Source organism: Peromyscus californicus, unplaced genomic scaffold, assembly GCF_007827085.1.
Source record: "Peromyscus californicus insignis strain IS unplaced genomic scaffold, ASM782708v3 Scaffold_1__1_contigs__length_55948999, whole genome shotgun sequence".
NCBI lineage: Eukaryota > Metazoa > Chordata > Mammalia > Rodentia > Cricetidae > Peromyscus > Peromyscus californicus.
In genome coordinates, this window is record NW_026294492.1 from 13192525 (window position 1) to 13264613 (window position 72089).

At 40.3% G+C, this 72089-nt stretch overlaps 2 protein-coding genes across 12 annotated transcripts; both read right to left on the bottom strand.

The window, feature by feature from the left end:
- Positions 1-16487: 16487 nt before the first annotated feature.
- Positions 16488-21464, bottom strand: Rdh14 (retinol dehydrogenase 14). The gene is made up of 2 exons (XM_052745930.1): positions 20999-21464; positions 16488-17529 (listed from the first exon to the last, which is right to left on the bottom strand). The coding sequence occupies exons 1-2, from the start codon at positions 21386-21388 to the stop codon at positions 16912-16914; spliced, it is 1008 nt and encodes a 335-aa protein (XP_052601890.1). The 5' UTR covers positions 21389-21464; the 3' UTR covers positions 16488-16911.
- A 689-nt stretch (positions 21465-22153) lies between these two features.
- On the bottom strand, positions 22154-40358 carry Nt5c1b (5'-nucleotidase, cytosolic IB). Of its 11 annotated transcripts, none has more exons than XM_052745923.1 (11): positions 40326-40358; positions 38680-38769; positions 38182-38355; positions 37377-37514; positions 36389-36394; positions 35676-36164; positions 35279-35446; positions 33610-33739; positions 30813-30935; positions 30236-30420; positions 22154-22604 (listed from the first exon to the last, which is right to left on the bottom strand). In XM_052745923.1, the coding sequence occupies exons 1-11, from the start codon at positions 40356-40358 to the stop codon at positions 22275-22277; spliced, it is 1866 nt and encodes a 621-aa protein (XP_052601883.1). In that variant the 3' UTR covers positions 22154-22274. The 11 variants fall into 11 exon arrangements, with proteins under 11 accessions (XP_052601883.1, XP_052601881.1, XP_052601889.1 ...); XM_052745921.1 differs by having other exon boundaries at positions 35628-36164; XM_052745929.1 differs by lacking the exon at positions 38182-38355.
- Between the last annotated feature and the right edge of the window lie 31731 nt (positions 40359-72089).

Sequence of the window (72089 nt, forward strand, 5' to 3'; positions counted from 1 at the left end):
GAAGATGATTTAAGGACCTATGCTTAAGGTACGTGAAAATATTTCTTGAAAGAAGATTATAGGGTGCTAGCTCTTTTCATTTCTGATCTCCTCTTTGTTATGCAATAGATTTAAAAATACAGAATCTGCAGTTTTTTAATTAAAAAAATCACAAAAAATAAAAAGAGAGAAAAACTCTGAAAGAAAAAAGTGCTTTTATTGTAGAGGTCACATTCCCACAACCCCACAGACTCTTTCTTGATCCCCACTGCCTCCTTTACAGTGATAATTATCCTACCTCCTGATCTATTTTACCACCCATGTCCCAATGGAAGATTGTGGATGATCACAAAGCCCTTGAGACTCCTCAGAGAAGGTGGGAGGGGTCTCTGGTCCCTCCCCTTGGGTCTGATGGACTCTGTGACTGATTCCAGTAGTAGCACCAGTCAAAAGTGATGCTTCAGGTCTCCAGGCCCAGGCCCGAGGAAGGGGCCTCTTGTCACTGAAAACCCAGATGCCAGGCTCTAAGAAGCTCAAGGCAGTTCATGCCAAAGCTGACAGCCAGAGGAACCAGGTCCACTGGGCAGCAGCCCTGGCTGAGCAGCCGGCTGGAGCCACTATTGGATGTCTAGGTACTCAATCAACCTGTAAGCTGGCGCCTCAACCAAGTCATGCTTCCAGTTCAGGACTGGCTACCCAATTTGTGGAAAGCAGTACAAAATGAAAACACAAACACTCATGATCCTCAGCTAGGAAAAAAATGTCATCTTTCTTCCCTCTGTTCTTCTCTCCCCCACCCCTCCTCCCCACAAAGTTTTCTTAGGTATCGAAGGCTACTCTTGAATTCATTACGTAGCCTAGGCTGATAACCACGAATTCACTGCAACTCTTAAACTGACCTAAAATTCCCAAGAATCATCCTGCCTCAGCTGCTTTTTCCTTCCTCTGTGGTCATTTTTAAACTGGCCTATTGGGCTTTTTGGCTTTTACTGTTGTGTTGTTCAAAGAGACATACATGACAGGTGACTATAGACTCAGAGGGACCTAGGTCTCTGAAAGAGTAAGGAATCAGTAAGGTAGGGGCAGGCACCAGTCATCTCTAAGGGAACAATAGGCATCAGACAGCCAGACTACCTAAGTAGCTGTCTTAATTAGGGTTTCTATTGCTGTAAGGAAACACCATGACCATGGCAACTCTATAAAGGAAAGCATTTAATTGGGTGGCTTAATGATAACAAAAGCCCAGATGGGTGCAGAATAGCCCTTAGCTAATGCAAGGAGGAAAAGAGATGAGTAGATATGTAGAGCCTAGTCCCAAATAACAGACTCATAAGTAAAGCACATTGCTGTGTGGTATCAAGCAACATTGTTACGGAGTGGTTTGTCTCACCATCAGGGGAAGCAGACACAAATCTGATAGCTTAAAATAAAAAGGTGAGAAAAACAAAGATGGGACTAGGTAGCATGTAGGAGCTGCAAGGTCCTCAAGAATTCATTAAAACAGTATTGATAATGATAGTGTCTATGGGGTTATGAAGGCAGTAAGTAGTGGTCTATCTTTATTTGAGCCTTCTCTATAAAACTAGATCAATTTCATTGCCTTTTCAAAGAGCAGCATTGATTATTTGAATCTCTCCTTACTTTTTTGTTTCTATTTCATGAATACCTTCTCTTTTTTTGTAATTTTGTTGTTAATATGAAATAGATGTCTGGTCTTCATCACTCATGGCTCTGAGTTTCATATCCTTTGCAAGTTTCTGATAAAAATGAAAAGAACAGCTTTCAATATTTTCAAAGTCTTTTTATGCTAGTGAGGATCAAGTGTGGTCACCAGAGGAACCAGCCTGTGGTTTAAAGGCTGGAATATTGAACACCACCTCCCAACCTATGGGCAAGGGAGAAGAAATGGTGAGTAAGGTCAATGGCCTACAGCCAATAATTGAATGAGTTATGCCTGCTACATAATGTAGCTTTTATAAATCCTCCAAATAATTGGATTTAGAGCTTCTGGGTTGGTGATACATCCACATGTTTGGATGACAATGACCTCAGGTAGGCAGAAACAGCCATGCACACACACACAAGACCCTTGTACCTCACCATCTGGTTCCTCATTTCTGTCTTTTACAACATCCTTTATAATAAAACTTTTAATAGTAGGTAAAGATTTCTCAGTGTTGTGAGATGTCATAGTAAGCTGAAAAGGGAGTATATGAATGTCCAACTGTGATCAATTTTGAAACAGTATGAGTAATCTGGTACCTCATCACTTGTGATTCAGACCTGCAATTTGGGGCAGTCTTAATTGAAAAGGTCTGACTGAAAAATTGAATCAGAATTGAATTACTGGATGCTATAGAGCATTAGAGAACTTCTTAATGTGAGAAAGTAAACTCCACGTATTTGGTAGTGGAAGCATTATGAATGGTAGATGAACTATCCTGTTTGCTTTAAATTGTTTTAATTTCCTGTACATGAATTTTTGCCATATTTTATTTAACTCCTAGCACAATATTGATTTCTCTTTATTCTTTTTCTAATTTATTTATCCAAGGTTATCTTTTCATTATCATTGTTTGAAAATATCTTTAATCTTCCATTTTTATTTCTCTTTTGACTCACTAGTCATTTAGAAATATACTTCTTAATTTCCAGATATGTACATTTACTAATATTGTATGGCATTTTCCTCTGAGAGCAAAACATCCCATTTCCCAGGGAATCTCCTTAACACAGGAAGATTAAACAACTCAAAACAGCTTCAGGAAGTCCCTGAAACTAACCAGATTCACTCGGCCCCTCCCCACCCAAGTAAGCAAGCAGGAAAGGCTGTTGAGAGTCCCTCTCAGATAAGCTAAGCTGCAAAGAAGGTTCTCAGACAGGACAAGCTTCAACGCCTCTGGGACCAGACCAGCTGCTTGGAAGAAGCAGAAACCAGCATGCTGCCTGGAAGAGGTTTAGAACAAATGAGTCACTTGGAAGAGACAGCCTCCAACCTGTTGGAGGTTCCCAGCTTTGGTGAGCTGTCACCCATGCTGGGCTGGGCCTTGTCCATACAGCTGCAGTCTTTGAGTCATTTCTGCTTCTGCTAAGTGACCTCTCACCCATATTTCCAAAAGTAACCCCAATAAAACTCATGGTTCAGCAAGTTGGACTTTAGTGGTATTGGTACTTGGGTCTGTTGTGGGTTCCTTATCTGGGGTGAGTGGACATATGTGCCACATCTCCCCAGGAATAGACTTGTCACAATAATAATAACAACTAGTTATGGTTTAGCTCCTGATGTTTTTTTTCTTGGCTGAATTGTGGTTTGGGAGAGTTTCCATATACTCTCAAACCTATGACATGAGTTAAACCTTGTTCTCTACAAAATACGAAGTCACTTTCCGAAAATTTCCAGGAGCTTGACAGATAACATATCCTTCAGTGAGTGAAAGCAATGTTCTGTATCTGGTCCATATAGTTACTGTACCAAAGTTCTCGGAAACTGATGCATACTTAAAATTTTTATTCCAGTGACACATGCAGCAATCCCCCGGTAAATAGAGTTATTGGGGTTTCTCAGATTTTTAATGTTTTGAGGCTGTACTATTTAAGATTAGTATATAATTAAGTTCATGAAACAGTAATAAACTGGTGAATTAAACCTTTGATTATCATGATATGGTCTCTGACAGTACAGCTTTTGGACTTGGTTTGAGTATGTCTTAATAAATCTACACTAGTTTTCATTTGACTAATAATGTCTTGAACCATCTTCCCCTCCTCTTTTTTACTTTCAAACTGTTTTCATATTTACATTTTATCTTTACTAATAACATATTAGTTTTCAAAGGAAACTGTCCCCAACCCCCTGCTTGCATCTTTTAGAGAGTGGTTCCCATCACTCATGTTTATCTCAACTATGCCTTTTGGTTTGACTCCACCAAGCTCTTCCGTGCCCTGCACGTTCTACTTTTTCTCTTGCTTCTCATTTTTCCTCAGGTTATTTTTTCATTTGGTTTTCTACTGTGTGATGCTGGAGAGGGTTCCTTCTTGTGGTTGTTGCAGTGGCCACATGTATCACATCAGTGTCCTTAGCAAATTTTTAGTACCAATAGTTACTTTTATCTGATTTCAGGGTAATGGAAAACAAATCTTAGAACACTCGAACTCAATATTCCCATTATCCAGAAAATAGTTTATATTTAAACACCGTTAGGCATTTTAAGTTTGCTATTTTATGCACTATACCTCCCACCACACACACATGCACGCGCACACACACAAATATACTATTCTACATTTATATTTTCTAATATACCTCTGAGTTTTAGCTTTAGCATTCTCTATGTTGTTGTCTATTTTGGATACCTCAGGTCTTCCATCTGAAATGACGTTCCTTAGGTCAGAAGTGAATCACTGAGGATGCCTCTGATGGGGTTCAGTTGTGGCCTGTCTTGTTTTGGTACATTAGCTAACATTTAATTTCATATCTACTGTGGACGTACAGCTTGATTGGGGTAGGCCGTAGGCTGGCAGTTATTTCTGTTCAGTAAATTTTGGTCTCTGGCTCAAATGATTGCTGCAGAGAAGGTAGCTGTCTATCTTTTAAGGGTGATCCATCTATTATTTTCAATAGCTTCTTAGATTTTCTCCTTGTCTCTTTCCCTTTTCTGTAAGTTTCTTCACTGTGTATATAGATAGAATATTTTCTTTGTTGTTGTTAATACATTTCATTCCTGGTGAGCTCCCAGGGCTCTTGACAGATGAATAATAATAAGTATGTACAACTAAAATGTCCAAAACCTCCCCTGTGCTCTGTATATCCATTCTTTCCAATCTGTACTAACCACTGATCACTCTGTTACCGTTGTGGTTTGTATACTGTAGAAAGTGGTAGCCTCAGGTTCATACAGCATGTGGCCTTCTTCGTGGATTTATTTATGGCCTCAGCATAGGTCTGGCAGCATGTATCTTGTCAGCAGTGAAATCTATTTCATTGCCTAGATGTACCACAGTTTGTGATCCATTCACTTATTCATTTCCATGGCTCCAAGTGTGGGACTGTCATGATTAAAACTGTCGTGAATATCTGCAGATTTTATGTCTGTGTGTGTGCTAATATTTTAATATGTAACTTTTTACTGTTCATATTTCAAATTAGGCTTCTTGAAACTGTGGATTATTGTTTTAATCACTCATAGACAATTCTTGCTGTCGCTTCAAATATTGCCTCTGTTTTCATTTCCTGTTGTTTATTTCTGTACATCCAGTAAATTCTTTACTTGCTCCACCTGTCATATTTCCTTGTATATCTCCCACGGTTTCTGTCCTCTGTGTCTCTCATTGAATTTTGGTCATTTCTTCCCTGGTCATCCCCTCACCCTACCCCTCTGGTTCCCACTTCTCCATTCTACTGGGTTCAGTCAACTCCACCTCTGAGTCTTTTCAGTTATATTTTTATTTATAGAGGTTTTATTTCATTATTACCCAGGCCTATCACTTCCATAGTTTTCTGCCTCTGTTGAAATTTTAATTTTATTACACGTAGTAACTGTCACTTATTTTACCATTTGCACCTGGTAGTTCTTTTGTCTGAACTTTGAGTAGAGGGTCGATGTCCCTGCGCCTGAATTCTTAGTGTTAGCGATTGCACTTAGAAAACTCTTCACAGAGGCCACTCAACCCTTTTTGGAAGGTGCCTTCCAGTGAACATTTGTTTTCTCTTGTCAATTACTAAGAAACTGCTGGTCCCTAACAATTATGAACCAAATCACTGGGTTGAGTTTCTTAGACTCTCCTGCTAAACTCAGTTGGTACTCACGGGAAGCTAGAACTTAGTTGTAGCCTTGAGGGGATGAACTTTCTTCTTTTCTTCAGCACTCCCTCCTCTGCTCTATGTAGTAGAACTTCTATACCAAAGAAAGTCCGGGATAAAATCTCATTAACTCATGCATATATTTACTTTGAGTAGATAGCTATTCAAAATCCAGTTTAATGTGAATTCTGTAGCTGTCTAATTTTGTGTAATTTTTCACTTCTATTTGTTCTTCAAGGGTCAGAAAAATAAAAGAACAAAAGTTCGTGTACCTTTTTTTCTAGATTGGCAGAGGGAGAGAAGTGTCTGCTTGACAAGAACTATCTTTCAATTTGTGTGAATTTATTTATTCACCTTGACCGGATTTTGATCTGAAAACATCTCATTATCTTATGATTCTTTGAAGTTTATAAAATTACATGAAATTTTACCCAGAGTTGTCCTTAAAACAATGATTAGTTTGTGTAGCTTAGCCTATCAAATCCAAATACCAATGATCCTTCAACTATTTTTTAAATTTTTTTATTAGTTTATTTTATTTAAATAACATTTTTTTCTCATTTATTTTACATACCAACCACAAAAATCTTTCCTTTGTCACTTTTCACTTTATTTAGGCAAATTTGCATGAAATAATATTGATATGCCAAGTATGTTACCAGTTTCAGAATAGGAAAACTATTTATTCTAAGTAAGTGCCAGCCTTAATTAGTGGGGTTTCATTAATAGAGTATGTCTAATGTCTCTGACTTCTAAGCAGCTGTGGGAGAGTTAAAAGTGCTTCATTGCAGGAGAAATAAATGTATTTACTATAAAGCACCATAACATGGTTCTTTTGATCATTGCATTATGATTTAGTTCAGACATCTCTATTGTTTGTTCAATTTCTCCAAAGCCATGAAAGATGATATACTTCCCTCTGGCAGGAAACGAACACTGTGCTGGGCACTGGGTTATTTAACCACTCTGATAAATAATTTACACTTAGGATATTATGCAGAAACCTTTTCAATTAGCTTGTGTTGACAGAGAAACTAAATATAGTATACTTAGTGAAAAAAATAACACATTCTTGACTTGCCTGGCAGAAACAATCTTACTTAAAATATTACCTATTCTCAGACATGCATATATTTAGGAAAAAGATTGAAAAATAATAGATATAAGCATGAGAATTAAATATATATTATTGTTTGAGTTTAGAGGAAATGTTAATTTGTTTTATGTAACCTATTTGGTTCCTAAAAGAAGCATTTACTAATGTATTAAAGCAGCCAAAAACCCTAACTCCTAAGGGATTTCGGTTCAACCACTGGCTCATCAAGCCTTAGGTAAATCACTATTTGTTTTCTGAATTCCAATTTCTTATCCATTATGGAGGAATCAGAATTCCCTGCATACCATGTTGTTACATTAGAGGTGATACACACAAAATCTGTCATAGAAATGGCAGCAATACTAGAAAAAAACTTTCTCCAGTGAGTTTGATCACATGTTCCTTTTGTGTTATTTATTAGGTGATGATCTTTGGTCTAGAGGTTCATAAAAGAATGTGTTATTATTGTAAAAAGAATAAAAAGCCCTCAAGTCTTATGTCTATTATCTCGCATGGAAATTCATGAAGGAATGAAATAAATGCAGAGTGGTTATGGCAGAAATAATTATGTCGGCCTTAGCATGCTGTTTAAGCAACCAAAAGCAGACTGCTCAACACAGTTCATTAGGTCTCCGGGAACTACTAGATGGTGGGAACCAATAATTTGACTAACAACACAGAAGCAACCAGGGGAATTGGTGGCTAGATTCAAAACATTTTTTTTTCAGTTTGTGTGACTTCTTTGGTGTGACTTCTCTGTAGACATTCCAGCTTCCCTCATATTAATTCCCAACAACCATTGATTATGATTACAGAAAATGAGAAAACCTGCTTCCTGGTTCCTATTTCCACTGTTGAATCGGGCTGTCCCAGAGAATGCGGCTGTGTCTGACCCAGTCAAAAGGGCTCCCTTCTCTTTTCAAACACTGAACCCTGATATATTTCTGAGAGTCTGAGACACACTGCTCTGCTCTAGGGGGCCACTGCATCACCCCCATGTTGCTTGCACATCAGGTTACCAATTAACTAATTAACAACCCAACATTAAGAAGAACAACCCAGTGTTTTGTAATTGATTTATGGCCACTCTTGCCAGAATAAGGGGATAGAAATGACTCACTCAAATGTGTGACTTCTGTGCAGTCACAGTGTTCCTCTCTAGCTCTTCTGAGCCTTTGACTCATCTCTTACATTAACTTCTCTGATTTTATTTGCATCAGAGAAGCAGAACTAAATATTCCTGGGGATTCCATTGTGAACCTCTTTCTCATCCAGCTTCAATATCCCAACAACTTATGCAGGGATTTCCATCACAAGTCATTCTAAAATCTCAACCACATTGCTGCTAAGGAAACCCATGGTGTACCATAGGTTTCTTAGCTGGAAAGGAGCTGTGATAAATTAATTGTTTCAGCAGACATCTTAGCTTAGGCATGGATATATATATATATATTCTTCCAAGTGTCAGCCCTGTGAATATCAGTCTCTAGCCCTCGATTTTTTTAATGTGGCCACCTTTATGTCTCTGAGATATACAGAGTGACAAAAATGTTAGCCATGATAAATTAAAAGGAAAAAAGTCACAGAAAAGTTAACAGTTAACAAGGCAGCACATATGAGTCCAGGGGTTTCCTGAAGAGTCACTGCTAGAGCAGTGGTCAAGGATTCACCTACTGTAACCATTACTGGTTGTGTTACCAAAATTCAATCAAGGACTCACTTCCTTTGCTCGGATTTGTAGCTAAAAGATTCTTGTTACCATTTGGTTTTCTAAACACATTTCCTCACTGGGGTAAAAAAAAAAAATTAGATTTCCTCTTCTTTCTCTCTTGCTTGTTTGTTTCTCGTCGTCAACAAACATCAACAAATTTAAATACCTGAAGCTGATAGGCTGGATTTATCGCATTACACAATTTAAATTTTGCCCAAGAGTTGCCGTGGTAGCTTCCTTTTTCACGGCTCTGTGTCTCCTTTTCCTTCAGGCTGTAAAACAGTCAAGTGCTCAACTCATGCCATCCATCTATACCAGTGTCATTTAGTCATTGAACAGGTCAGGCATCCTGGTGGCCTTTTTCATTTGTTGGAAGCAGAAACCATCTGGGATAGGTCCCATTTTGGAAAGGGACAAAAACACAGTAAGACAAGCACCAAGAAAAGTAATGGAAAAGTCTAAAAGAGTGGAATAAGTTACAGAATGGCTGAGAATATTACCAGAATTGATCAGCTTGGTGAAGTGACTACTTCTGCCATTATCAGGAAGGCAAGGAGGCTGGAGGCTTCTGCTGGAACTACAAGTTAGAACTTGGGGCATCACAGCTCAGTCACCAACACTGTCCCTTTCTGTTCAACGCCTTTAGGCAAAAGTGTACCCATATTCGTCAATGCTATGTCCCAATCGCTCCTTGTCCTCAAAACAAACAAACTATGCAATAAATGAAGCTGAGCCAACAGAAGTGACTGTTTTGATGGTCTTTCTTGCCAGTAGAAAATATCCCATAGTGGCAGGAGAAAGGCTTCTTTCTCTGTGTTTCTGTCAAAACCCTATTTAGTGTCATGTGTTTGGGATAACATGTTTTTATCCACAATACAGGCAATGCAGTTCTTTCTGGGTTTGGCTTTATAAAAACATTTTTTTGAGAAGGTCTTACCTATCCCAGGCTAGCCTAAATGGTTTATAGCTAAAGGGGAGGTAGAATTTCTGACTTTCCTTCCTCTGCCTCCTGAGTGCTGGGACTTTTGGTCTGCATCCATCTCTAGTTGATGTGGTGTTGGAGGTAGAACCTAGGGCTTCATGCATGCCAGGCAAGTTTACTCTACCAAATGAACTACATTCCTGACTTTTTTTTTCTAAGACAGGGTTTCTCTGTGTAGCTTCGCGCCTTTCTTCGAACTCACTCTGTAGCCCAGGCTGGCCTCAAACTCACAAAGATCCACCTGGCTCTGCCTCCTCCCAAGTGCTGGGATTAAAGATGTGCGCCACCACCACCCGGATCTGCCTTTTGTGTTTAAACACAACAATTTGTAAAATTTCTAAACCCAGTTTCGTTTCTTAATAAAAAATTTATTTTCCATTTAGTATATTCTGATTATAATTTCCCTTTCCCCAACTCCTTCCAGATACTATTTCCTCAGCCACCCAAACCCACAACCTTTCTTTTTCTTGTTAGACTACCAACAGACATCTAATAATAAATAATAAGATAAAAATGAAAACAAACTAGAATAGGGATTTTTAGATAGGAATAAAACTGAATGCTAATTGATTATATCTGAATGTTTCAACTTCTATTTGTCTGATCATTTTCCTATAAACTTTATAAATGCCATGCAAGCTAGCCCATCTTTCACAAAGCCTTGCATAGAGTGTCTTAAATTAGCTTACTTATTTGTGTGGGTACACACAAGACATGGCATACATGTGGAGGTCAGAGGACAACTTGGGGGAATTGATTCTCCCCACCATGTGCGTATGAGGGACTGAACCTAAGTCATCCATGTAGGTGGTAAGTGGCCTTACCTGCTCAGCTATCTTGCCTGTCTGCATGTAATGTCTTAATTCTTGTGTACATTTGCATTTATGAGTGTGCCCTAGACTTGGATATAAATTGTGCTTAGTGTAAAGTACTGCTTGGAATTCTGGGTACTACTACGGCCTATGCTCACACAGTGATTTGTGTATCACTGAACAAGCCTACATCACATAAAGAATGAGAATGACCAAACACTCAGGCAAACCTTCACAGCCAACAGCACTAACCTGGCTGTTATTCCCCTGCTTTCTACTCTGCTATGTACTTTTCTTATTTAAGCACAGTTGAGTTTTTGTAGTTTTCAATTATGTTTTTTCTAAAATACCCCAATGCAGTCATATTCTTTCCCAGTTCACTAAAAGAGACACAGAACAAAAATGTGTATTCAGAGAAGAATAAAGATAATATACATCCACACCTTCTCCAAAAAGGCTGTGATGACTTTTACAACAACCCCAACTTCATTTATGTATAGGATGGCTCTTGATAGCTTTGTGTGAGCGTTTGAAAGTTCAGCCAAGCCAGCTGCACGATCAACACACACAAAGACAATAGCTCCCACACACGGGGTTACATGGATTAAAGAACCCGATCCATCAGTAAATCTGCCAGATGGCAGTGGAATAAAGCCTGTAACTCCTTCACTTTCATTTCAACAGCAGCAAACAATGTTCAGTGTTGAAAATAAACTCTTCCAGATGAGCTAAAGATAAACTCAGAGGTGGGTGGACCTGATCTTGCTGGGCTCCGGCTCTGAAGTGTTTGATTACATTAACGAGAAACCCTTGGGTAGAATCTCCTTCTGTCAACAGCTTGCTTAGACCTGGACACTTACTACATGAGGCCATTTCCTGTGCTTTCATGGGTTGGTGGCAGAAACTCATTTTGCTTTCTCTCTCTCTCTCTCTCTCTCTCTCTCTCTGGAAGAAGCTAATAACGATAGGGCTTGGCATTTCTTCAAACCATACGTACAGCTTCCAGGTATAGCTAAAAGCCCAACATGTATGCAGACGCACAAAGATAAAAATCTCTGAATCCATTTTATCTGTTTACCACAGAATATTTGACTTATTCGTCTTACTGGTTTTGTGGTGGTACAAAGAATGGGAGCAGTTAGAAGGGTTTCCCATTCCGTTCTGCTAATGATTGGATGATGCTTAGATGTGTGTGGTGTAACAACAACAATGACAAAAAGGTACAATCACTTTTTGGAAGTTGGGATTTATAAATGAATGTTTTTTTTTTTTTTTTTTTCCAAACAAACTCAAATATCGGCAATGGGCCTGTAACACATACATAACACAGCAACTTCTGAATACAAGATGACAATGTTACAATAATAAATCTTCAGCATTCAGGAACTTTGCTATTTATCATAATTAGTTGGCACTTTTTAAATGAGGGAGAGAGAGGCAAAGCCGATAATGAAATTAAATCTGAAAGAGCAGCTGCACAAACATGTTGGGACCCCACTGATTATGTCAGATAATCAATTCCGCAAGTTGGTCCATTGAAAAAATAAAGTTATTCCAAAATTTAGAAGCCTTTGGATAATTGCAAATCACCCCACAGAAAATATGTATTACCAATTCCATCAAACTGAGGTTCTTCTGGAATGCCAGCGATTACTGATTTACACAGTAGAAGCCCTCTTACTTGAAACTGGCTGGCTCCATGAAAAGGCTTAAGAAAGGAGGAAATAATAATGGTGAGTCATCTACACCATGAAGCTATTACCTGAACGTGAGACAGAACACGTCCATTCATTGACCTATCATCTCATTTGAGGCTAAGGGCTTAATCAACCTCCTTGTTGCTCTTTGAGCTTCTCTCCACGTGGGATTGGATCTTCTTACACTGTGTTCACTTAGGGGGTACAGTCTATGCTTTCCAACTTTGGCGTCATTTCTTAAAAAGATGACCAAACAGTGCAGTAGAGGGGATGGAAACAGGAACACAGTATAATCCTGAGTGCATATAAAAATGCCATAATAAAGCTAATTGTTTTGTCTGCCTACAAATTAAACAAATAAAAATAAAAACAAGCGAAAAATAGCAGAAAAAAAATGGACTCAGAGTTTGTCACTTTCAAGGTACTGAGCACCCCAATGTTTGGTCTGTTCACAGAGTGTATTTTTAGTAGAAGATAGTTGTTTGTAACTTTATTTAACAGTAAATTTCCAGTGATCTGCCCTCATTTTCTTGTCGAACACAAAGCCCTCAGGCTAAGCCTTATCAAGATTCACTTTTTCTTTGCCCTTACATTTCACCAGTTTGTGTCACAACTATTAAATCATTCTATGATTAACAAAAAGCATAGCTAACAAGCACACAAGGACACAGCTTTGGCTGGCTTTTCTCTGTTGCCTCCTTCCTCCCCAGGATGCAGAGCCAGGCCAATGTCTAACATGTAAAAGACATTCATTGTTAATTGAACATGTGGTGGCACCTAACTTCCTTGTCTTAATGATGACAGGACAAAAGGGAGCAAAAAGTTCACAGTCATATCCAACCTGTGGTATGTGGGCCACGTGTACCCCACGATAGCTGTAAATGTGGTCTACCACAAAATTATACACTTACTTAAAATGTTACAAGGTTTCTCTCTCTCTCTCTCTCTCTCTCTCTCTCTCTCTCTGCAATGTAGTTTCACAGCTTTCCAGAATGAACGTTGACAATGTATGCTTTCAGTGTCCAAAGGTTGGACATAACACTATGCTAGAAAGGAGTTCATCACCACCTTTACAGGTTAGGAGACTCAGTCTGTGATTTTCTCAGGAAGAATGGGGATTCTGGTCTTACAGTAAGTCAGTTACATGGTGGTTGCTGAAGAGTGAATCCACTCTACTTTGATTAAACATCTGGCTTGGCAAAACCTCTTCCTTGCTGCCTGCAGAAAACTGGGCATGCCTTCCAACTTCCCTCTAGGAATTAACTACCTTCCTCCATGTTGACCTGTAACTAATTTAACTCCCCATTGTCCAGAGAAGCCTTGTGAACATCTGAAGCTGTCTGTGGGGGCCCAGCTCCTGAAGGGTGATTAGTAACATGTTCTCTTTAGTGTTCCTTGGGACATTTGGAATCAATTAAATATTCAAATATAGATTTTTCTTAGATCTCTGGCCAGGCCCAGCAGGTTTGTGTGGGGAAGGAGTTGGAAGCAGATAACTGCTGTTCCTCACACCAGAATCTATAGCTGGAGATAGATTTAAAAATATACTCTGTAGACCTCCTGGGTCTTCGAGCAAATAATCATACAAGATTAAAAATCATATAGAAAAACAGAAGCAGCTCCCTACAGAAGGAGTTGTTGTTACAACCACTGCAGAAAGATGAACTGTATGTGAATGTGCCAGGCTTGGAAGATGGTACTAGTTGTTGAAGTGTGATAGAATGTTCTCGACTAGCTGAGAACGGGTTTTGCAATTTTATAATATTGGAGCAAAAACAAAGTGTGTAAAAAATATGTAACATGGATTGGCAATGAGGCACCAAACCTTAAATATGCACATCTAGCTTTTTACCAAAACAGGCTACTGATTCATGGTTTAGAATCCTTTCCATCAAATATACTCAGCTAACCATCTCTATAACTGGTTGTTAGTACTGCTACTGTCACTGTTAGGAATGTTTTGAAATAGAGGTGGATGCGTGTCTATGTTATCATTTTATCAAACGCTTGACGCTCTCTGTCACGGTCATTCATTGACCAGTCCTTTAAAGTATGTAGTTGTCAGCCAGGAAAACAGTTCAGTGCTTGCTACAGATGCCTGCTGACCTAGTTTGATCTCCAGAACCAAGGGCAAGGTGGAAGGAGAGAGCAGACTCCACAGACTTGTTCTATGCCCTTCATACATACACTGTGGCACAGGCACATATGCGCTTTCTCTCATACACAACAATGAACTTTAAAGTGGACATTCTATCTAACACCAGAGCTAGGAAAACAATGTTTTAGAATAGTTAAATAATTTCCCATGATCATTGGGAGAGTTACGTTGGGGAGTGATTAACTAAAGCCAATGTAGTGGTATGCTAAGAAAGGAACCTTTCCCAGTTAAATGGTAGTTAGGAACCCCACTAGATTAAGTAGTATGAGTGATGCTGAAACAACAAGCCAATGATTATGTTGCTTACAGGACCAAACTGCTTGAATGAAGTCCTTTTAAAAACAAACAAAAGTCAAGAATCAGGATGGAAAAATGGGTTTCCCCTCACTTATTCCATTACCTGGCCCAGGCTTGCTCTAGCAGTATTTTGCTGAGGGTAAAAGTATCAAAGCAATAGAACTTTTTCCCTTATTCTTTTGCTCGGTGGAATGTCAGGAGTGAGTTATGGGAGAAAGAACGAACAGGAATAAGCTTCCAACTCTAACTAGTCAGGCTGGTGTTGTGGGTCCTTGATTCCATCAGCCACAGTAGTGGGAAAGACATCTTCCAAATGGCAGCTCATTTTACCGTAATGGTTGGTGTTTGCAGATAAGTTATTTTTCCCATCACTATAAATTAATATAACTATTTTTATTGTGGTGCCACAAACAAGAATTCTGAAAGGCTCAAAAGGGCCAAAGCATCAGGTATCAAAATACAGCCAGAAAAAGATGGTATTAAATGAAAAAGGGAGCTCCCTTTTAATGAAGCCGAGGTGTAGGACAGATTTATTAGTTTCTATTTTTCCAAGTTGCATTCTCGTGTACTTCCTGCCCATATTTCCAAGTTTAGCAGGTCTCTTTGTAGGACAACCTTCTAAGAGCATTTCAAAGAGCACGCTGTAGCTCTGCCCACTACACCCGCAGAGACACCTGTGATGAGAGGGCCATTGGTTGTACTCACAAGGCCATGCTCTAAAAGAAAGCAGACCTTTTGCATGATCTGCCACGATCTTGCCAGTCTGGAGAAGAACCAGTGTTTGTAACCAGACATGTTCTTAAAAGTAACAAGCGTTAGCTCTGCCCTAATGGTCATTAAACTTAGTGGAACTGCCTCTCATTTGGTGTTTTCATTAATATTCTGAGGTGACAGGACAAAAAAAAATGAAGTTATTAAGTTGATACTTCTGATGTTAAAACACAGAAGCCTACAACATGCCTATTTGGGCTCAGTTATTTTAAAAATTTTTTTATATTTATTATATATTTATATACTTAATAAAATACATATATGAAATATATTTATAATTTTATAAAACATATGTAATTATAAATATTTATATCTCATTTTTTGATTCTTGAGAAAAACTTCCTCTGGATAATCCTTTTGAATTGTCTAACTGGACCTAGAGTCAATAATCAGTGCATTTTAAGCACAGCTACCAAATTCAAAGGAAACAAAGCAAGAAGACAGAATTGTTTCTGCTCACAGGTACACCTGACGGACACAGGAAAGGTTGGTCGTGTCTTGAAACAGGGCTTTTCAGACTGAAGGAACAGGAAGAGATGATCTGAAGGCAAGGGAATGGACGGCCCTTCTATATTCAGGGCTGATCACTGCAGATGGACAGTCTAAGAGGGTGGTCACCAGACATTTACCTGTTTCGATAAGATTATAAGTTCACTTCTCAATGATATTTCATGTGCTCTGTTTCCACATGTCTAGTCCACTCTATTGGGCTGCGGTGGATAGAGTTCTTTCCACTCAAGAGGACATGTGGACAGTTTGTGGAGTGTCTCCAGCATGTATTACAGAGCTTAAAGTTTAAGGATGATATATTAACTACAACATTCTCTGTCCCTTTGGGGGATTTCAGCCCTATATCACTGCGATATTTAGATACTCAACATTGATGTTTGAGTAAAAGACTTCTTTGAATGAAGACTTCTACAGCTGGAAAAGAAAAACAAAACAAAACAAAAAACCCCCAAAACAACCACAAAAAGAGGCTAAGAAAACTTAACTGTATGGTTAACTGGAAAACCATCACGGGCTTGGAAGGGCATCAGGACACCAAGTCACAGATTGGAGTTTTATAAAAATAAATTTTCAGAGCAGTAGGCAGGAAGAACATGGGTACAGCAGACCAAGAAAGGCCAATGAGGACAAGCTGATGGACTGCATTCAGATTCTAAGAAATGCACACTGAAGAATCTGCATCATACATTTATTTCACGTGATAATTTATGTGCACACACTAGGCATAGTTTTTCCACAAAACAAGCATTGTAGTAAAAATTCTTAACATTTTTGCTATGAAACTCAAAAGTTGTTTAAAACTCTCTTAAGATATCTTTTAAATTGCCAGTATCTTTAGTATTTGTAACTTATGCTTGCCCAATTATAATTTTTGATAACGAAACAGAAATGTGTTGCTCATTCTAGTTATTTAAAACATCTTTGCTTGAACTTTGTATTAGTCCACATAACTCCAATGCCCTTCAAATACCCATGAGTACCTCTCAGCAGTATTTCTGTAAAACCCAAACTGTTTCCAAGTAGCACACGCTCACAACATGCTGTTCCTGACCAAGGATGTAATGGATAGTCTTAGAAATAGCCCTTTTATCTTTAGTCTTATTTTAAAATGCCAACCATCACTTCACTGATGTCCCACAGTTTCCTCGCTACTGACTCATCCATAGCTTTGGGCAATAGTTCTTCCTCCTTACAATCTCCAAAGTACCTTCCAGACACACCTTCTACCTCAGGTGAAGAAGCTAAGTAGATAGAGGTCTGGGCACCTTCTAGTGGAGTTTTGAAAAAAGCCCAGGATACCAAATTGAAAAGTGGTCTGGCCAGCAGTGGAATGTGTATGTGCCTCCCGAGGTTTGTCCGCACAATACCAGGATGCAGAACGTTGACAGTCACATTTGTTCCTTCTAAGCGGCGGGCTAGTTCTCTGGTGAAAAGAATGTTGGCCAGTTTGCTTCGACTATAGCAGAAGCTTTTATTATAGCTCTGTTCACTGTTCAAGTCTTCAAAGTTGATGTCTCCGTATTTATAAAGTTTGGAAGAAACGACAACAATCCTGCTGGGAGCTGAACTTTTGAGGAGTCCAAGCAGAAGATTGGTGAGTAGGAAGTGGCCCAGATGGTTCACTCCAAACTGCATCTCAAACCCATCTTCCGTCTTCATATATGGGCACTGGAAGATCCCTGCGTTATTGATCAGGACGTCTAGCCTGGGCTCCTCCTTTAAAACCAGGGAGAGAATGCAGAATTATGAATACACATTTTCCATAGCTCTTTTCATTCATGTATGTTTTTCTAACAATAAACAGAATTTGTGACTATAAATAATCTCAAGTTTTAGCCCATGTATCCAGTAATTATTTGAAGCAGTGTCAATTTAAGGTTTTTTACAACTTAAGGATTATGAATATGTATACTCTTACAATTCACTCAGATGTTGATTATATAATTATCAAGATCTTTCTTAGAACAGAAATACGGCAAATTTGGGGATGGGGGACTCCTAGGATCCTATGTTTTCCCTCAATTTCAGTTGAACTAGAAAAATACCAATTTTGGCATTATCATATTAAATTTATAATGTGTCCCTGTGGTAAACTTAAAAAAGGCTTGCAAAACATGAAAAAAATACTTTTAAAGCAATGATGCATGATTAGGAGGGGCCTGCTTGATCCCTTTCTCAAATAACCTTATCTACTCCTAATGTTCTAAGTTCAGGGCAGACCCACCAAGCTCCTAAGAGGCAAGTCAGAATCAGGCTGAAGATGAAATCTTTTGACTCCAAAGCCCATTCTCACAATTAGTAACCTAGCCTGGTCTTCTAACTGGGCTGTTTAAAACAGAGCTTGAGTTACGGTGAGCAAAGCAGACCATATCCAGCAAAGGGCTGGTATTGTGGCTCCCACCTTACAGGTAACACCATCAATGGTAAATTAAGATGCTTTACTCTGCAGTCCTATTACGTGTAAAATGTCACCACTGGGACAGAATAGCTTGAGGGCACTTCCCCAGAATTAGGACAAAGAAAAGTCAGAGATGTCAACTTTTGACTAGAGTGAATACTGTTAATAAATCAAGAAAGAAAAGTTAGTAAAATCACTGAGTGGGTAACATAAAAATATTAGTAACAACACAGTGACTGTTACAGGAGTCTCTCAATTGTACAAGAGAAAAAAGAAAGAGCATCAATAGGCACCATTAACCTTCACGGTGATTTCAGAACTTGGCTCATTCTTCTCTGTTTGAAATATCTTGCAAGCATCATATACCTCCACATCTTCCCCAATTAAAGTCCTAAATTGTACTGTTCTCATAGGGAGCTTTTTCATTCCTGACATCATTTAAGTTGGTTTTCACTGGCTCTTTTCTAGCTCCTCTGTCTCTTCTGATGACAGAGGAAAAGAAATACACAATATGTTCCAGGTGTAAAGACACAGCGATGACCCATGATTAAATTAATTTCAGGTCAAATTTCAACTCTCTCTCTCTTTTATTTTTTTGCCAAGTGCAAGTGAAAGAAAAATGTGTTACATTTCACAACTGTTATCAAAGGCTACCTGTGGGGTTAACTGTTTCTCCTGCTGGCTGGCGGAAAAACTTGCATGTTTTCCACCAGCCAACTTCAAAAGGAGGATGTGAGTTCACAGATACGGGGAAGGAAGGAGTGTCATCTTCACTAATCTTCTGGAAAGGTTTCCAGAATCAATCATTTCTGAACTATCATTCTTTGCAGGCGTTTGTGTTAAGACTTTATCATTTACTTTTTCTTTTTCTTTTTTTTAATTCTAAGGAGATAAACGGCATAAATTCCAGGAATACCAAACAGTAGAATGTCAAAACCTATTTCTTTTACCTTCTAATTATAATCACTGAATTTCAGAGCCAAGCAAGGTTGTAAGTACTTAGGATAACACAATTTAGTTATTTCTTTGTGCTCTGACTGAAGCAGCGATGGTATCAGGAGGAGCAGGCTCCACCCTATTCACACGTCAGTGAGACAGGATGACCTGCTCTCTAGGCTTGCAAAACCTCTCAAAGACTACTATTGCTACTTGATCAGCTACATGCAAATGACATGCTAGTAACAACAGTTTCCTTGATCTGCACCAGCTCCTAATATGCAACACGATGCCCCAGAACACAAGAGCTTGCCGTGCAAGAGCTGAAGTTGTGAGGGAAACAGCGAGACTATCCACTCATTATCTCAAAAACTACCTCCAAGTGGTTCAATATGGGCTTTGTTCTCATGGTTCCTTTGTACAACCGTGCTTTGAGCAGTTATTAGCTATGAGCTAGGGTCTTAAAAGCAAGTGCAAAAGCTAAAAGGAATCTCTGTAGAACAAGAATGAGAGCCAGGCGATGGTGGCACACGCCTTTTAATCTCAGCACTGGGGAGGCAGACGCAGGTGGATTTCTGTGAGTTCGAGGCCAGCCTGGGCTACAGAGTGAGTTCCAGGAAAGGCACAAAGCTACACAGAGAAACCTTGTCTCAAAAAAACCAAACAACAACAACAAAAAAGGAACAAGAATGAGAGTGGCTGTGTGCAATATGACTTGGAGATTGGAAATTACCACAGAGACCAACAGGCACACTTCCACTAATAATTATGGCTACCTAAGAGTTAAATAAGATACTTCTTTTTGAATGATGTCTATCACTGGACAGTTATGGAACTGTTAGGACACTCAGGCTTAGATGTAACTGCTAACAAATGAACTTGCAGATATTTCTTTTGATCGAAGTACACCACGGGGGTGGGGAGTGGGGAAGTCACTTAGAACTTCAGCTTTAGATTCAAGAGATTCCAACTGAGACAAGCAGTCTTCCTGTACCTAGCTGGCTTTAGATCTACCTCTGGCAAGTCACCTCGGCCAATCTTTCTACTTCAGTGGAGCATGTACCACCCACCCCTCAGCCATTAAGCACCAGGAATACAGGAGATTAAAGCAAAGTCTTGAAGACAGACATGTTACTGAACCTTCCTATGCTTCAGTTCCCTAATATGGAGATATTAATGCTTGCTTTACAAGAGCTACAGTCAGGATCTGACAACAGCCAATGAACTTTTTCCACCACTGAAGAAGATGCTTGGCACATCTCCTGGCATACATCGAACCTTCCATAAAGTCAGGCATGTGATTTTTATTCTTGTCCCTCTTTGGGCTATTAATGGGATTCCAAATTCCATTCTCTTTAGACATGGGGTAGAATCGAGTTGGGGATGATGCAAAGGTGTCAATCAGCAAGTGACACCCCCTCCTACTTCAGCAGGACAAAACAAAAACAAAACCAGGAAACGGAAATAAGAAAAACAGAAAAGAAAGTTTAACGACGGGCCTAATCAAAGTTCTTGGCTGGCTTTTCTCTAGCAGTGCTCTCAGGCCTTGTGACAGCAAGTTAAGATCTGGCACACATTTCACTTCGGACCCAGGGGAAACAGTTCAAAGATCAGGTGGTGATGATGCCTGGACTTGTCCTCGCCTAACAAAATGAAATGTCCAGGCACTGGCTTAGTTATTCACTTCTTCTGGGGGGACCTCCCAGGAATTCCTTCTGGGACCTGCCCCTCCTCCCAGCAGGGTCCCCGGCAGGCAGGCAGGCAGGCGTCTGAGTCCTGACCATGCTCAAGGTCACACCAGGCCTCAGGGGCCCCTCCCCCGCGGGTGGCTGGGCTCCATTAGACCCACACCTGCAGCAGTTCTTGGCAGAAGGCTCGCACTGAACGTAGAGAGGCAAGGTCCAGCTCCTTGACGACCAGCTGGCCTTCGGTGGTGGCGTCGGGCTCTGGACCCGCAGCCTGGCCGAGCTCCTGGCGGAGCTGACCCGCCGCCTCCTCCGCTCTCGCGCGGTCCCGACACCCCATGATGACCCGCGCCCCGAGGCGCAGCAGCTCGGCGGCTGTGGCCCGGCCCAGGCCGCTGTTTGCCCCGGTGATCAGCACCGTCTTCCCGTGCATGAGGCTCCGGTCCCCGCCTCCCTGCAGCCGCTGGCCTCTGGGCCCCGAGAACCGCCGCGCCGCCAGCCACAGCGCCCCACCCAGTGCGGCCAGCAGCGCTGCGGCCACAGTAGCCACTGCCATAGCCTTCCGGGCCGGGTGCACGGGGCCTAGGGCACAGGTTCCGGAGACCCAGGGGCCACTGCGCGCGAAGGACTCTGGGGCGCCGCCTGCTGTCCGGGGCTAGTGCGCGCGGGGCTTGCTGGGATGTGTAGTTTCCTTCCTGACGGCAACTTGAAGTAGAGTTCATCACAGAAACCACCCTGTGGAAACCACCGGTGGATTTATATATAAAGAAGTGGACCGTGTTAAAATTGGTGTACGCCTGTGGACAAAGGGACATTTCTTATTTTGATTTTGTTAAAAGGTTCGCCACACGGAACTAACAAAGGACGCAGCCCTATTTCCAATAGTGTTTATTCTACCTTGCCTGTTCCAGGTGATAATTCATTCGGCCTGCTAACGTTAAAAAAATGAGCAATGTTTTTTTTTTTTTGGAAATTAACTAAGCTTCTTGTGAGATAACTTAAATATGCAAGTTCTAAACTTATCTTAAAGAGCCACTGTTATGACTTACACATATAGGTGCGATGAGATTCAACGTCCTTAGCTTACAGAAAAGTAGCTTGACCGTAGCAGCTTGACAGTTCAAAATGTTTTACAGCATCAAAAAAGAAAGAAATTTCGAGAGGAAGGAAGGAAGGAAGGAAGGAAGGAAGGAAGGAAGGAAGGAAGGAAGGAAGGGAGAAAGGAAGAAAGAAAAGGAAAGAAGGAAGGAAGGAAGGAAGGAAGAAAGAAAGAAAGAAGGAAAGAAAGAAAGAAAGGGAAAGGAAAGAAAGGAAGGAAAAAGTAACACCAACGGGGCTAAGTTCTGTGGTCCAATCTTTGGAAATACCCAGTTACTCTCGACATCCAAAACACATGCCATTTGTAATACCAGACTGTCACCGTTTATTTCTCCTCCCCATCCCTAGTTGCGTTTTTGAGCTATGCCATAAGGTACATGGGCTGTGATGGTGCCGAATTTCTGTGCTGATTCGATGTGGAACATCTGGTCATCAAAGAAGATGTGGGGCCGAATCTTCACCAAGATAGGACCTTTGGGGGCTCCAGCTAGGAAAAGAGCTTCATCTATCTCTAGACCCCAGCGGCGAAGGGTCTTCAGCACACGGGCGCCTGAACTCGCCGCGCTCCGGGCTGTAACCAAGTAGGTCCTGATGGGACAAAGTAACCGTTCGTCTTTGGCATAGAATTTCTTCTGCAGTTTCCCTAAATCTTCCAGAAAGCTTTTAAGAGGACCCTGGAAAAAAGAACATATGTCTCAGCTGGGAATGGGTGAGCAAAAAGAAGTGATTACTGACAAAACAGGCTCTTATATGACCTTACAAAGCACACAGTGCTACCTGTCATACCACGATTCTGAGCTGACAGCATGGTGCCAAACTCTCTGCATTTATGTGGAGGTTTTGTCTGATACACAACCATCCCTTTGCATGCCTGGAATAAGTCTCGGATAACCACATCATTTATCATCCAAATGAAGCTATTTTATGTGTGAAAAAAATGTTCTATAAATAAGTCGGGACAATATTCATAACTATCCATGCTACCTGGGTGAGATGAACTTCAGCTGATCACCAAAACCACATCCCCCCCCCCCCCCGCAATTTTTGTTAGCTGCGTTTTTTACCTTTGAAACTACTGTCACTTTGTTTAGCTAGGTATTTGTTTGGCTTGAGTCCAGCCCTGTCTTAAAGGTATATATATATATATATATATATATATATATATATATATATATATATACACATATATATATGTATATATATATATCTTTACATCTTTATAGTTTCTACATTAAGACATAATGTTTGCTTCTTTTTCTACATTACTCTAGTCTCTACCATTGTTTTACGTTTAAATACATGAGTAAACATATTTTATGTTTGTGGAAATAATCTTTGAGAATTTAGTATATTATCAACCATTCTGCTTGCTGTCCTCTCTTCCTGAGTGAGGTTTTACCTGGATATAGATTCTGTGATTTATATTTTCTCTGCATAAGATGGAACTTGGGTCATTGGGCTTGGTGGCAAGCACCCTTATACTCTAAGACACCTCATTGACTCATTTTACAAACGTGTGTGTGTGTGTGTGTGTGTGTGTGTGTGTGTGTGTGTGTTTGTGTGTTTGTGTATAGTGTGTGTGTGCATGTATGCATGTATGTAAATATAGTTCACTTATGGAGGCCAGAAGACAGCTTGCCAGATTTGCTTTTTTTCCATCATGTGGGTCTGAGGCATTGAATTCAGGTCTTCAGACTTGCAAACAGGCATCTTTACCAGATGAGCCATCTTGCCAGTTATATGCTGGTTACCTTTGGAATCTGTCTAAGATTTGGAAAGTTATATAAACTATGTCTCCTTTCCTAATAATAAATACCTGGATATTTGGAACAACCATAACTGTTCTTCTGCATGTCATGCAGCTAAACCAGAGGCTAGCCAACTATGCTGGAGTCAAGGAGAAAAGGGCATCTTCCCGGGAAAGATGGTGTGCAAGAACTCACATATCTCCAGAGAAAAGAAGAGGGAAATACCAGACACTGTACAAGTAAGTGTGAACATTTCAGAACATTTAAAACAATGATAAAGGACAACCCTGTGCTCTGCTAACCAAGCAGTGCTCTCTTGGGTTTATCTCTGTGGACTTCACTCCATGTGCATGAGAAACACCGCGGGCAGGGAAGAAGACGGAAAAAGACGTAACAGTTGGAACAAGAGTTGGGGAGGAAAGCCCTGCATTTGGGAAAAGAGTGAATCTTTACTGAGCCCTTTGGACCTGGAGGGAAGAGGGCTTAAGCTGATAGAAGGGCTTTAGGCAGGCACTCTTCAGGCATATGTAAAGATCCACTCTCACTGGATGAATGAAAAGCTGTCTGCTCTTAGAGCTGATGTAAGAAGACACCTGAACCCAGACTACTAGCCATCTTCTGTCACTGGGATTCGGGAAAAGTAGCACCATCTTCAAATTACAGGGGCCCAAAGCCAGGAGAGAGGGAAAGAACCACGGACAGGTGAGTGTGGAGATTTTTCTGCACAGACTTTCAGAGAAGGCCTGAAGGTTAGAGCTGCGAAAGACCATGGGCAAACCATTCTACAGCCTTAGCACCAATGAGAAGAATTTGAAGTCCCTGACAGTCTGAAGAAAGCCACAGCAATAACAAGAACTAAAACTGGTTCAACACTTGATTACCTTGATCCAGTCTATCACAATAGTTAGTGGAAGAGGAGGAGTGCCAATTAGCAGATTGATACAGCTTTTAGCAAAGCCTCCATGTGTAGCTAGTGTAATTGATCATTATATATATGTATATATATGCATATATGTGTATATATATGCATATATGTGTATATATATATATATATATATGTGGGAACATAATAAAACAGGGAAATCTATGTTCAAGGGGAATTTAAAGAACTTAGACCTCATGATAACACAAATATTAAACATATAGTAGAATAATTGAAAAAGCTATTATTAGTCCCTTCAAAAGTCAAATGTCTACTTTAATGGTAGAAAACAAACATGAGTGCAATAGTAACTTTGGTAAAGAGGAATTGAATACAATGCTAGAATTAAAAATTACTGTTCAGAAATGAAGCATGCCTTCAGTTGATGACCAGCAGACTCTCTATGGCGAAGAAAAGAGGGTTGAACTTGAGGATAAGTTAAAATAGACTTAAATGTAGAGATTTTAAAATAATTTTTATTTTAATTATTTAATTAATTAATATTAATTAATTAATAATTATTTAATTTCAATACTTATTTTTAAATAATTAAAAAAAGAGCAACACATTGAAATGCTGTGGAACACACAGACGCACACAGAGGGCTGGGAGGGAGAGGAAGAGAGGTAGAAATGCATGCATGTACATATGTACACACACACACACACACATACATACACACACACACATACGTAAGCATGCGTGCACACACACATACACCCACGTACAGGGGGGCGGGTGGGAGAGGAAGAGATGCACAAATGCATGCCCAGACAAACAGACAGAGAAAGAGAGAGACAGAGGCATATGCCACACAGACATACACACACATACATGCACGCCCATACATACACACACGTAAGCTCACGTGCGTGCACGCACGCACACACACATACACCTACATAAAAGGGGGTAGGAGGGGGAAGAGCAATACAACTGCTCCAACAACAAGAAACAGAAAACCTTGATGAGTTAGTGAAAATAGACATAGTATATACAGAGGATCATAGTAGATATAAGACTCAAAACATTTGAGGTCAGAACCTATGCAGTGGAAGTGTGTCAGAAAACCATGGATGGGCATCCTGAAGTTGCTAAAGAAAAATAAAGGAAACACATGGTTCTATAACCAGTGAAAAATAAAATATATTTTCATTTTATTTTGTTGAGACATGGTCTCTCTCTGTAGGTTGCCCATCTTGGGACTCACTATGTAGACCAGGCTGCCCTCAGAACTCACAGAGATCTCTGCCTCCCCATTTATGGGATTAAAGGTGCATGCTGCTGTGCTTGGCTATAGTGTAATTATAAAGTGAGGAAGAAACAGAATTTCCAGGAAAAGCAAACAGTATTTATTGCCAGCATGTATGTTCTACTGACATGCTAAAAGAGAACCTGCAATTTTAAAAAGGAATATAAACATAAAAGACCATTTTTGTCTCATTCTTATGCTATGGGCTGCAGGAAAATATTATAGAACTCAGCTGATTATGGCAAAGCCACTACCTGAAGGGATCAAGGAATTATTTCAGAGGAAGCCTAATTCCAAGGAGCTTTTGGTGTTATTTAGCTTGTTATATATCAGCTGTCTTTCGTTAAGAAAATCATGTGTGCCTTCATAGTTTTCCCAATTGATTTTTACCTAAGACGTTCTAACAGTGTGGACTGATCACTCTCTGGATGTATACATTCCAGGTATTTGGAGAACAGCCTCAGGAAAGGCTTCATTCCTCCCAGCCCATCCGTTTCTCCCCTTTCAACACTGGAATCAGCCACTTTCAAGGACTAACAGAAATAACAGTCCAGACCACACCACATGCAAGTCTCCTGATTTAAGGTAAATCCCATAAGGAGACACTGCCCAGGTCAGGTGGACCTTAAGTAGTAGCTTTACACAATTTAGTTCAGACCCTCCTTTTGTACAGCCTAACTACTTCTTACCTAACTACTTTTCAGCATGTAGACTGAGCACATAGATCCCTTTCTCATATACTAACTGGTCATTAGCACTCAGTTGACCTCTTTTACCACTCTCATTTTGGATTGTAAAGGAAAGCCTGGTGGTCACTGCCTGAGGAAAATTCTTGTGACCCCGTAGAATTCAAGCCTGGTGACCTTGCTTGGCCAGAGAATTGCTATTGTTTGGGTTTATAACTGGATTCCAGAGAGACTTAGGGGAGAACTTAGAAGTATAAGGAGATGGAGAGGAAGAGAGGTATGGAGAACTTAGAGATGGGGAACGGAGAGGGATAAGGAGGATTTTGACCAGAGAGAACATGTGGACGAGATGGAAGATGAGGACGAGTCAGATGGGGAAGTACTAGCTAGGTAAGAACAAGATGAAAAGGACCTAGATGAGGCAGAATTAAGGCGAGAGAATTAAGATAGAACGTAGAGGGAGCAGTAGATAAATATAGAGAGAAATCAGGCAAGACAGGAGCTAGGCACGAGAGCAGAACTGAAGCTGTGTATAAAGGATGTTATCCCAGAGGAATTAAAGCAAGTGGACTGTAGAGCTCGGTGTGCTGAGACTCTATTTCCCCAAAATAGTCCTCGTCATTTGTAGTTTTCTCTCCTGAGCCCCTGGGATGTATAATATTAAGGCTGGTCCCTCAAATATCATACAAGATTCTTACTCACATTTTTTCTTTTTTTCTCTCCTTTTTTTCTTACTCACTTTTAGTCATTGCCAAAGGCAAAAAGAACATCAAGTTATTGTGAGTTAATAGCATAGAATATAAAGGAAAGATATGTCAACACAACACAGAATAAGTTTGGAGGAGTTTGGGAGTGATCTGTGGCAAGGTTCATATATTACAGACAAGGTAAATAGGATTGTGTGACCATATATCAAGGTTACTTGAAGTTGTGTGTTACAAGATTTAGCATAAACACAGGGAGAAAACCTTCAGTTAGTTCTAAGCAATACAAATAAAGATGAATCTGAAACACAATGACTAAACTGGAGACAAAGATTAAAAGACTATATAGAGGAAAGTAGGAAGACATTAGATTTTACCACAACAGGTATTATTGATCCCATTATACTTAAATGATTTCAAGCACACAGAACACACTCAGGTGACAAACAGAAAACATAACAAAGTACAACCCAAAATATGTTTTCTGGCTACGGTATAGTAAGTAAAGCTTGTACATAGTAACAGATATGTGGAAAAACCTCTTCAAATATTTGGCAGTTAGGTAACCTAATTGTAAACAACCCACCCCACAGAGTGGATGTCACAAAGAAATTAGAACAATTTAAAAAAATAATTTTTAGTTGTCTAAAAAATAACTCCAACAGATCTATCTATCTATCTATCTATCTATCTATCTATCTATCTATCTATCTATCTATCTATCTAGTATGGACTGATTGAAGACAAAAGTACTGAAAGGTATACAACAATACAGTAGTATTCTAAAAATCAGGAATATATGAATATCAGACTCAGGATGGCATTGCATGGGAAAGAGGAGTTGGTGAATATGATCAAGAATATATACAATGATCCTCAATATGTGGGATTTAAAATACATTATACAACACTGATTAAAACTGCCAGGTGTGGTAGAACACACCTGTCATCCCAGCACCTGAGGAACTGAGACAGGAGGGCAGTGAGCTCAAGGAAAGCCTTGGTTACATAGCTAGATCCTGTCTCAATCAATCAGTAAGCCCCCAGTTATATTAGGATGCTTCCATACTGTCTTCTTTTTGTGAATACAACAAACAGAAAGAATTAACCATCTAAAACCATGTGCAGGTACTAGAGTGGGGCTGGTAGTAAAGTGCTTGCCAGCAGGAGGACCCAAATTTGGAACTCTGGCACCCACATAAAAAGCCAGGTGCAGCAGCGGAGGATTGTTATTGCAGCCCTAGGGAGGCAGAGACAGGTGGATGCCCAGAGCTTGCTGTCCAGCTCTCATCGAGAATTCAAAACACAAGAAGGAGAGTGATAGGGGGAATCTACTGACATCCATCTCTTGGTTCTGTATGTTCACACACACACACACACACACACACACACACACACACACACACACACACACAATACATATTAAAAAGCCTTTAAAAATGTTCAGACCTAGCTAGCTTTGTCTACAAAGGCTTACCAGACATTTGCTTAGCTTTTCATGCATTTTATGAAATCATTTTTTCTCAAGTGAGATATAAGTAAACTATAGACTACTTGCTTCGTAAATATGAAGGCAGAGAATTTCTCAATTCTATATCCTGGATCCAGGATTATATAAAAAGGACACAATATATGGCCATCTCAAGTGTACCCCCAGTGAAGAACTGCCTCAACAAGTTAAAATTCTTCAGTTACTTTACATGTCAATGACTTCCCAAGCCACTTGATTTTTCTCAGTGAATGGTACAAGGGGATTAATCAAAATCCAACATTCATTCTACAAACCCTCAAAAGTGCATAGTGAGTAAGTAGCTCCTCAACTTGACAAAGGATACCTGCAAAGATCCTGTAGACACATTACATAAGACTGTAAGATTGAAAATCCTTTGAAGGACAGGGATTGAGGTCAGGCAGTCCATGCTCATGGCTGTTACTGAACATTAAATTGAGCAGATTCAGTGTAAAAGGATCATCTGTTGCTAGAGTTTTCCTGCCTGGCCCACAGTCAGGACAAATCTCTCTCACCCGCCAGTCCCACAACCGTTCAGACCCGACCAAGTAAACACAGAGACTTATATTGGTTACAAACTGTATGGCCGTGGCAGGCTTCTTGCTAACTGTTCTTACAGCTTAAATTAATCCATTTCTATTAATCTATACCTTGCCACGTGGCTTGTGGCTTACCGGTACTTTACATCTTCCTTATCCTGATGGCGGCTGGCAGTGTCTCCCCCTCCAGCTTCCTGTTCTCTCAATTTTCCTCTCTGTTAGTCCCGCCTATACTTCCTGCCTGGCCACTGCCAATCAGTGATTTATTCATTGACCAATCAGCAACACATTTGACATACAGAACATCCCACAGCAATCATCCATCAGTTCAGATTCCATTTGGATACCATTTTCATGCTTCCAATTTTCTTCTGTTCAGATGTCCATTTCCGATCTTAACCTTTAATACTTCATGAAATAGATTAAAAAAAAAAAATCCAAACCAAAACCCAAACCCCCAAATACTTGTTTTGGGCTTGTAAGAGGTGTTTCAGGCTAATTATTTATTTGGATCCAAGCTTTTAGTCTTGAGGCTCTTCTCAATTAAACAGCATCTTTCTTGAATTTGGGGTCACAGACTGACAGCCCCAGAAAAGGTTTACTGAGCACTATGTTGAAAATAACCTTACTGTTTTGAGGGCTGAAGATTTTGGAATGACTTCTTGGTAAGCTGTGCTATGTGTTTACAGGGACTTGAGGGTTAACTCATCAGTAACAGACTGCAGAAGTGCTTCCGAAAGGATAAATAAAAGAATGTCCAATGTGAAAACCAGCGCTGGCAGCAGTACATGTTCCAGAGTAAGGAATTCACAAACAAAAGGGAGCAAAGTGCAGAGAGACTGGAGGGGGCCACCTAAAATTAATTAAAATTACATTACAAAGAACAATATCTATATTCACACGTTAGAAGATGAGCAGAGGAAAATGGAGCTTGGTAAACTTACCTGAGCAAGAGGTTTATTCTCAAATAGTGTTTCGTGTTGGAAAAATTTGTCCAGCCCATGGTCCTTGGCAATATGTTCAGACTCATCAGAGAAGAGAACAGCATCCCCATCAAAGGCCACACGGAGCTGCGTGTCACAATAAGCCATGTCTTTGGCTCCAGCAAACATGGTTGCAGAGGCAATGCCTGACATCACATGGAGAGATTAGTACTCTTCTGAAGCCTAAGGCTTTCAGTTTCTTCCAGTAAAAACTTCTCCCCCACAGTGATATTTCTTCTGTAGCTATTGCCACATAATTCTGCTCCTGTCCACAACTACAAATCTCAGAACAGATATCTATGTACTGATTCTGTTTATTCAGAATGGAAGGTAAACATGAGTTGTGGAATAATCACTGAAAATGTTCCCTTCCAGGAAGGTGAAACCCCTTATATACAGATATAAGGGGTGCCACATATGTAAAAACACCAGCAAAAGACTCAGTAAGACGATAAGCCACCTAAAACTGTGTGAAACCCAAGGCACCTGACCATCAGTGTAAACCTTATGAGCTAGAAGAATAAACCCAGGCCATTACCTTCTTTTATTGCTTCTTGTACTTTTTCAGAATCCGCAGAAAGATACAAGTTGGTAAGATATGCCTTTAAATAGCCAATGGGGCTTTTCCCGCCAGTCAGACAGAATCGGTCGATTAGCAGACCTAATGTCAAGTGAGAAAGGCAGTGTTATAGTTCAGACTAAAGATACAACACTGATCCAAATGACATTTACTGTAGAAATAAAAGCCTGTATTAGTAAATCTATTTGAGCTCATTTGCAAGTCTAACTGAATGTTATCTTCTTATAAATTACTGAAAAATTAAAAATGATTTTCACAGCTCTCAGATAATTCATACACTATGTTTGGTACACTATAGTCTATGGAACATACTCACACAGACCATGTCAGTTTACTCAAAACTGCATGGCAGATATTATTCTCCTTATAGAAAAGGATACGGAATTAAAATCCAGTCCACTGGTTCACAGACATAGGGCAGACTTCAGTCCACATGTTTAACTCATATGTGCACTAGGATATCTCTCTTTCCTTAAACTATAGCCTCTTCCTTGCTTCCTCTATATTTCTTTAATAAAATGCTAGTAATAAGTCACTCTAGGACTTAAACTATTTTCTAAAGATAATCGGAAAATTTCACTCCTTCTTGACTAGAATATTTGATTACAGCTATTAGCAGACTTGACATTAATAGTCTCTGGATTTTCTTTCCTCTTTTTCAGTAATGGGGCTTATACCCAGAGCATCACAGATGTGAGGCAAGCACTGTACCAATGAACTACCACATCCATTTAATTTCTCAAAATTATTAAGTCAGATACAGCTAAGTTGCCCATATTGGTTTTCAACTTGCTGTGTTGCTGTGCAGCTCAGGTAGGTCTTGAACTCAAGGCAATCCTCTAGCCTCTTGCTGTAGTCTTCTGAAAAGTTGGCATTCTAAGCCTATTGCCTCAACGTCCAATTAATATACTCTTAAGTACCTTCCAACAATTATAAGAAAAAATTGACTGTTCAAAAGATTTTTGTAAAGCCAGCACCCACATTTGCAGTAAATGAAAGGATAGATGGCATAAGTCGTCTAGAAAGAGATTCCTTTATTGAAGATACTATTTTAAGGAAATAATACACAATTTTAGTAAACATTTATGTGGAAAAGTCTGAATTTAGGGTTATATTTGAAAGGAAATGTATTCATCAGTGTGAGACTATCATTGCATAGTATAAAATTCTATGTGCTTTATTCAAAGTTGGCTTTAAATTTATGATAAACTGGGTAACTATGCTATCTAAATAAAAGCAAAAACCTGGGGTCTAGTCAGCTATTTGAAGGACCAAAGACACACACAGGTCAGCAATGTGGGTAGAAGCATCTGCTTTGGTGTTAACAAAATATTACCGAATTTTCCTTTGATCCGATGTTGGGCATACGTGACTCAAAAGTAGATCTTATAAACCCTTAAGTAACAACACAATGTTCTGGAAAATATGTGCTGGTACTAGGACTTACAAAATGAGTGAAAACATTGGCTTTGTTTTTTCTCCTCAAAGGAATCCCAGTTTACTGTGGAGTCAGGCAAGTAAATTGTAACAAAGACCACAGTAGAGATAGACACGGGTTGTCCTCTGTACCCTAAAGAGGGAACTAACTCTTCCAAGGTAAAGACTGTAATTCCAAGGAAATGGCAAGATGGAAAGGTGTACTGACTGGTTTATCAACAGAATTCATATATAAGAAACTGGAAACCTTGGCGTTTTTAACATCCTGAAGGACAGAAAGACCAGTATCACTTACTTAATCAGTAAGACTGGGTATGATGGTATGCACCTATAATCCCAGTACTGGGAAACTGAGGTTAAGATGATCTAGAGGTAGCCTGGGCTATATAGCAAGGACGTATGTGAAAGCAAACAAAAAGCATAGAAATATTCTTCATTCATTGAATGAATATTATATGCCCCTCAGAGCCTTTGACACACACACTTCCTCTTTTAAATTCACAACATTATGAAGGTTGCATTATTAAAATACTTTTCAGATGCCAATTTTATAATTAGGATCATATGAAATAACAAAATAAAACTCAATAGCTTGTAATACACCTTGGTTAATGTCTGATTTAAACCTAGGATCTCAATGTGCACAAGTTAAACCTGGTTTTAGGTGACATACCCACAACTAGATCCATTCCTAGAACACCTAGACAATGGTGTCCCAAAGAGAATGTTAGGTAATTTCATAATAGAGCAATCATGGGAAACTTTACAAGAAAGTGACACATCAATCAGAATGTTTGGAAGACTAGCACCAATGAAAATTTTCCATGTAAAGTAATAAAGACAATTTTGCTGGTAAGAATATGGATTTGAATGTGGGAGAGAGAGGGCAGCCAGAAGCATCCAATTTTAAGAGTTGGAAGGCGAGGTGAAAACCTTTAAACCCTTAAACCCTTAACATGGATCTGTGGTGAGGAAGAAGTTTGATCCCGTAGAAAAAGTCTCTGGGCTGACGACTCCTTGAAGTCAAGTTCAGAAGTGAAAAACATAAAGCAGAGAAATATATTGAGGACCTGGGATTAAGACTTTGAAATTCACACTTGACAAGTTAAGTCCAGAGCTTTGAGCCCAACTCTGTGCTGAAGTTAAAAATGAGCATGGCCTTTTTTGTTCTGACATAGGCAAATAAACATTCCCCACGCAGAAGGGGTTGTCGGTATCAAAGACACTGCCGTGGTTTAAGCCCCAGTTAGCAAAATAGCATGGCCTCTTTTTTGCAGAGCTCTGAGCTGGTCTTCCACATGGTATTTATTTTACTTACCATAGTGATTGACGCTGTTTATAAGCCGTACTCCCACTTGGGCATGGTTATTAGTCATCAGTACTATATCAAATAAGTCTTGTTCTTCAGGATACAGATCACGGAGTCTAGCGTTGACATGCTGCAGCGCCTGCAGGTTACAAACATAGGTGTATAAAAAGGGCAGGCAAGGTGGGTCTTAGGCAGCAGGCAGAAAAAAAAAAAAAAAACCCACCTCGGCAGGGTCAGAATCAAGTTTCACGGAGTCCTGGCTGAGAAATCAGTGCTCCTTTAAGACATGGTTATGTTACCATTCCTGCATTTTATAACTCCTACACATAGGCTTCAGTTAATGCCCAGGGCACAGATGAGTAATGCCCATGGGATGTTATTACAGCATTCTGTTTACTACAATTATCTCATGGGTAGGTAGAGAAAAATATCAGGGTATCCCTTTTATGACTTGCCTTCTGGTTTGTCTATCTGTGTAAGTTTGTAAATTCTGATTTTATTGTGAGAAATTTTGGAATGGTTTGGGAGTTTACATGTTACTCATGTGCAGGAAACAGACAGAGGCAGATTGATAATCTCCGTGGTTTTGTTTTATTTTTGTATGTGCTATGGAAGGGAGATGGTAGGCCGTGATTTATTTATTTTAATTTTAACATTTAACTTATTTTTAATTGTGTGCGCGTGTGTGCGTGCGTGCGTGCGTGCGTGCGTGCGTGCGTGTGTGTGTGTGTGTGTGTGTGTGTGTGTGTGTCAGATTTCTTGGAGCTGTAGTTACAGGTGGTTGTAACTCTCCCTATATGGAGATTGGGAACCAAAATCAGGTCCTCTTCAAGAACAGCCCCTTAATCCAGATTTTTAATTTTTAAAACATATGTTTTTCATAGGCCTGTGGTTTCTCCCCATGCTTCTACACGTCGTGCGAGCACCGTTTACCCCCAACCATAGAGGTGTCATTGGCTTTCCCATGGTTATGTGATTGATGGTGCAATAATCCTATAGCTTACAAAGGAGATTAGTTCTAAGTGCTACATGTTTTAATACACATTCACGATCTGAAGTGTCAGGAGCATCTTGATTTTCTTGATATATTTGGGGTCAGACCAGCTAAAGTGAATTCTGTCTTTTTTTTTTTTTTTTTTTTTTTTTTTGGTTTTTCAAGATAGGGTTTCTCTGTATAGCTTTGCGCCTTTCCTGGATCTCGCTCTGTAGACCAGGTTGGCCTCAAACTCACAGAGATCCGCCTGTCTCTGCCTCCCGAGTGCTGGGATTAAAGGCTTGCGCCACCACTGCCCGGCGAATTCTATCATTTTAATGAGGCATTTTATTTCCACTACTCAGGACCATTGTTTACTCCCTATTACTTCCTACTTCTACATGTATGGAGGAAACAGGCTTTTGTTAAAGGTCAGACAACTAGGACTCCATTTAAGAAAAGTCAAGATCTGAAACCATGGATGCAGGCTGAAACACAAAAAACAAATAAACAAACAACAACAACAAACACCTTTTCTCAACAATTCCAGAAGTCTTCGAGACTTGGTCACCTGGAATGGGGCAAGAATTATATAGGTGGTCCAGGGATTGTCAGGAAGACTGGACAAACTCCCAAAGGTCTCTCTGGGTCCTTCTCTTGCCATCCAGAGTCCCTGATGGGAATGCAAGGCAGTTCACACAGTACCTTGACAAATCGAAATGCTGGCCCTGGAGTCAGGATGACATTCTCGTTGGTGAGCTGATACTCCATGTACTTTTCTAGACCCTCTTCTTCGTAGATTTTCCTGTCGTCCACCATATTGAAGAGTGCCCGGGAAGAGACAGCAATTGTGATGGCGTGCTTGGGTTTGGGCTGTGGAGAAGGTCAAGGGAAAGAGAGTCAATACACATACAGAAGGGAGTGGGGAAGGGAAATGCAGCTGGGAAGGGAAAGAGGACCGAGGTCGGAAGGACTTCCCTAGGCCTTAAGTGGGAGGGAGTTGAGGGACAGGAAAAAGGGGGCCCAGGGCTGCCGGAGGCCTTGGTACTCTCACCGGCCTGGGTCGCGCACAGCTGGGGATCTTCTCGTACAGCATGCTCACAGATGCCCAGTAGGCCTCATCTATCTCATCTTCCTCTATCTGCTGTCGCCGCAGCTGTTGCTGCTGCTGCTGCTGCTGCTGGATTTCAGACAGACATTCCTGGTCCATGTCCACAGAGGTGCCATACTGTAGGCGACGCTGGACATAGGGCTTCCACTCAGTAGGAGAAGGGCGTGTATACTCTCGAGGAGTCTTGGGTATCAGCTCTCTGGAGTCACAACTGTGCGCGTAGTCCCGCAACTGCAAGTCTCTAGGCTCTCTGGTGTCCCTAAGAGCCCAGGGCTCACTGCCCCCATACATCTTCGAAGTCCGCTTGGAGCTGGGCTCATGTTCCGGGGGTGTGGGAGGTTGGGAGTCAAGCTGGGTGTTAGGTCTGGTCTGTGGTGTCTGCTGTAGGGAGGGCTTCTCTGAAGATGGAGGTGGAGGCGAGGTTTCATGATGGCTGGGGGAGGCAGAGGAAGTTCGAGAGGTCGCGGAGCTGTTGGGGGCCTGCTGAAGAAAAGGGGGTTGAAGTCCAGGCCCATGAGGATTCACATCCAGATCTCCAACATTGCATCTCCTAGCTCTAGCCTATTCCTAGACCTTGAAAGAATCCTAGTGCGTTCTAGCTCCGTTAACTAGGCCACCAAGCATCCATAAAGCAGCCAAGCAGACATTGGATCTTACTGTTTAAATAGACAGACTGCTCTGCTCTCATCCTCCGATTTCCCTACCTGCACCTCACGAATGCACACCACGGGCACTCCTTGAGTACCTGCTATTTGGTTTTGTGTAAATAGGCTGAAGCCCTTTTATCCTTACGTAGTATAAATCACAGACCCTGTCTCACTCCATGACTCCAGCCAGCTTTATGAACAAACTAAGTAAGACACTGGGACTAGAATCTTCTACTTCTCCTGCTCCTCTCTGGCTCTGCTCGGCCTGCGACTAGCATGTGATTGCTGGGAAGGCTGGGGAGTCACGTGCCTTCGGTTTTGGTATGCTATCTGGTAACAGCAGAACTATGTAAGAAGGGGCAATTCTAGAGAAAGAATACCTTTACTGACACAGCTTTGCAAAAAGTTGTTATCAACGTTCATATATTACCTCAATTTACGTTTGTTTCACATGTGGGGAAGGATATTCTTGGTGAGACTATTGAACCAAATTCAACAGAATATAGGTGTGTGTGTGTGTGTGTGTGTGTGTGTATATATATATATATATATATCTATATATATATATATGTATATGTATATATGTATATATGTATGTATGCATGTATCAGCCCAGGGGATCTATTATTTTCTATGTACCTGAAAAGAATCTTGTAGTTTTAGTTAAGGGCCTATATAGCACACAATGACATTTTATTTTTCCCTTTTGTTGATTTAATTTTTTTCGTCTCTTTCCTTTCTTGAGTGCTGTGTGTACTAAGTTGGTATTTGTTGTGTGGGTGAAGGACAGAGACCATACAGCTAGAGCTAAAGGCTGTGTTTAACACTGCTCTCTACTGCTTTGCAGTGTGAAAACCAGGGCAGATGACCCTGTGCTCTAGTTTTCCCAGTGGTAAATTTGTGTTTACCTGGATGTTTCTGGAAGAGCTAAATTAACTATAAACAAGTAACTTATCCAGAGCAGGGCCTGAGTACTTTGAAAAGTAAGTCCCAATAGATACGTCATTATTTATCGTCCACTCCTCTCTTTCATCCCTAGCTCTACCTTGACAACTGTATTCCTGCTTCTGGGCTCATCCACTGATGGAGCCCCGGTTGATGGGCTCCGTGATGTTCGGGACCACTGATTTCGCACAATGTACCCTCGAGAGTCTGTATTAGGCACAGGTAATTCTTGGGATCCCTGTGTAAGAGAAGAGACCCAAATATTTAATTCTTAACCACTCACTCCTTATAGGCATGTTCCCACAGAATAAGCTCGACAGGCTAAAATCAGCAGCAACAAATGGAAAGATGCAAACTCCCGTCCCCCATTTCTATGACCCTTGATTCACTCTAGGTCCTTCTAGGTCCTTGTATACTGTTCTTACTTTGGACTCGATCCTAACCTCAGTCTGAAGTAACAAAGTGAAGATTCCTCTAGAAGAGCATGAGCATCCAATAGTGAGAAACCCCTGTGGTAGCTGAGAGTTTGCCACCTGGGACTCTTCTCCCATGGCAAGTAACAGTTGATCATATTTTCTTCCCCACCTCCATCCTCCCTTAGAGCTCAAACTACTGATTAGTAAAGTAGTACTAATACTACTAATACTACAGATCAAGCTACTAATATGTAAATACATTACATCTTTGTGATTTTTACCATACTGTAAAGTAAGGGCATGCGGCAACCAAGCCACAGCTGCAGCAGGGCTCTGTGACCGCCACACACAAGTCCATACAACCTGCCAGCCTTTGTTTCATGGTGACACCTGGGAGAGGCAAGTGGGCTAGCTTCTGTCCCGTATCCTTCCCCTGCCCAAGGATGCCTCGGGCTCCCCTCCCAAATGAGTCATGAGATCTCTGCTCACCCTGATCATGGTGATCTGCCGGCCCTGTTCCCACAACAGGCACATGTGAATATAAATACGTATTGTGCGACAGGGGCTAGTTCCCTCAGCTGCACAAAGGCAGCGTCTACAGGAGTGGTGACACCGCATGGGGCAACATCTCAGCGAGTGATTCGGATAGCCTGCACGCCTCATCTGAAAGATTGTGCAGAAAATGGGTCAATGCGATGGCCAGACTTCCCTTCCCTCCCTGAACTGTGTGGACCAGTCTCCTCCTGTTGGCCTAGTGGAGGAGACTGGGATATAGCTACACTTCTCATTCTGCATGAACAAGGGGGGCTGTGGACTGGAGGGAGGGTAAGGGTCAGCTTCTCCTGAGTGTGTCTCTAACCTCTTCACTGGACCTTAGCTACCCCGCGGTATAGATCTGAAATGGCTCGCGGGTCTTCCTGAGCTTCTCACCTGCTTTCCTCCAGTGGGTTCTCTGCTCTTTCAGCTGTGCTATGGGGAGTAGCTCACCTGAGTGCTCAGTCGAGCTCCATTTTTGTCAGGATCTTTTCTTTTCTCTGCATCTAGACTCTCTTTTGAGTACCTCATCCCAGGCTCATTCTTAATATGGAAACAAAGAATGTTCATTAATGTTGGTTTCCAAACCCCGGGTTTGGAAATAAAAAGGGCACATAAAGCCTAAACTTCGTCTCTTTGCCAACATCAAAAATATATGTTGAACTTTAGACACAATTTCTTGCCCGTTCTGACAAGTATAAGAAAGGAACACATTTTATAAATAAAAATTACATGAGCATGTTGTTATATGACTCAGTCATTCCATAGACTCAGAATATGAGCAGTGTTTATCATTAAGAATGATAACATGAGAAATGTAATGAGAGTCTTCCAGGGGTCAACAGCTCTTGGATTTAAGTTTTAAGTTGCTTTGCATAATAGCTGTTTCTTCCCCTCTGATTTTCTTAAGACTGCTAATTATGGAACTTTTCATTTTCCATATAGAAACAGAAACTCATTTAACTGACCCTAACCAATATTAATTTGATTTTTACAAACAAGAACTTTAATCCTGTATGGATTTATTGGCAGAACATCTGTTCTTAATGTCAAAGTTTCTCAGCGTCTAGCTGAAAAAGGGGATTTCCTCTAAACAAACCCATAGGGCAAAATCGAGCACAGAGAGGATGACCATTTCTTCCTTGGAAACATAATGAAATATTGATGTTTTCATTTTTAATTGGCAAATACTTATCAGGACACTATTTGTATTGTTTCACGCTAATTCAGATGTGTTCTGTGACTAATATTGGTGTTAAATGTCTGTTTCTGGAGCTCCACACATAAGTTAGACCCAAGTCCTCCCAGAGACTTCTGTATTCATCCATTTACTCCCTGTGCCTGCCTAGGAGTGCCTTCCCCATGTTAGTTGAATGAGAATGTGACTATAAGGAATGGCTTAGCTGCATAATTATTGAACTGACTGAATTCTCTCCGCTAACTCCCATGCCCCTCTTCTAGTCTCAATAATATTCTGTCACTTCTAGCTCCCAAAGATATTTAAATCCAACTCTTCCTCATCTCTGTGCTGGCTCTCAGGTCACCGTTCTTGACTTCTAAAGCCTTCCCATTTCCAAATTTGTCTCTGTAATTAGATGTAAGCCTAATTAGTTTACCTCATTCCTGGGTCTACTCTATTTACTCAGGCGGACCAGAAGTCTCAGGATGGACCCCTGTTACCTACGGCTTCCATGCTCCCCACCTTCTTGCTACATTCCACTTACGCTAAATAGCTTTTCTCGTTGTCATTTCTGTGGAAACCATCTTTCTCTTCAGAGCTTAGCTCATCCCAGTCTGGGTCCAGAATTGAACATTCCTCTGTGTCTTTAATACAAATTTTGCTGAGCACTGAGCTGTACTGTTTATGTCTCTGTCCTACAAAGTCGTTGAACTTAACTTCTTCATATTAACTATGAGCATATGCTCAGCAAATGCTGACTTACTAGGGTGACCCACACACTACCACTCCACTCCCCTCTACACGTCACCGTGATCTAGACTTATTTGTTTTTTCAGAGCATTCCCAGAGAGAAAAGATGGACTAATGTTTACATGTCCTCGACTTCCTAGTAAGATTCTAGGGCACTTCACTCACTCACTTTCTTTTTCTGTTTCAAAGATGTTTGACTCATTTCTTCAACTGTTGGAATTCTTTTGTTGTTACGAAGGTTTTCATCTCCCCAGCCCCATTTCCTGTTACTTTTCTGGTTCAGTCTAGCTCTGAATTTAGAATGTCAAATTTATGACATCATGTGTGATTCCATGGTAACTAACTGATGCCACAAATATGTAATTATGCTTGTGTGCGTGTGTATCTGTGTGTGTGTATGTGTGTGTGTATAGAGCAATGGCCTTCTTTCCCATTTCAACATATCTACTTATAGCCATTCCCTTGAAACTCCAGGAGTTGATGTGTAAACTGCTCAAATGTCCATTACACAGCAATATCAATTTTACAACTTAATTATTTATAAGTCCTTAAAAGTCTTATTCTGACACTCATCCTATTAATTTTACTCAGATCTTCCATCTTCTGGTACTGTTGCAATAAATAACAAGTGCATTTGTGGGTTCAAAAAATTTTTTTTTTCTGCAGAACTGGAGACTTCTTGACAGCTGAGAATTTATTCTAGTTATGAAGTGTGGTTCTGAGTATTGCTTTAGTATGTGACATTGCTTTTATAATAGCAAAGACTCTTGAAGCTACTGTCAAAGATCCTTTCTATGGCTGGACAGAGTAGGATGTCACCTATACTACTGTGTCTATCTTTTCTTGTGTTAGCCCAATCCGTAGTCTTTGAAATAAATATTTTTCTCTATTGTGTAAACAGAGAGCACCATATCAAAGGCAGTTCTCAGACTCTGGTTTACAGAGCCGAAAAATATTCTATGTTTTTCTGTTCTGATTTTAATCTTCACACAAATGTAGGTAAGATTCATGTGTCCTGCCAACATGAGCTGTTGAAACCATCAAAGACAGAGACAGATTTCTGATCTTCATAGAAGCCACTGATTGTCAAGTTTGAATAGCAGATGTTTTCCAAATAATCTTTTAGTGAGTAAAGCATTCAGGTTTCAGATCTGATTTTTTTTTTTTTTTACACCACCACTCTCTACCATCATATCTTTCTGGGATCTCCAACGGATTGGTTACGTTTCATGATCTTAATTTTCTTAATTACAAAACGGAGAGGATAACTGAATAAATTTTAATCATTTATTGTTGAGGCTGACAAGGTGAATTGAGTGAGAAGTGCTTCCTGGTTAAACATGAAGACCTGTGTTTGGATCCTCGGCACTATTATAAGAAGTCATCTCTCCTGGGAGTACCTGGAACCATAGCACCAAGCAAGGCAAAGATAGATGCTTCCTAGGGGCTTGTGAGCCTCTCTAGATGAAATTCCCAGCTTCAGGTTCATTGAGAGACCCTGTTTCAAAACATAGCGAGGGGAAGTCATTGACAAAGACGTCCCAATGATGACCTTTGACCTCCACTTTCATCCTTATCAGTGAACACACACACATTTGTTGCAATTGTTGAGATATTGTAGAGTATGCAAAAACATTTATAAGTGAGTAATAAACATTAGCTATTCATTTTGCTCATAATTTTTGCTATAGTTCTATTACTGCACCTACATAGAAAAATTTAAATAATTTAGAAACTACTGATATCTAGTTGTAAGAACAGAATTTAAAGTATTCTTGTTGTTGATCTAGATTTATGAACGATCAAATGTCGTTCTTGTGGTATTCCTATCCCCTACATGGTAGCCTTAGTGGTACAAGCACAGTGAATTAGCCAGTTGACACAGGACAGGCTGTGGGAAAACTCTCACCTGCTCTCTACAGAATACAGTAGGTGTTGTGGATATATCGGTGATAGAGCATTTGACTGCAGAATAAAGATGTTACAGAGAAGAGAGCTGAAATCAGTCTTATTTCTTATTGGACTTTCTAAACCACACCTACCATCTTTGTCTCATTTTTCTATACTCCTCCAACTAACCTTGCAATTACATATTTCCAATATCACACAGCATATGAGAGAGTAGGATTCTTATTTCCCAAGACAGGGTTTCTCTGTGTAGCCTTGGCCATCCTGGAACTTGCTCTATAGACCAGACTGGCCTTGAACTCAGAGAGCCACCTGTCTTTGCCTCCTCAGTACTAGGATTAAAGGTGTGTGCCACCACTGCCTGGCTGAGAGTAGGATTCTAATAAGTACTTAAAATTATTGTATGAATTGAGATCTAAATATATAGCTATGTTGTTTGGTTTCAAACTCGGAAGGTGACATTAAACAGCCCTTTCATGCTTATTTTCAGATTTCTTTATTTATTTTCCTTTATTCTTGTCTACTTCGTAACTTCACTATTAAACATGGAAAAGCACACATATGTATAGGAGGTAAGTCATTTATTTGGCTAGGATTCTTCTCTCTAGGAGTTTGACCTTGCTCATAAAGGCAAATTGAAACATCATTATGGCATTTTTGTGTGGCCTTCGAAGACCACCTCTGACGGGTTTTAATGATTTAATTATCATTGCCAGTTCCAGTTGTATATAATTTTTAAAGGATATCCATAAAGGGATTGGGAAGGAATGTTAGAAAACCACGAAACATGGAGAGTTGTAAATCTGCATTCTTTATTTCCTTGGAGCAATACTTTTCAGTTCTTGCCATGGTTACAAAGATGTTCTACACATTGTGTTACCAGTGCTCTTATTAACAGGATGGTTCGGAAAGATTATTGGAACAGAGTTTCCACCTGGCCATGCCTCCTCTAGGTTTTATTTTTCTGGGACAATAGTGTCATCACTTGAAATTTTTGGAGATGTTAGTAGACTATTGGTTTGTCTGCAGCTTTTCAAATCTGATGCCTTCTCAAGTATGATAATGACTAATCTCTGGATAAAGTGCTTACAAAGGTGAGCAAGAAAAAGAAATAAAGCCAATGGTGGTAGAAGAGGCAGATACAGGAGGACCATGAGTCCGAGACCAGCCTGGACTACATATTTAGGGGCTAGAGAGATGAATCCGTGGTTAAAATCACTTCTTCTCTTCCAGAGGACCCAACTTTGATTCCCAGTGCCCATGAGAGACAGCTCACAACCACCTGTAACTCAAGATACAGGGAGATCTGATACCTCTGACCTCCTAGGTCATTTGTGTGTGCGCGCGCACACACACACACACACACACACACACACACACACACACACACACTCTTCAAATAATAAAATCAAATCTTCCATAAATAAATAAAAGCAGCAGTTGTCTTATTTCCCACCCTCTGCACTAGTGTCACTTCTTGAAGCATAAGACAGTGACTTCTCCTTTCCACTTGTACCACTACTGTTAGCAGAGGCCTCTGTACCTTTCTCATCACTGCTAAATGAATGACTTCCCTAGTAGATCAATGCATCCATGAGACAAACATTTAGTAAAGCGCCTGCTAGGAATTGCTCTGGAACATGAAATCACAACCATGAGAAAGATACACAAGGCGTTTCTCAAAAGCCACTTTCACTCCAGTGGGGACTGGAAATATGATCAACAAATAAAATCTTGTGAAACAGAGTCAGGTCAAACTAGTTGTTGTGAACAAAAATAAAACAGGTAAGAGTTATAGAGCTAATTGAAAGGAGGGTGCCAACTTTAATGACAAAGACCTCTGGGAGATGCCATGGGTGCAGAAAGTCAGCTGGAGTGAGCAGTTGAGCCATGCAGATGTATGAGGAACGTTAGCAGACAGAGCATTAAGTTTAACTGTCAGCCGGGCGGTGGTGGTGCACGCCTTTAGTCCCAGCACTGGGGAGGCAGAGCCAGGTGGATCTTTGTGAGTTCGAGGCCAGCCTGGTCTACAGAGCGAGATCCAGGGAAGGCGCAAAGCTACACAGAGAAACCCTGTCTCGAAAAAACAGAAACAAAAACAAACAAACAAACAAAAAAGTTTAACTGTCTTGACTTGAGACTACTCTTAGCTCATAGCAACGGTAAGATAAAGGGAATGCTGTAGGAGATGAGATGAGATGAGAGCTATCATACAAAGAACATTGACTTTGCTTATGTGTATTTGGAGAAATAGAGTTTTGAGTATGATCCAAGTCACAGCTTTAAGTCATCATTTGTGGTGTTGTCTCAGGGTAGGAAAGAATGGATGTGAGATTGCAGAGACCTACTGAGGCACCTATCCAAGTGAGAAATGATGAAATTGGTTCTCCGTAATATGCCAAGTTGAAGGAGCTCTACCTACCTGCTGGAATTACTAGCCATTGTGAGAATAGACTTCATGCTAAAGAAATTTTACTCTGGTTAAGCAAAGAAGCAAGGAAAACATTATTTGTACTGAAGAAACATTGGAGATGTCCCCCGAATTCAATAGTAGGAAATTCCTTATGTAAACGATTTTATTCAGTCTTTAATGTTATATAGTCATTAAAAGCTATGATTCCCAAAGCAAGTAACAATATGGAAGCTATACTTAGTATTATGCACAAAAAAATCAAAATATTGAATTTTGGATGCTATATAATTCTTGCAATACTTGACAGAAAAGATGTTAAACCAGATAAATGAATTCTAATAATTATATTAGTATAGGAAGTTCAAAGATTTTTATGGCTCTAATTATTTTATCTTATGATATTTACTCACTTACTTTCCTTGCTTCCTTAATTTTTAAAAAATTAAGTCATTTTTATGACAAGTTCATGCATGTTTCTAATGCATTCTGGTTACTCTTTCCACTTGTATCTCCACCTGTGCGTCTAAAGCTAACTTCTAAGGTCTCATCACCTCTAAGCCTGAGTTTCCCCATATCTCAAAGCACTTTAATGCAGCAGTGAAGGTTGATGACACTTTTTATGCGTTCTTGTATCTTTAGACTCAGTAAAACTAGTAGACTAGGGACATAAAAAATCTATTAAGGCAACAGAGCCACATCCCACAATATTTATTGCTACATATCTGAATAAAACAAGGTAGTTATGGTGAAAAAATGAGCCCTTGAGGTCTTCCCTGGACAGTAATTTTTAGTTGACTCAATCTTTGTCTAGGAGGTCAGAGGTATCAGATCTCCCTGTATCTTGAGTTACAGGTGGTTGTGAGCTGTCTCTCATGGGCACTGGGAATCAAAGTTGGGTCCTCTGGAAGAGAAGAAGTGATTTTAACCACGGATTCATCTCTCTAGCCCCTAAATATGTAGTCCAGGCTGGTCTCGGACTCATGGTCCTCCTGTATCTGCCTCTTCTACCACCATTGGCTTTATTTCTTTTTCTTGCTCACCTTTGTAAGCACTTTATCCAGAGATTAGTCATTATCATACTTGAGAAGGCATCAGATTACCTGGCGAGCCTGTGAAATGAGTTTTGTACAGGCTAATTAATAATTTAATTATGACATATCCACACATGGAATACAAGTTAACAATTAAAAGAGAAAACTATCAATACAGCCGGTCACATAGACAATTTTCTAGCGAAAAAAAAATCTTCAAAAGTAGTAGACTGTGTGTTACATTTGTATACTATTCTTAAAATGACAAATGGTAGAAATGGAGAGCAGACTTGTAATTGCCAGAGTTAACAAGTGAGTCAGGGCAAGTGGATGTAGTTCTAAGAGATGACATGGAAGATCTGTTTTGGTACCTTGATCTCATCAGTGTCAGTATCCTGGCTGTGGTGTTGCTGATGCTGTTACAAGGTGTGACCACATGCTTCTCCATTGACGTTGCCTTGTTAAGCTTTCAAAGCATGGGGTTACTTGAATAATGCTCAGGGTTGCAATCAGTGATGATCGTCCATTCAGCAAATACAGGTGATTCTGGGCATTTGATTTGAAGACACGTCCTGATATTTAATAAGATGGTGGCCTAAGATAGTTAATATGCACAGAATTTTTTGGAGCACTTACTTAGGTCCTCTCGATTCTTTTGTTTGGATGTCTTTGGATGATTAGTATAATTCTCTGGTCTCCTTTGAGGTCATTCTTGTCCAGACTGGAATTGAACAAACCTGGGTGCTCCTCTAAACCTAAGGGGATTTATATTGCAAAGATAGTTTTTGAGTAAAATTAAATATAAAAAGTGAAATTGATACATTCATATTAGTTGTTTTTTGTGTAAATGGAGGTACCTCTCATGGTTGCTTTCCAAGAATATCTGAAGGCTCACACTCTGTTTTTGAGACCAGGTCTCACTATGTGGCCAGGTTAGCCTCAGTTTCCCCATTTTTCCTCTTTTCTCCTCCTATGTACAGGATAATAGGCCCATACCACCATGTCCAGTTCACCTAAGTTATCATTATTTCTTTTAAGTCTAATGGTTCTGAGTTTGTTTAAAAAAACTGCCATATTTGTATGGCTAATCCAGCAGTCTTATTTCTTTGTGTCTATAAAGCTGGTGCTTTTATGCCTAGTTGGGTCAGGATTTTAGGGAGCAAAGTAACAGGTTTCCTCCAAGACCTTAGGGGATCACAGCAAGTATTTGAGTGATTTAACCTCTGGGGGTGTTGTTACCCCCAGATTGGGTTGAAATATTCATGGCTGAGAAAGCATAGACAAAGAGAATGAGCAGCTGAAGACATGCATAGTTCACACTGTTTTCCATTTTTTTAAAAAACTATAAGCAGTATAGAGTGATACAACATGCCTGACGTTCCAAAATGACAATTGGTGGAATCGGGATTCTTTTTTTTTTTTTCGAGACAGGGTTTCTCTGTGTAGCTTTGCGCCTTTCCTGGGACTCGCATTGGAGACCAGGCTGGCCTTGAACTCACAGAGATCCGCCTGCCTCTGCCTCCCAAGTGCTGGGATTAAAGGCATGCGCCACCACCGCCCGGAGGAATCAGGATTCTATTTCTGTCCTACGGGCCTCTAATATTTATAATAGTTGTCATTTTAAACTATCCTTTCTCGTCTCCAATTGCCTTGTCTTTTCATCCACCATCAGAGCAGGTCATCTGAAGTCCAGTGCAGTCAGTTAGAAAGACTTAAGAAATGGATCAGACATATTCTCAGTTTCCAAGTAGGAGCTTTAACCCAAGAATGTTGTGTCTCTCCAAATCTCATGGTAAGATCAAAGAGCCGCCCATCATGGGGTACCTACTTCAGCACACTTGTAGAATATTCTTGCCAAAAGCTGTGAAGTTGAAATTCCTTGCCTAAAAATTTGACTGAAGGCCAGTGTCTATACCAACCTCTTCTTAAGTCATGGTGACATCAGCATTATGTATGTTTCAAGGCTGTGAAATACAAGTCCTAAGAATCCTATACAGAGAGAAGAGTGCTCTTCAGAGATCCCTCATGAATAATAAGTTGTCTTTGAAGTTCACAGTTCCTGATCCAGTCCATATTGGGTATCCATACATTCAGGGATTACCATGGAGTCAGAGGGCCAAATAACTCTTTCTACAAAAACTGAGATGGAATGTCTTTCATGGACTAGGAAAGAAATTTTTTTAATGCAAAACACTGGTAATTTAGTAAAGAACTGAAAAAATTCTACCAAAGGGGATCTCAAATGTAAAGATGTTCCATAAAACATAAAATTTTCAAAAAAGCAGTATTCATAATGTTCTCACTTGTAAAATAGGAATCAAAATCAAACTCTCTCTCTCTCTCTCTCTCTCTCTCTCTCTCTCTCTCTGCCTCTGTCTGTCTCTCTGTCTCTGTCTCTCTGTCTGTCTCTGTCTCTGTCTCTCTCTCTCTCTCTCACACACACACAGGAGCACACACCAACACCCCAATAGCTTTGTTGCAACGTCTGAATGTAGTCATGGAACTAAAAGTATATAGGAAGTCCACAACACTTTTTCCCCAGTGGCAGAATCTGTCCCAGATTTGAACACTAAACATTCTATCAATGACCTACACCCCCAGCCCAGACATTCTTAGCAACACATAACTTCAAGACGAGCAGCATGTAAAGCATATCTGTAGATTGGATAGGGGAGAAAGGTCAATTGGAAGACAGCCAAGGGCTTGAAAATCTGCCTGGCTAAATAGAAGATGGTGATCACATTTTCATAAAGGCAAGATAGCCTGGTCCCAAATGTGAAATTTTGGTATCTTGTTCTTTTTTCAAAAATCGTGACTTATTTTTTCCACTTTTCATCCAGTTTAACCCAAATGGTCCATATTCACCTTTTTTTTTTCCTTCCACCCTGCCTTCAACACCCACTCTTAAGTAAAATTAACAAATGATCCCATTTTTTCCCATTAGTAACAGCCATTAGCAGGAATGTTCAACACCCACCAACCTTAACCAAAACCTAATTAGCCCAGTGCTGCCTGCCACCTCCTCCTTACAAAGCACACCTTTCTTTCCTCATGCCAGCTCTAGCTCTCTTCAAGAAGGCATGTGAAGAACTCCTCTCCTCAGCCAACTCTGCCTCACATCATTAATCAACTTGCTGTATGCCTCATCCAGGGAGGGGGCGATTTCCTGTTCATACTGGCCAGTTGGTGCAAGGGCTAAGTGGGGCTTATGTGTATACACATGGTGCAGCAGCAGCGACACCTGGAATTACAGTATACATAGACAGAAAGACGTGCGTCCCAGAAGCTGGTCTGTATGTAGACGCATTCTATGTGACACCCCAATGCATCTGCTGTCAGTGCCAGGCTTTTAGTAGAACAACCTAGGGAGGACCGTTTCATACTTTACTGATTCTCAAGGGTGACCTATGGGCTAAGAAGGAATGCTGGAAAACAAGGCATTTTCTATATTAGATAGCTTCCACAGAAAGAAGCAGAGAATTTGAATCATCAGCGCACGCGCAGGGTTCATCTCGCTGTGCTTTCTCTGTCGATAGCTATTTTTCTGCGCGGTGGTGGCCTTCACTTCTAGGCACGGTGACATCCCAGCTGATGCGCTCACCTCCTTGATCACGTGATGTGTTGCTAAGGAACGAAGCAGCATTGTTATACCTTGGGCTCTGAGATGAACAGTGCTTCTTACTAGTGGGTTGCTTGCTTTAAACCCCCCATCTCCTCCTTTATTAAATAGGAATGATAATGATACTTACTTCAGAGGGGAAAGGAGACAAGGGAAGAGGAGAATGAAGTGATACTTAGACAAGAATCAATACCTGGCCTCTTCCCAGGACCCCTGCCTCCCCACTCACCAACATAAATATATTTCAGGGACTGTGGATAGGTTTTCCTCTGGATCCCAAGGCCACCTACAGAGGGCCCTGCCCTGAACTCCAGTGCCCTATGGACAAAAGACAGGGAATATTGTCTCTTTGTTTTTCTTTGGCCTGTTTTTTATTTGGGGTCTGTGTGATTTCCTGGCAACAGCCCCCTCCATGGTGAGAAAATACGTGTGTTTGCTATTTGAGGAGCGAACAGCTTACTCCTGAGGTCACCTACTACCCACCGATATAACTACAGAGTGTCAATCAGTGACGAATGCCCCTGACGACAGCACATCTCATGTTAGAGTCCCGACTCTGCTCCTGCTTGGGTTCTGCACTTTGATGTTGCTAATGGGCAACGTAGCTTTAGTGACACGGTTTAGTTTTGAAAGTTTTGGCTTTGCTATAGACAGCTTCCCACTCTTTTCCAGTTAGTACTTGTGGATACCTACTATCTCCTCCCCTGTGAAATACGGAGTACCACTGCCTCCCTCAAGTTTGGTTTTTGTAGGTGGTACAGTTCTAGAATTAATTCTAGACTCCTGAGTCTTTCTCCTTGACATTTGATAGCATCCTTTGGTCTGGTTTATGTAATATCCCTTGAACCTAGCCTCATACTCTCACTGCATACCCAGTGTCATATGTGGTCCCTTTCATGGCATCCTGGGTATTGTACTAAGCACCACACTTGCCTGGCTAGAATAATTTGTCCTGATTCTTTTTACTCACTAATTTTCAAATTTGGAGACTAGATTCTCTTTGTTATCCATCTCTGTATCCCCAACTGCCCATAGTACACTGTTTCAAGCGATTATTTCCCAAAGTAACAAAAGAATAAGGGAAAACTGGGCATGTTGGTGCATACCTATAATCCTAGCCTGGGATTCCTAGAGAGACCCTGTCTTAAAAAAAACAGTAAAAAAATGATGCTTCTTATTTGAAAGTCTGTTAGAAAGCAGATAAAGGTTTGAGGAACAACTTTCTACACCTGAAACTTTTAATCTTCAGTATTAGATTAGTCACTTGCCTATTAGAATTTTTATAACTGCCAGCCAAAAAATATCCTCAGTAATTGACTAGTGTTCTCTGAATAGGAGAGTGCTCTAAAGAAACTTAAGGATAAGTATACTTCATGACAGAAGGTACCTTAAAATTAATACGACCCCAAACGGATTTATTTGGGGGCCCCACAAGACCTCTTTGTTCTCTCTGTATTATCATGGGGAGCCTTGAGCGGGAACAGAAGGGTCAGGAGGAGCTGCTTTCAGCTCCCTGACCCTTCTAGGCACTGGGTCCCTCAGATCCCCTGATGCAACTTTTCCAGCAACTCTTGGGTCCTTCATTTCCCCTTCATTGTTTCTTTTTCCCGCCCCCATCACATCAACACAGACTTCTGCAGCAGGTGCAGAGTTCAAGAGCATCAACACAGACTTCTGCAGCAGGTTCAGAGTTCAGGGGCATGTTATTTTGCCTGTCCAATGTGCTGAGAGTAAAACTCTATTGACATATTATTTCTTAGGTATTTGTTTAAGTGTCTTTCTCTTTGCATGACTATGAGCTATTGGGAACATGAAATTCCATAAATGCACAATACACTTGATTTTTGGTGTAATTTGAAACGTACAGAACTCTTGGAAACTTTTAACATATATTCCCCTATTGTTTATATTTTTATCCCATTAACTCTCTCAAACTAATGATGGAGAGATACATGTATAGGTAGGCAGATTTATAGACTGATAGACATCCTTTTTTTCTGATCATTAAATAAGTTGGAATTGCTGTGTTCCTTCACTCCTAAATATGTCGGTGTTTAATTAGCTGGGGCGTTTTCTACTTAAGCACATTGTAGCCACCCCAAACGGGAAACTTACCATTAATAAGATATTGTAATCCAAAACATGCTTTACATTCATTTTGGTAGCTGTCTCAACAAAAATTTTTTAATGTTATTATCTTAGCTGTTCTGTATCCAGTATATATTAGAAGTTACATTTACTTTTCACATGCTGTAGTCAGTCTTCTGTTTCTGGTATAGTTCTTCCACAGTTTAAAACTGTTTTTATCCTTGAACTTTTGACTATCATGAGCCAAATGTTTCTGGTATGTTCTTTCCTTTGGTTTAGGGCAGTGACTGTCACTGAAATGATATCCTTAATTCATTGTTTTTGCCAAATTTAAAAACAAATTATTCTATGTGTCTTTTTCATCATGTATCTTCATCCCATTCATTTCCCTATCTCTTCACATCTGCCCTCTGCTCCTGCATGCCCTGCCAATAAAACAAAATTTAAGAGAAAAAAAAAAGGAAAAAATTTAAAAAAGGTAAAAAAATTAAAATCTTGTCATGGACGCCACAGTGTGACACAGTGAGTCATGATGTAAACCCCTTTGTCCATATATCTTTATGTGCAAGTGTTCCTTGCAAAGAGTCATTGGTCTGGTTTGAGTCCTCTAGTGTCTACTACACTATCGACGCTGGGTCCTCACGAGGACTCTTCCTGGGTTTCCTAGCGGTTTTGGGCTTGTGGGTTAGGTTCCTTCACGTGCTCTAGCAAGTCATAGATGGGGTGGATGTTGGGGTAGGCCAAGTCATAATCCTGGGTCTAGGCCTGGGTAGCTGGAGGGTTGGTCTGCCAGATGAGAAATCGGGACAGCTCTCCTATGTTTACAGCCTCAGGGCTGGTTCACCCGCACCTGCACTAACAGGGTTGGCTCTCTTGTGCTGCTTTCCCCAGTGTGGCAGCTGGTGGGGGTCAGGGATGGCTCTCCCATTCTTGTGACAACAGGGCCAGCTCTCTCACCTGTCTCAGACATTGATGGGTGGATGGGGATGCTCAATTCATCTTATTCAGGAGATCATGATATCATGTTTGTCCCCATATTACTAGTTTGGTAACTTCGTTGAGCTTGTGTCTTTCCTTGTAAGGTCACCAGTTGTCCCTCTCTGAGCAGTTTGGGAAACTGATACTCTTTTCAATCAATCTTTTATCTTTGCTTATAGTTTCCATTGGTGATTCCTCAGTTTCATTATGCCTTCGATGTTAACTAGCTATCACTTTAATAAAGTGCTTTTTTCTTCTTCTACACTATGAGTATGAACTCATAGATATTAATTTTATTCAGTGGGTGCAATTTATTGTTGTCATTGTTTTGTTTTGATTCTCAAGTTTACCTCATATTCAGCCAATAGAAAGCTCTTTTGTGTCTGTCTCAGTGTGCTTTTGAAAGTACCCCTTATTTATTTTAGTATTTTGTTGCTTTCTAGAATAATAAAATTCTCTAGAATTATCTTGTGCATTTTCTCCTTCATCCCAGAAATCAGCTCTTTCTCCTGAAGAATGTGTAGGTGCTACATGTGTTTATTGGTTCCATAGGTCATTGTAAGCCCTTTCATTGGATAGAACACATTCTCTCTCTCTCTCTCTCTCTCTCTCTCTCTCTCTCTCTCTCTCTCTCTCTCTCTCTCTCTCACACACACACACACACACACACACACACACACACACACACACACACATGGATAGGTCATCCAGTAATTCCTACATCTCATTATGTGCTTATTAGTCTGTGGCATTCAAAGCCATAGGTTTATATTGTATCTCTAGTTACAATTCACCTATGCAGGGTTCACTAAAATATATTCCCTCTTTCCATATTTCTAATTTCCTTTTTTTGGCTTTGCTCAACATATTAAGTACATCTATACCATGAGACTTTACAGAGCAGGCTAAGAACCTTCTTTGTCTCCCTGCCTCTAATGTATCTTTCCCAGTGTCTTACTTCCACATACACACCAGAACAACCTTCCAAATTTGCCATCGCAGCTCCCCTGTTTAAAAAGACGCCGTATCTTTTATTACCCAGAAGTTCCTTAGCTAACATGACCTAAGCTTTCTGCTGTCTCTCTTTTTTTTTTTAACTTACGTTTTGAAGATACTGGACTTACTACCATTTCTGAATAATCCATACTGAGCATTTACAACTTTGCATTTTTCTCCCTTCAACTGATTTCTTCTCCTTGCCACCATTTTTCAGTTTCCGGAAACTTTTGCTTGCCTATATTTGAGATAATCTACTCATCCCTGAAATTGTAGGTCTGTTATTACCTCCCCTGTGAACCTTTACCAGTGCCTTCCAGGAAGATTACATATTGCCCCCTTCTGGCTTTCTTGGCTCTTTGTGACTCCTGCTTGGATTATTTTTCTTAGTGAAACATAATGATCTGGAACAGGAGAATAAAGGTTCATGAGTGGCAGAGGCAGTATCCTGAACTCTTAGTCCAACACCTTAAATTCTCATCAGATATGTTATCATATCCTTATTATTGGATATGACTTTTTAAAATCTCATGTTTCATACGGTATTAATACAGCTCTTTTTACCTTTCTTTTCTTTGTTTGTTTGTTTCTTTTTTTTTGAGACAAGATTTCTCTGTTTGCCTTGCCTGTCCTAGAACTTGCTCTGTGGACCAAGCTGGCCTTGAACTCACAGAGATCTGCCCTGCCTCTGCCTCCCAAGTGCTGGGATTAAAGGTGTGCACCACCACCACCCAGCATTTGATATAGTTCTTAAATTTCCCAGAATACAGTGGAAGATCTGATTTAATGTAGACCTGTGCATTGTGAACAGTTAGAATCAGTTTCCTAAAACAACTCTCATGTCCAAATCCCTTTGTCAGTAATGGAGAGGTTAAGTGCCCCTGATACTTTTGCAGAGATCTGAGTTCAGTTTCCAGCACCCACAGGGCAGCTTAAAACCAACCATAGCTCCCTCTTCTGTCTCTACAGCACCAGGTATGCATACAACTTACATACATTCATGTGGGCACTTATATGCACCCATAAAATATACATAAATCATAGAAAAATAACATTAAAAATTAAACACTAGTGGGGAGAAGTCATTATAGAATACCTAACTATGAGCTACATGCTTCATAAAGATTATAACTGTTTTCCAAACTTAGCTGTATTACTGATGAATGTCTACAAGATTTTTCTCTTTTCAAATAAAACTGTAGATTTCCAAGAATCTCCACTTCTTTGAATATCCCCCAGTGCTTAGCACATCATAGTTCCCAATGTCTACTTTAGAGCACAAAATTTCAAAGCTCAAGACGATAAGCTTTCATCCTAACTAAAGCAAGCCAAGATCGTAGCGCGGTGCTTGTCTCCTTTTCTCCCCAGACAATGGGTGGCCTTGTCTCAGAGTGCAAGCAGGGGTCAGGAGAGCCTGCCTACCAGGGTGAACAGCCCTTCCTGTTTTGTAGCTTTGTATACCAGGCATGTGTTCTGAGACTCTGTGTCATTCCGTAGTGCCCGCTGACAAATAGCACACAGCGCATGGATGAGAATGATTATGAAGAGGGAGAAAATAGCCAGATGTCGGTAACCCATAATGTTTTAATTTAGAGGAGTGTTTTCACCCAACACCATCACTGAAGGTTTGTCTTTGGTTTATTTGTGTTATCACAACAGTGAGGATGGAGTTAAAGGCAGCCTTTGAAAGAGGATTTTTGCTTGTTTCATTTATATTCTACTGTTCTTTCATGAAACATTTCTAAATATCCACAGGGCCCAATTCTAACAAAAATAAATCAGATAAACCTAGGGTTTTTTGCCAAGTCAAATATCTACAGTTTCTGGCAATTATTTAATTTCCAACTGTGCTGCAAGAACTATTGCTGATAAGTCAATCGTCATAAAGAGAGGAATTCCAGACCAATCTTTATTAGTGTGTCCTTCACTGATATATGCAAAGTCTTTTTCTCCAAAGCAGAGTTGTAACTTTCTTTGGTCCCTAGTGAATGACTTCTCATCATAACAGTTTATATCTGGATAATGTCATAGTAAAATGTGAAAATGGTAAATTAAAACCAACGAAATTACATTCTGCTGTTATTAATAAAAACCCGCTCTGCTGTGCACTGTTTTGTTATGATGGTGCTGTCTCATAATGCAGCCTCGTGGTAATGTATTTCTGGCATGGCAAGTTGATTTGGCCCAGACAAAAGCAATATTTAGAAAGTCGCTCTGTGGGACTTCTCTGGGACAAACGAACAGGAGAATCTTGTGTTAATTTAAAAACCCCCTTAAAGTTGAAGCTAAACACGTTATTGATTGGAAGGGGCTTTTATGGAGAGGGGAACTGTGTTCTTCCTTAGAAGTAATATAAAATAAACAAACTGAAAATACCAACATGTTATCTTTTTGTCAGAATACTGTATCTGCTTGGTGCCTATAACACATTGTTAAAATGCTTGTTTTAAGATAAAAGCATTGCTTTGAAATCACAGCTTTTGCTCATGCTTGAAGAAAATTCTCTTGGGACTATCTTTTTCTGTTCTGAGAACCTATGGTGGTCTGAGAAGGTGGGTTTAATTTGTATTGCATAATGAAGGAGAGGACCTTGCACCAGCCTTTGCCCTTGGCTCTTCTCCCTACTTTAGTAAGTACCAGTTCTGAGCTCAACAAGGACATTAGCCTTCTAGCCCATTTCTTTCCCGTGCGTTTTCAGGTTGGGCTAGCTCTACCCATAGACTATCCCCAGAATTCCACCCACACTTACCCTACTCTGTTGCTGTTTTCCTACTTCAGATTACTGTCATCTCTGGCCTCACTGAGTCTAAATCATACACTTGCCCCTTATGTCACTAAGACAGAAATGATTCCATGTCTTTCCTTTTCCTGCAGCGCATCTGTGAATGATCCTGATACTTAGAGTAAGTGTGGCCTTTGCACACACTACAGTGTCTGCTCTCTGGCTGTGCGCCTCTCCTCTACAAGTCCTTATTACTGTCCATTGCAAAGAATGTCACAGTCCAAATATGTTGTTTCGGCTTCTTTTGCTGTCTGGGAAGCCATACTCCCGGTGTCTTCTGACCCTTTTCATTGGTTCATTGGTACAGGAATACAGCTAGAGCAGTTCTCAGAGTAAGCGGGTGGGGGATTGGAGACATCTCTTTTAGGATTAGTTGGAAACGAGGACACTTGGATTCCCCGCTGCTCTTGGTTTATCTGAGACTATGCAACAGGGATGGGAGCCGGGAGAGGTCCACAAAGGCAATTACAGTGTGGCAAATGCTGTGAGTTTTATAAGCATGGGGTCGCTTTAAGTACCCTCTCTGGGAGTTTTCATCTGAATGAGAAAGCTCTAGTTTTAGCTTGATGAACTGGTTAATTTAATCCTTCTGTCTCCTGTAGGAACCAGAGTGTTGGATATTTAGAGCAGAGAATGTAGTTTTGAAAGGACATTAAGAATAGGGTTGCCACATTAATAATTAAAAATTTAGGATGGTGGGCTTGAAATAAAGCTCAGTGGTGACGTTTGCCTGTATATGTCATCACACACACACACACACACACACACACACACACTGGTTAAATTAGTAAGCCAGATAACAAGGAAAACTTTGTTAGAACAATTATTTTCCAAATGCTACATTACATCCTTAAAAATTACAAAAGACATAATTCAGAAAACGTTGTGGACTCTTAAGTGTAACCGGGTGGTAGAGCACTTGTGTAGCATGCTTCACTTTGATTGGCAGGATTGCAAAAAGAAAGAAGAGGAGGGAAGGAAAGAACGGTCGGAGGGGTGGAGGGGGGAGAAGGAAGGAAGGGAAAGAAAGAAGGGAGGGAGTGAAAAGGAAGGAAAGGAGTTGATTGTTTTCTCAATTTCATATCTGGATGGGTCCACTATATTCTTTCTGGCATCCCTGATAATGAATAATTAAAAGTTAAAATTGTTGTAGCTTTCAAAAGCATTCATTCATTGATTTTTTAATCCCCTCGAATCAATAAATGTTTTAGGCAATGTTTTGCCTCAGTTTTGCAGATAAATTACAATAGGAGGAGATTAATTTTTTCATTGATGTAAAACTAGTGGGTATGTCTGTACAGCTGTGAATATTTACTTTTCTGCAAATAACAATATGCTGTACCAGGCTTACAAGGTTTGCTTTCTTTAATTTAACTTGTTAAAGAATGATACTTAAGTATGAACAAATTTCATCTTATTACATTAGAATGTAAGATAAGGAATGAATTCAATTATGTGTAAAAAAAAAGCCCTAAAGGATCTGTAAAAAGTAAGCCTTTTATGATTATATTGATGATAGGATAGATCATGAAAAAATACACATGTAATTTTAAGAATCTATCCTTTTACAGACAGTTAAATTTTTTGTTGGGATTATGTTATAATACAATTTTGTCTTTTTTTTTTTGTTTTTGGTTTTTCGAGACAGGGTTTCTCCGTATAGTTTTGGTGCCTGTCCTGGATCTCACTCTGTAGACCAGGCTGGCCTCAGACTCACAGAGATCTACCTGGCTCTGACTCCCGAGAGCTGGGATTAAAGGCATGTGCCACCACCGCCCAGCAATTTTTTTGTCTTTTAAAAACTCACCATTACAGTCTTTTTTCTTTCACCAAAATCATTTGTCAATCATGTTAGTGGGCATGTACTATTCCTTTCCCCTACTGTTCTGTTATTTTCCTGTCCTATTGCTAAAATGAGCATTTGACTCCTTATCTATTTGCTCAGGTGAGCATTTTCTTTAAATATGTTTCTGGAAATGTAGTTATTTGCTATGAAATTGAAAATCTTTTGACAGTCTGTGTTATTAGTGTTTAATGCTGTTACATGGCAACCTCCTGCTCCCTAAACTTTGCATTCTTGTTTTATGCTTGAAGGAATGTCCTTGCAGTTTTTACTTTCTCTGTCTCTATTCTCTCCTTCCCATTAGATAGGTGGGGATTAACTAGTGGGTAAGTTTGGAGCCCAAAAATTTGGTTCAGTCCTTCCCATGTTATACTTCTTTTTGATGTGACTAATGTACCCCTGAATCTATCTCTCCTGCCCTTCCTCCCTCCCTCTTCTCCCTCCCCTCTTTTTTCTTTCCTTTATCCTTCCCTCCCTCCTTTCTTCCTTCTTTCCTTTTCTTTCCTTTCATTCTCTCTCTCTCTCTCTCTCTCTCTCTCTCTCTCTCTCTCTCTCTCTCTCTCTCTTTCTTTCTCCCAAGTGGCTAGATTACCAGGATAGACCATGCCCTGCCAGGCATACCTGAAGTTACTTGTTTTTCTAATGAATAAGCTGGAGATTGAAGAATATATAATACATTTCATTGAAGCCTTTCATTTCACTCATGTCATCATGTGTATTCATTTTTACATTTTAATCTTTTGAGCTAGGTCTCACTCTATGACAAGATGCTACATAACCAGTCTACCCTTGACCTTGTAATCTCTCTGCCTCTTCTTCCCAAGTACAGGCAGGCATCATTTCATTCTTCTGATTTTAAGTAATATACCTGAAGTTTAGTATTTACCTTTCTGAAACCATCCATGCTTAATTCTCTACCTATCCCAAATCCAAATGGATAACAGAGGTATCACTACTTATTGAAACCCAACCCACCAAATATGTGCTTCATTGTCCAGGATATAATCAGAGAACTGTCATGTAGAGTACAAATAACATGAAGAGGGTGAGATTTTTAAGTACAGCCAACATTGTCTTAAGTCATTGCAGTGTCTGTGGTATAGAAGCTGTGGACTTTGAACTAGAGGTTGACAGTGTGGATGGTCAACACTGAACAGCTAGCTTTCCAGTTTGCACAGATTTTCAAGTTATGTTAGATACAAGTTGTAATGCCCTCTGTGTCATACTTTGATCTATTTTGTGAAGGCGTGGCTTGGGTGAGATGGGAATAAGGTTGGGGGGAATAGAGGTACTTCGTTCTTGAAAAGATCACATTGGAATCAGTCTATAGGCACTTTACTATTGGTTTATAGCTCTGTTTTCACTTTTTATGCAGTGAGGGCGTGAACTGTAGTCTAGATTGAACATTGTAAATATTGCCAAGTTCCATGATGAGCAGACAGCACCAATTCATGAGTACTGCACCAAGACACGAGTGAATTCCGTTTGTCCAATCTTGAGAAACTCTGAAGACAGCATATTTTACCTGAGTGATACAAATCTCAACTTTGTTTTGTCTTTGTTTTGAGTACTTCCAACTTTTGAGAGTCATTCTAGATTTTCAGGTACTTCAGTATTCAAGCTAGGAGAAGAAAGAGAGGAAGACAGAAAGAGGGAATAAAGAAAGAAGGAAGCAAGCAAGGAAGGAGGAAGGAAGGAAGGAAGGAAGGAAGGAAGGGGACATTCTTGTTTAATGTTCTATGCAGCAGATATAAATTTTTAAGGAGTTTGAAACTTAAGATGAAGAACACAAAATTAGAGATGAAAATAGTTATTAAGACACTTTATTCTTGAGTCTAAGAATGTGGAAAGCTCAAACTGGTACAAACCTGGAAAGCCTATCCTTACTGGCTAGCTTTCATAGTACTAGAGGGTGGAATACATACTACCAGCATAGAAGCATATTTAACAGTCCTACCCATCTGTGAACTCAGAAAACTGCAATAACAGCTGGTTTGGGAAGACATGCTCACTGGTGTAATAGAAAGCAGAAATTCTTTGGGAGTAACGAATCATGTTATGATTGAATTTAAGGTCCATTCAATAAGATTGAGCTCATGCTTGGTACTGTCAGCTGGGCCAAAAACCCATCCATGTCTTGTTGGGTCATAAGCCCTAGAGGAGATGCTTTGAATATTTTTCTACTAAATTGACATAGTAATAAACTTCTCCATGAGTCCTTATCATTATACTCATAAATTAGTTTATCTCTCAGCCCTCATGAGAGAATCTTCTGATTTGCAATAGATGGCTATATAGGTGACACCCACAGCTGGCCACCATGCAGAGAATAAGATACCATGTAGTGTTCTGTTCTACATGGAACATATAGCTTGGTCCCATCAAGGCTCAAGGACCATTATACAATGAGATGCTAAGAGCCAAATATAGTGGAAGTCTGCAATGGAACATGATAGGGCTGCTGCGTACAGAGAATTACAGTAGCTGGGACTGTGCACATAAGACCCGTATAAGATTAAGCCACCCCAAATCCCAGCATGGACTGGGGAGGGGCTCATGAAGTTCCAGCCTTAGGGAGATATTGGCAATCGGTGGATGCCAAGTGAGGAAGAGTGAGTTTTCTCTAGGGATGCCACCCCTGAGATGCTACCTATGCCCAAGTAAATGACCCTACACCCGACCAAATATAGGGTATACAAAGTGGATTCAATTGTTTAAAATAAAAAGAGTACAGGAAGTTGAAAGGGAAGAGGGTCACTGAGATTGACAGGAAAGAAAATGGAGGGAAGGGAATGGTCTGGATTTTAGCAAAATAGATTACATGAATGCATGAAATTTCTAACAAAAAGAAGGAGAAAAAACAATATTTTATTAGAGGCTTGGAGAGCTGTATTTTTTTCTGAAACTTTCTTGGCAATTTACCAGAGATGCTTTCTTATGCATACTTCCCACTAATGTCTTTCTTTTCTGTCTTCATGGGACATTCTTAAGCTCCACCTCTCCCCCTCTTCTTTCTTCAGGGGCTATCATTTCAGGCTCCGTTATTTATTTAGGAGAGAGTTCAGGTTTTGGGAAGAGATGGTAGCACACCTTCAGAAGATGTCATTCCCTGCGCAATCATGAAATCCCTCATTGTATCAGTTTCATATCACTCCAACAAAGGACCTGAGACAACTCTTTGAAGTCTTAGAGGGTCAAAAGCAGAGCATCTCCAGTGACTGAGTTCTAGAGATGTTGGCACACCATGGTGGGAATGTGTGTCAGAGTGAAGTGCCCTGATCTCCAACTGCGGGGAGACATAAAGATAGAAAGGTAACAGTGAGAGGGAGTGAGGGGGTCAGTGGGTGTCATCCCACCACTTCACAATAGCACCCCACTGGGAGCAGGCCCACAACTTACTGACTTTATCAGGTACTCTAATCCTATTGAAACTATAGCACTTGCACAGTGCAAAACCTTGTTTTAGCAGATAGTGTACTTCATAGAACATAACTGGTGTCTGCGAGCTGTCGTCCTCTTCAAATCGTACCTTGAAATCAAACACAACCTCAAAAACTGATAGCAAGATCATATATGGGAAGCCAGAGAGCTGGTTCAGTGGTGAAGAGCATGTCCTGATTTTCTAGAGGACCTGGGTTCAATTCCCAGCACCTGTATGTCACTCAAAACTATGACTCCACTCCTAGAGGATGTGATGTCTTCTTTTAGCAATCATGGGCACTGTATGTATGTATGATACAGATAAAATGGCACAGATAAAATGCAGGCAACACTTTATCCATGTTAAAAAAAGAAAAAAGAAACAATTCAAAAGATTGTATATTGGTAGGATCTTTCAAAATACAATCACTATAAACCGAGGCCTTTAGTTCAAATTCAATATGACTTGTGCATGTAAAAGAGACATTAGGACCTGGTCAGACATAGAGGGAAGAACATGTGAACACAAACAAAGAAGGTGGATATCCACTAGCCCAAAAGAAACGCCTCAGAAGAAACCAAGCTTGCTGGTGTCCTGATCCTGGACTCCTTGGTCTTCAGAATTGTGTGAAAATAAACCTCCGATATCTACCCCAACTATTCTGTGGTGCTTGCTCTGACAACTATTGCAAACTTGGATAGAGGGAGAAGGAGGAGTTGTTGTCTAGTGGTACAATTGCATATTAAATTGAACAGCTTCCAAGATTGAAAGCATAATCTTTACACCGTGTGCCAGAAGCCTGCAGAACACTGTGTCCCTAGGAGCCCTATCTGAAGAACTGGGTTGAGGCCACAGGAGCAGCTCACAGTGGCAGCTGCTTGCCCTCAGAGCTGCACTCTGAGGACCTGCATTCCAATCTGTTAGAAACTCATTAGAACAGTTCCCCCTGCTGCTTTTTCAGATCTCAGTCCTGGTGGGGGTAACCACTGACTACAGGTGGTGGTTATTTTCTAACAGTACCACCTCCTGATCCCTTCTCAGTAAATCCATGCTTAATCACCTGCTGCTCAGTGAAATGCTGAACTGTCCAAATAAACATTGCAGGAAACGCTAAGATCAACAATGTAAGCCCCTGTGTTACCAGTCACCCCATCACCTCCAAAAGAGAGTGGGGAGAACCACTTTTCCCATCTAGGCTCTGCTGTTACCAACACCTTTTCAAGCCCTCCACCCTAGTCCTTTGGTTAGGCTCTTCCCCTTTCAGATTCCTAGAATATTAACCCTGCATAAAATTCTAACTTAACATGTATTACAGATTATTGTGGGTGTTTTATCAAAATGTTTCTTTATTGCACTGTGAGTCCCCACAGTCATGGGCTGTGTCTGATTCATCCCTGCATCATTAGGGGCCATTTCAGAACCTGTCACAGAAAAGGTACTGAAATGGAGCTTCCTGACATCACCCAAGTGGAGGAAAAATATAAGTGGCTAAGAGTATATTCTCAAAGGGTTTGCTTTATGTGCTATGTCCTTTAAAAACCACTTCAATCTAACAGACATGGTCTGAGTTTCTATCATGTACCAGATCCTACCTCAGGTCTCTAAATTATTTCTCTCTGACCCAAGTTTGAGCTTCGAGTCTGTCATAAAGGAAGATGAAATCAGGAAGGATGATAGCACAGTGAGTGCCATGTCTATTTGAAAAGCAGTTGGGACAAAACACTGTTTTAAGAATTTAGAGAGAAGAAGGAAATAATAACGTTTTCAAGGGGGTAGAAAGAAAAAGCCTTCTGTTGGGGCATATTATTTTAAGGTGTGTTACTTTTGTTTGTGTTGCATTTGTTTAATTCTGTGAAGCTGTGTTGCTGTGCCTGTCTAAAACACCTGGTGGGCTAATAAAGATCTGAACGACCAATAGCAAGACAGGGGAAAGGATAGGCGGGCCTGGCAGGCAGAGAGAATAAATAGAAGGAGAAATCTGGGCGGGAGAGAGCAAAGAAGGAAGAGCCAGAGAAGGAGGAGGACTCCAGGGGCCAGCCACCCAGCTACACAGCAAGCCGTGGAATAAGGGTAAGATTTACAGAAGTAAGAGAACGGGAAAAGCCCAGAGGTACAATGTAGACAGGTCTAATTTAAAGTTAAGGAAAGCTGGCAAGAAATAAGTCAAGGTAAAGCCGGGTATGCATAAGAAGAAAAAGCCTCTGTGTATTTATGTGGGAGCTGGGTGGCAGTCCCCCGCAAGAGAGAAAAAGAGTAAAAACCCCTAATAACAGGCTTCAGCACCGCAACCTTGTGCAGATGGGCAGCAACAACAATGTCGATGACTAGGAGACAGGTGCATGAATTTGAGAAAGGGATGTCGGGAGGCATAGGGTAACAGTCGGAAGGACTGGGAGAAGACGTGGACATGATGAAAATGGAGTGTACTTAAATACAAAATGCTCAAAGAACTTACAGAATGGCTTCCTGGGAAAGGGAACATGAGGAGGATGAGCAGGGAGTACATAGCAGAGGTTCAAATCAGAGTCTCAATCTGTATAGACATGAGACTAGGGTATCCTGCCCAGGGAACTTTCTGTATCAGTTCTTCAGAGGGTATGCCATGTAGAGGTCCCATCCCTAGAACATAGTGATGGGAATAGAAGAGAAGACTTCTCATATGGTCTAGTTCTAAAGTACCATCTCCGTTTTCTCCACCAAGCCATCTGTGTTCATATTTTCAATATAGTCTGCTTTCGTTACCAACATGGGTCCCCATCTCCCTAACCAGGAATTTCATTGACAGTGTCTAAGATTACTTAACCACATTTTAACATGGTCATACATAGATTTCTCTTATTTCCTTTGGTGGGGATTAATTGTATGTCTTAATTTGACTTCAACAAAGGAAGCCAGCATATGCAATACAACAGTATTTTTGGATGTCAGAGGGTATCTCTGGAAGATTAGCTAATAGTTTGGGAGATTGGTTTTAAAATGGTGTATTCTCACCAATCTGATGAAAACATGAATAGAACACAAAGATAAAGGAGGGCGCATTATCTCTGTCTACTTGGGCTATGCTATTCATCTTTCTATTGTACACACACGTAGGAGATTTTGGTGCAGAGAGATGCTCAGGCTGTGTTTTCCACCATTGTCTCCCTTGGTTCTCAGGCATTCAGGGTTCCACTGAAGCTCTACCCGTGTCTTTCCTGGGTCTGCGGTTTTCGGGAGATGGATTGCACAGCTTCACCTGCATAGTCGCATTTGTTATGTTTTTATACTCTCTCTCTCTGCATATTGTTACATATTTTCTATAAAAGCCCTAAATGGTACACAAAGTCACATATATTAAAGGTTTGGCCACCAAATGTTCCTGAGCAATAGAACTTTTAGATGGAGTTACCTACTGAGAGGTCTTCATGCCTTTGGGGTCAGTAGAGGGGATTTTGAGACTGACCTTTTTTTCTTTCTCCTGTTTGCTTTCTTGTCCACAAGGTACATAGTCTTGCTCCAACACATGCTCCCCCCATATTGTGATGCTCAAAGTGACATGGCTTATTATCAGTTCACAGCTTGGGGGAGTCATGGACCAGAACTCCCCCAAGCTGTGAACTAACCAGAATGTCCTTCTTCCCACTCTAGGATGCTTATCTTACCATTTTGTTGCAGTTAGGGAAACTGATTTACACAGCTTGCCATTGGGAGTATTTCCTGGGCCAACTTTACTTACACGCTTGCTCTGTTTGCTTTTCTGTTCATTATTTTTCTTTTCTTTTAAGAGACATTCTAGGCTTCTCATAAGCAGAAACCGTGCATTTTCATTTTTTTATGTGGTACAGTTGAATATGTAGATACCAAGCAAATTGTCACTGGATACATCCAGAGATTACTGGATGAAATATGAGATTTTGCAGACCCAGGAAGGAAGCTTAATGTAGCGGAAGGAGCATGCTTTAGAGCTGGACGGTTCTGGATTGTGATCCATCATTCTGTGACAGCAAATGGGGCAGGGTCAATTGCAGACTCTCTTAAAGCCAAATTTCCTCCATGTAGAATGCAGCTAATAATAACCTCCAGTAGGAATGGCCAATTAATCACCGTGACAAAAGGGCAATGCTGAAGACAAGTATAAGAACTGGCTTCCTAGCTTGTCTCAGACCAATGCCCCAGTCATGCCCAAGGTTAATCTTTTCACTAAAAGTTAAAGTTTAGAAACATGCAGACCCAAATCAAGGATCTGAATGTGAGACTTGGGTGATTGCTGACAATCTACACCTAGACAAGAGTAGTTTATTGTGTCATTAAGCTGTCCTAGGCTCTCCTTACTGGGCTTATGAGTGGATACTGTACATCTCTAGCTGGGATCTATGCACTTCCATCATATTTGAAGAGCACAAAACCCTTTTATGCAATGCTGCCTCTTGAGGGTTATGTTTTGTGTGTCTGGAAACACCCTCACATGCATAGCACTGTGCTTATTAGTATCCTAGCCATGTCTTAACCCAACTAGTGGACAGTCCAGTTTAGCAACCTCAGGGTAGAGAGATGGCTCAGCAGTTGAATGCACTTGCTGCTCTTCTAGAGAACCTGAATTCAGTTCCAAGAACACATGTAGGAGCACTTAGAACTGTCTGCAACTCCAGAGAAACCAGTGACTCCTTTTGGCCTCCGTGAGCACCGACACATACATGGTATGCACACATGCATACACACACACACACACACACACACATGAATAAGTAATGCAAACTTTAACTATCACAATTCCTTACTAGAATGTTTTACTTTTAGTGGGGATTGATCCACAAAGTACTTCAGCTTTAGTAAGTTATATCAACCATTTTCCCATATCTAACTGTACTAAGTATAATAAGATAGGTAGCTTGATTATTGGGAAACAAAACTACATGTACATATATTTTAGAAAATCCGCTGTACAGTACAATAGCCATGAGTAACAACAAAGTATAGCATTCTTGAAAACTTCAAGAGTGCATCTTTTTTTTTTTTTTTTGGTTTTTTCGAGACAGGGTTTCTCCGTGTAGTTTTGGTGCCTGTCCTGCATCTCGCTATGTAGAGCAGCCTGGCCTCAAACTCACAGAGATCCACCTGCCTCTGCCTCCTGAGTGCTGGGATTAAAGGTATGCACCACCACTGCCTGACTCAAGAGTGCATTTTATGTGTTCTCAAAGCATGTAAAGTAAGGCATGTTGATGTAGATATATTTCAAACCCAAATAATAAGTTTTATTAAATAACATTTTAATGCAAATAAATAAACAAGGAACAAAATAAAGGTAGAAAAAATGTGTCTCACTTATTTGAATTAAAAATTTCTCTAATTAATTATACTTTAATGACTAGATTTATGGTTATTTAAATTATTTAAAATAGTTTAAAAATTTAAATGTGATCCTCAATATCTTTAGTTTCTGTTTTTTGTCAATGTAATATTTTTGTAAATGTAGTATTTTTAAATTTTAAAAAGGTGTGTGTGTGTGTGTGTGTCTATGTCTATGTCTATGTATGTATGTACGTACACTTGTACGTGAACTCAAGAAGAAAGTGTTGGATCTCTTGAAGCTGGAGTTACAAATGGTTGTGAGCCATCATGCTTGGGTGCTGGGAACTGAATTCTGAAAAAGCCGAAAGTGCTCTTAATCTGTGGCTGTCTCTCTAACCTATAGTGAACATAGCTCTTACCTGGCTAGTTGAGTCTTAATTTGAACCATTTTCCTGGTCTTTTTACATTCCTCTTTTCTTAGATAATTCATGTCCAAACAAAGTACAACACCCCACTAAGGAATTGTGATCGTTAATCTTTTCAAAAATATTTTATTATTAGCAGGTCTCTGTGTATGATGGGTGTGCACAGAGGCCAGAAGAGGGTATCAGATCCCTTGGATCTGGAGTTACAGGTGACTGTGAGCAATCCAACCAGGCATGGGTTGTAAGGAACTAGACTTTGATCCTTTAGCAGAACAGCAAGTACTATTAACTACTGAGCCATCCCTCCAGCCTATGGTAGTTAATTTCGATTGTCGACTGACTAGAAAATCCCTAGTCTATTAGCTCAGTGCTGTTCTGGGTGTGTCTGTAAGGATGTTTCCAGATCATGAGGACTCAGGCATAAGCAATGGGGCCATCCTTTAATAGACTAAAAATTTAAATGGATTATCTGAAGATAGTGAAACTTCTTGTCCATTTGAAGGAAGTATGTCAGGAGATGGGTTCCTAGGACTAAATCTCATGCTTATCTCTTCTTGTAGTCACTTTCTTTTAGTTTCCTGGTGATGAGGAAGTAAACATCCCTCCCCTTCAACATAATCTGCTGCTATGAAATTCTTCCCAGTGCTCAGGCCCAAGCAACTGTATACTAACCCCACCCCCAAAAGATGAGCCTAAAGAAAATTTCTCCTTCCTTTGTTTTTTGTCAGAACATTGGTCACAGTGATAAGAAAATTAACCCATACATAGATACTAGTTCATTTTCAGTCAGTTGTATCATTCTTTTAATGGGTCTCTCCAAGACTGAAAACTTGCTTCAGTTTGGGATTCTTCTCATCTTTAAAATCCTGATAATCCTCAGGCTCTGAGAGTGATCATTTCCAGCAGTGTCCCTTTTTATTTTTCCCCACTGACACCCATTTCCACCTCTGCCATCAGTTCGCATCATGTGTGCATGGTGGACTGAATTGTGTCCTCCTGTTGTGTGACTGTTCCTGGGGAGATGTCAATAAATGTCTCCTCAGCCGGGATGGGTGTAACTGAGGTTGGGTTACTTACAGGACTATGGGTGAGTCCACTCACAGGAATAGAAATGAATCAAAGACAGCTGCATTGCTAAAGCCCACCCCAGCATGGGTGATAGCTCACAAAAGCTGGAAACCTGGAGCACACTACAGGCAGCTCAACAGATTAGAGAGTCCCGTTTGCAGGAAGTTCAGTTGGTCTGAGCTGCTTAGAGGTAGCTTGGCTGATCTCTCTTCTAGGAAGCAGGTCTGGTCTGAACTTTTAGGCAGCTCAGCTTGAGCCTCTCTTACTGCTTAAGTATGCTTGGGAGGGAGGGGCCTAGCAAACCCCATCAGTTTCAGGAATTTCCTGGACGTACTTTGAGTCATTTTCTTAAGACAGTTGAGGAGCTTTTCTGCAGGATAGAATGTTTCACCTCTGCTTAGGATATCCTGTTGTTTCACCTTCTCCCCTACCTGTGAACTTCTTAGGTCTTATGGAACTTCTCTCTAAGACGGACAGTTTTAATACTGTAGGAAATTGACCCACAGCACTTTCCAAGTCCATATGTTGAACATCTGAATTCCAGTTGAATTGCAGTTGCAGGTTGCGGATAGGACCTTTAAGGAGGCAATTAGACTAGATGAGTTTACAGGTGTGAGGCCTCCATTCAGTAACATGTATGTCTTTAAACAAAGAAGAGCTACAAGACACCTTCCCCCTCCCAGCCCTTCCTTCCCTCCATGGTTGTGCACAGATGAAAGACCTTGTGAAGATGAAGCAAGAGTGTGGTTGGCATTTTGAAGTCAATGAGAAAAACCTCACCCCAAATCATCTCTACTGTTACCTGAAAATTCCTGCCCCTAAACTATGAGAAAACAATTGTTGGTATTTGAAGCTAGCTAGATGATAGTATTTTGTTATGGCAGCCTGAGCTGACTGATACTCCATCGTTGTGTGCTTAAAGAAAGCAGACATCTTTATTTTTGTGCAATCCTGTACAGGCCTGTGCAATCAGCCCAGATATGATGTCAATTCCCTAGTACTACAAACGTTTTGGATTAAAACATCATCCATCTGATTATCTTGGTTTCCATGGGTCAAAAGTGTTAGCCCAACTCAACTGAGGCTTCTGTTCAGTCTCATATGACTGCAATCAAGGTGCTGGCTGGAGCTACCATTACATCAGAGGCAAAGAGTCCTCTTCTAAGTCCAAGTGGTTGTTGGTGGAATTCAATCCCTTGCAGCTGCAGAAGTCAAAGTATCTCTTTAATGTTCAGCAGGAAAACATTAGAAGCTTTAACCCTCTTATAAGGAGCTCTTATGTTGTAGACCAAGACAACTACTATGCTTTGGACCTTGTATGCTGCCTTAATGTCTATGGTTAAAGATTTGACCCTCAGTAAGGTACTATTGGGAAATGGTAGAAACTTTAGTAGATGGGGCCAAGAGAAGGACTTTAGGGGTTATTGAGTTTGTCCTCTTGAATGGGATAATAATGCCTCAACCTGTCCCTCTTCCTTTCCTCTGCTTTGCAGGCACGAGGCAGGTCTTTTTGCCCTACCACTGATTTTTGCCATACTGTGTTACTGGAAGTAATAGGACCACTGAATCATGGGCTGAAGCTTCTAAAACAATGAGTCAATGTAAACCTTTCTCTTTGGAAGTTGAATATCTCAATTCCTATTATGGAATATAAGAGAAATGTGGTTAACTTATGAACTCAGTATAACCTGACTGATGATAGAATTTGAATCTAACTTCAATTGAAAATTCATTTGGCTGTAGTCCTTCATTACAGCTGCAAAAATCTCTTTTTCCTTTGGTATTCTTCATATACATAAATCTTTCCCCATCTAAAAATATCATCTCTCACTGTCTGGCTAGTAAGCTATAGGAATCTATCTTATTCTAACCCCACTCCCAGGTCTGAGGTTACAGATTCATGCTGCCATGTCTAGCTCCTACATGGTCATGGGGAATCAAAGCTCAGACCTTCATGGTTATGTGGTGATATATTATGTACCCTAATGAACTTGCCTGAGGATCAGAGGACAGAGCCAGCCACTTGATTAGACATAGAGGCCAGGCAGTGGTGGCACACACCTTTAATCCCAGCACTTAAGGTCTCATGCATTTGCTTGGGAAGCACACATGCTTTTAATCCGAGAAAGTAATATGGCAGGGCAGAGAAAGGTATATAAGACGTGAGGAAACAGGAACTCATGCTCCGTAGGCTAAGGATTTTGTAGAGGTAAGAACTAGTGGCTGGCTTTTCTGTTTCTCTGAGCTTTTAGCTTTCACCCTGATATCTGGCTCTGGGTTTTTTATTAAAAGACCATCTAAGACTTGAACAACATGGTTGTACAGTAAGCACCCACTGAACCAACTCCAGAGTCTCTATCATATTTGTATTGATTTGAATAAAAAGCTTCCACGTATTTATGTAACCATACCATTTTTAGTGCTTGTCTGAAGTTCATCGGTTTCTACCCAAACCTTATTTACCCCCGACATGTGAAAAGTTCCATTCAGAAAGTGGCAGGTGGAGGGGTATGTATGATAATTAGCCACTGCCAACAAGGGACATCTGGACGTTTCCTCCTTTCAGCCCCAGATGACTTGATTTGTAAGTTGAGGGTTTAGGTGGAATGCTACCTAATTTTTTTTCTCCTGACTTCCTCTATTATCTGGATTAATTTTTTTGGCAGCCAGGGATAAGCTATGTCTCCTCTTTAAAATATACAACTCTATAGTATTTGTACCTTACTTCCGAATCTCTACATAAATTATAATTACTTGTCAAAACTTTATCCATGCTGGATTGTTTACCATCTAAACCGCTGTATCATTGCACCCACTCCTATGCGTGATCTGCAGTAGGTATTTGATAATTATTTCCTGAGCACATGAACAATGAATGATGATCTTGGCAAATGAAAATGTTTCTATCTCTGTATACTTCATCGACGTTGAAAATTACTGGATAATGAGGAGGATTAGCAACAATTCATGATTTGAGCAGTCAATAAGCTCTGCTCATTCCAGTCTGTTTTCTATGGCAAATACAGTATTACAAACTGATAGAAAAATTTCATTTGTGGTTGTGGTATTGGTCCAAACTTGAGGTGTCCTGAGGATGACTTTCTTGTTGGGAGAAAAACCAGCTTAGATACAGGGAGAATAAAAGATCCACTGAAACTGAATTTCATGGAAGACTTACCCTTGAGATAACCTATGAACCCTTTAGTAACATGAATAGGCTAATCCAGTTAAGAAAGATCCTTAACCACATCTTACTTCCTAGTGTCTGATAATGAAGATTATGTTTCAATGTGAATTTTAGAGGAGACAAACCATATTTAAACTATCCCATGAGCTACTGCAATAGCATGAAAATATTCATCCTGAGTATTTGAGTAAACTAAAGATAACTGATGGTTACAGAATCCTCCAGAGTCCTAATTTTGAACAGACAGGAGACTCATCCATTACACCAGGAGCAGTGCTATTAAGAGAAACCAAGGTCAAATACTAGGATAGTATAGTGACAAGTTCAAAAGCAAGGTAAAGATAACATGACTAAATTAGCAGTTAGTTTAGTAGATAGAAGGCAGCATAAAATCAGAAACAGGGAAGGGATTCATGGGCGTGGCTTAGGACAAAGATAATGAACAAAAGAGTAGGTGAGTGAACAGTAAAGGAGACTAGCTCCCCGTTTTTACATTGTACCTCTTCTGCCTATAGGCAGAGAGGAAAGCATGGGTGTATTGATCTAGAAACTCTGTGAGTGAGAAAGTTTAGGCTTCAAGTTTCTCCTCTTTATTATCATAGGATAATATTCTCTAATATTTACAGTATTCAATCTACAGTGAGTGATAAATGGATAATTCATTTATACAGCTGTTTTGTTAAGAAATTAGTTCATCTTCCCCTGGATCTAGTGTTATGTGCATGGTGATTAACCATTCAAGATAATTCAAGAGTCTATACAAGCATTTCTATCAAATAAGGCTCAGGGAACATTGAGAATAGGGCATGGAAAGATTTTAAGAGCCAGAAGACTAGGATGTCTGCTGAAAGATACTGTCTTTTAGAAATGACAAGGAAGCTGCACCCATGAAGTCAGAACAGTAAG

Coding starts and splice junctions, on each gene's coding strand:
- Rdh14 (XM_052745930.1), bottom strand. CDS start 21,388: ATGGCAGTGGCTACTGTGGCCGCAGCGCTGCTGGCCGCACTGGGTGGG. Junction 17,530..20,998: donor TCTGCCAAGAACTGCTGCAG/GTGTGGGTCTAA, acceptor CTGGTTTTAAAG/GAGGAGCCCAGGCTAGACGT.
- Nt5c1b (XM_052745917.1), bottom strand. CDS start 40,358: ATGAGTCAAACATCTTTGAAACAGAAAAAGAAA. Junction 35,447..35,627: donor GCTGTGCGCGACCCAGGCCG/GTGAGAGTACCA, acceptor CCTTCTCCACAG/CCCAAACCCAAGCACGCCAT. Junction 22,605..30,235: donor AGAATAAACCTCTTGCTCAG/GTAAGTTTACCA, acceptor TCTTTTTTCCAG/GGTCCTCTTAAAAGCTTTCT.